This window comes from Bombina bombina, chromosome 7 (genome assembly GCF_027579735.1).
Source record: "Bombina bombina isolate aBomBom1 chromosome 7, aBomBom1.pri, whole genome shotgun sequence".
Taxonomy (NCBI): Eukaryota; Metazoa; Chordata; class Amphibia; order Anura; family Bombinatoridae; genus Bombina; species Bombina bombina.
The window spans coordinates 50,645,902-50,717,990 of NC_069505.1; the positions used below are offsets into that span (position 1 = coordinate 50,645,902).

Here is a 72,089-nt window from a genome sequence, read left to right on the forward strand (position 1 = left end):
GGGGCCGTGGCAGAAAATAGCTGCTGATTTGTGTGAACTGCATGGGAAAAAGTTTCTTGTTGTGATCGACTACTATTCCAGGTATTTGGAAATTGCACCCCTGAATGATATCACAAGTCAGGCCGTTATCCTTCGCCTGAAGAGCTTGTTCGCCCGCTGGGGCATTCCAATGGAGCTGGTGAGTGATAATGGTATGCAGTTCGCTTCTACAGAGTTCAGTGCTTTCAGCAGGGAATATGATTTTGTACATTCCACGTCAAGTCCACATTATCCGCAGGCCAATGGAATGGCTGAAAGGGCAGTTCAAACAACAAAATTTATTCTAAAGCAATCTGAGCCGTACCTAGCCCTCTTGTCATACAGGGCGACGCCCATTCAAGCCACCGGGTTTAGCCCGGCACAGCTGATGCTAGGACGCCAGATTCGCACCACTTTACCCTCAGTGGGTGTCTTCAAGCCGCCTGGCCCTGTTCCTCGGGACGAAGTCCTTAGGAGAGATGAAGAGGCCAAAAAGGGTTATCGTTTCTTCTACGACAGGAGACATTCTGTCAGGCCTTTACAGGAACTGAAAGCGGGCCAAAGTGTCAGAATTAAACTGGATGATGAGAAGAAATGGAAGACGCCTGCTACGGTAGTGGGCCGCTCTCCAGAACCAAGGTCTTACACAGTCCTTACAGAGAGGGACGGTTACACGCCGTAACCAAAGACATCTTCAGCCTGTACCTGAGAGTCTGGAGCCGGATACCTCAGTACCACCGCCGGTGGGATCCCCTGTTCTAAGAGAGGTTCCTTCCCCTCAGCAAGATCACAGCGGGGATATATTTTTGCCTCCAGCAGACTCTTGTTCACCATCTTCTGTATCAGAGGACAGTTCACGCAAAGTTACATCAAGCGGAAGAGTGGTGAAACTTCCAGCCCGATACAGGGACTGACTTTAGCTAGAACAGTGACCGGAAGTATGGGCAGAATAATCCATGGTCAATGTGGACTAGGGTAGTCTACCCGATGTCCAATTCAGGATGTAATTTATTTGTTCATGTTTTCTAATCTATCTGTTTTTATAATGTTCAAAACAAAAATGTTGTTGTATACCCTGTTGGTGTACCTTGTTATTTATTATATGCAAATGTATGCTTTGCCTTTGAAAAAGGGGAAGATGTGATGAGAGCAGGATGTGATGTCACTAGTATGTGTGCGGGGCTTAGGTCCGGTGTCTGTGTCGCAGTTAGTTAGTACAATCAACCTGTCTAGATGTGTATTGCTATGCTCTGTAATAAAATAGAGTTGTACCATCATTGCTGTGTCCTGCATATGTCCTGCATCTCATGACAGAGAGTATGTTTTCTCTTTTAAAAGTAAAGTGGATATGGAATACAAGATTCAGCTATCGTACGACAACAGCTGAAACACATTAGCTGATATAGTGACACTACAGCATTTCTACTCTAAGAGGTTTGCATTCTTTATGGAAAGTGTCGTGGATTTTAAATTATTGGAATAAAGTAAAAAAAATTTAAGCTCTACTGGTAAGCCTACTCATATATACATTTTTGCATCGACTATCGGCCAGTATGAAGTGTAGTATGTAGCTGGGTTGAATCAGCCTCCTATCAAAGAAGTGCAATCAGTATCCTGTTAATTTTATTATTATTATTACTATTATTATTATTATCGGTTATTTGTAGAGTGCCAACAGATTCCGCAGTGCTATAAACAAGGGGGAGTACAACAAAACAATTATAGGGATCAAATGGGTAGAGGGCCCTGCCAAGAGTTGCACTGTTGTAGTCAGCTCTTAAGAAGGTGATCTACAAATAGCTGGATTCTTAGGCTTACATGCTAAGGAGGTTCAGGGGATAGCAATGGAGGAGTGGAACTGGTATAAAGTAAGGTTAGCATAGGTTGTATGCATCCCTGAACAGTAGAGTCTTTAGAGAGCGCTTGAAGCTTTCAAAACTAGGGAGAGTCTTGTGGGGCGAGGCACAAGATGGGAGCCAGTCTGGAGAAGTCCTGTAAAGTGGAGTGCGATGAGGTAACCAGAGAGGAGGAGAGTAGGAGGTCATGAGCAGAGCGAAGGGGGCGGGAGGGAGAGTATCTGGAGACAAGGTCTGAGATATAGGGGAAGCAGTGCAGTTGAGGGCTTTGTATGTCAGAGTGAGAATTTTGTGTTTGATCCTAGAGACAAGAGGAAGCCAGTAAAGGGATTGGCAGAGAGGAGCAGCAGATGAAGAGCAACGTGTAAGGATGATAGTCTGGCAGAGGCATTCATTATGGATTGTAAAGGAGCTAGGCGGCAGGTGGGGACCAGAGAGGACAGAGTTGCAGTAATCAAGGCGGGAAAGAATGAGAGAGTGGATTAAAATCTTAGTTGTATCTGGTGTAAGGAAGTGTCTAATTTTAGAGATATTTTTAAGGTGGAAGGGGCAGGCTTTAGCCAAGGACTGAGTGTGAGGAGTGAAAGAAAGATCTGAGTCAAATGTGACCCCGAGACATCAGGCATGCAGGGTAGGGGTAATGATGGAGTTGTCGACAGTTATAGAGAGATTGGGGGTGAAGATTTTTAAAGAAGGGAGGAAAATGAGGAGCTCAGTTTTGGAGAGATTTAGCTTGAGGTAGTGAGAAGACATCCAGGAAGAGATGTGATAAAGACAGTTAGTGACACGGGTTAGCAAGGAAGGAGATAGGTCTGGTGCAGAGAAGTAGATTTGGGTGTCGTCGGCATACAAATGATATTGGAAACTGTGGGACTTTATTAGGGAACCTAGTGATGACGTGTAGATTGAGAAGAGAAGGGGACCGAGGACAGAGCCTTGCGTACTCCCACAAAAATTGGTGACGGGGCAGAGGAGTCCTCAGAGAAGGCTACACTAAAGGTACAGTTTGACAGGTAAGAAGAGAGCCATGAAAGGGCTGTGTCACAGATGCCGAAGGATTGGAGGATTTGGAGCAAAAGAGGGTGGTCAACAGTGTCAAAGCTGCGGACAGATCAAGGAGGATAAGAAGAGAGAAGTGGCCTTTTGATTTTGCTGTAAGTAGGTCATTGGTAACCTTAACAATAGCTGTCTCTGTGGAGTGATGGGGACAAAATCCAGATTGCAGTGGGTCAAGAAGCGAGTTTAACGTAAGGAAAAGGTATAGGCGTGCATATACTAGTTTTTCGAGAAGCTTTGAGGCAAGAGGGAGGAGGGAAATAGGGAGGTAGTTGAATGGGGGGTTTGGATCAAGGGAAGGTTTTTTGAGGATAGGTGTGACCAGTGCATGTTTCAGCGATGAGGGAAATATACCAGTGCTGAGGGAGAGGTTGAAAATGTGTGTTAGTATAGGGGTAAGGGTAGCAGAGAGGGAGGGGAGTAGCTGTGAGGGGATAGGGTCAAGGGACAGGTAGTGAGGTGAGAGACTCAGGGCCGCCATCAGTGGGTGACTCCTGTCAGGGGCCCAATGAGCTAGGGGGGCCCCATGAGGCAAGAACTAAAAAAAAAGAATTTATTTTTTTATTTTTTTATTTTTATATTTTGGCAGCCACCAGTGGGTACTACAGCAGAGTGCTAATTGAGCATGGGAAATGTTATTACAAGGAGAAAAGTATTAGCATTTCAGAGGATTTCTTAGTGTGCACTAAACCACTATGCTCAGTGTGAGATAGACTTGGCACTTTGTACAGTGTGTGCCTCAGTCAGACGGCAGATCACTTTCATTTGAAGAGGAGGTAGGACTTACTTAGAAAATGTTTTTTATTTCTTTGTGCAATTTTGGATTGTAACTTCAGTGTGGTAGTAGTTGTATGGTGGGGCTAGGGGTCCATAAAAACACATTTTTTAGCAGCAGTGTATTTATGATTATTTGACAATGCTGTAGAAATTCTATATTTAAAACCATGCAGAAATGTTTACTCCACAATACACAAATGGTAGATGCCCTTTTGGCAGATATGCATTTTATATATATATATATATATATAATATAATATATATATATATATATTACATTCCAGTTTACTGCCCCTTTATGCAAGGACTTTCCAGGTGCAAGGAGCATTTTAACTAAGATTTTCACATCTGCATAAAATTTTATACTCTCAGACTAAGATTGCTCAGTGTTTGAAATGAGACAGGTTAACTTAAAACTGTTCAGTTTACACTACAGCTGACTTAGTTTTGAAATACATACCAACAAGCCTAAATCCTGCATTTAACCAGATCTAATGGTATGAGTACCACAGCTTATGGTCCCACCAAGACCATATAGAGTACAGCATTTTCAAAATCCATAAGTACAGCTGACAGATGGGAAAATTTGTACACTATATTTGAAGTGGTGCTCTTGGTTGGGGGAAATGGGAAAAAAAACAAACAAACATAGTCAACCTTTTAAAGGTACTTTTCTTCATCTAGTCATCAACTACCCAGCTCATTAATGTACAATTTTGAATTCACAGAATTATTTTTGTTTGCACATTTACAAATATGATTCTTTAAAAAGTGATCTCTTAATTTTTGCATTTTTTTTTATCATGCATGTCACATACTGTTAATTTAGGGGATGCAAGGTGCATAAATGTTTCCTTCTGTGAGTGTTTCTGTGGGTGTATGTGTTTATGTCTTTGTGCTTTGGTTTGTGTCTCTATGTGTATGTATTTTTTATCTGTGGGTCTCTCTGTGAGGGTGGGTGTGTATGTCTTTGTGCATTTTCTGTGGATGTCTGTGAGGGTGTGTGCATATGTCTTTGAGCTTTTTCTATGGGTGTTTTCTGTGAGGGTGTTTGTGTGTATGTATGTATGTCGGTGTTTTCTGTGGGTGTCTGTGAGGGTGTGTGTATGTCTTTGTGTGTTTTCTGTGGATGTCTCACTGAGGTGTGTGTATGCATGTCTTTCTGTGTTTTTCATGTGGTTGTCTCTGTGTGTGTGTGTGTATGTCTGTGTGTGTTTTCTGAGGCTGTCTCTGTCGGTGTTTCCTTGGGTGTATGTGCAAGTTTGAGTTTGTGTGTGTGTGTCCATTGTCTGTTCCTTTTTAGGACATTTTGACCTTACTACTAATTATTCACATCTTTCTACAGACTTTGAGACTAACAAGACCTTTCCAGAAGTAACCACTCCACCATTTAACCTTTAAATTATTGTTTAGGCAGTTCAGGGCCCTTCCTTTCAGCCACTGCATGCTGTTGTCATAATTTAGTTGTCATCTTTCTTTACAAAAAGATAATCAGAACTCCATATTTTGTTTTCTAAATATCCTTTTTTTTTTTTTTTACAAAACTGTAGTTTACCTCATTACTTGTCAGGTCAATGTAAACAAGTGCTAAGTGTCTGTTTGGGTTTCTGTGTCTGAGTGTGTTTTCTTTGCGTGTCTGCTAGAGTGTCTATATGTGAATCCTTATGTGTGAGTGTGTTTGTGTGTTTCAGTGTATGAGTGTGTCTGTGTGTGTATGTTACTACCTTTACAACATTTCCAAGTTTAAAAAGGCAATTAACAATAAAGTGCATATACGTTTTAGTCACTTGGTCAAAAATTGCACATGTCAAAGGAGGTGGGGGGGGGGGGCCTGATCAATGGTTGAGTCAGGGGCCCCAAAATTTCTAGTGGCGGCCCTGAGCGCAGTATAAGTGCTGAAACTTCTTCCTTAGTAACAGGGGAGAATGAGCTAAGTTTCAGGTTACGTGGGTTGTGGTTGAGTGAGAGCATTTGAGGGGGGGAGAGAATGGAATTATGTTGAGAGTCTGATTTCATTTCTGATGGAGTCAATTTTGTTATTGAAGTGGCTAGCAAAGTCTTGATGAAAATTTTGATGAAATTGAGTGACAGCTCTAAGGGTGTATGAAAAAAGAGCAAGTAGTAACGGCTGAAGGATTGACCGCCAATAGGGTCATTAATGGGATACAAATGGAGGGGCTATAACCAATGAGAGTACACCACAACGGAAAGAGTTTGTAGCGACAAGGAGTCACTCCTTAAGACCAGGACCCAGGGGCAGATTATTTCAGAATACCAACTTACTACAAGGTATTTTAGCCACTACTCTAACATTGTACAACTCATTTCACAGATGAATTCTTTTTATTACATTTGATGTAAGGCACAGCCTTTTAGGGCAAGATTTATTGGTGTTAGGACTAATGGTCATAAGACATTTGTTCATAGGATATATGGTCATAAGGACTTATGGTGATAAGGACATTTTGTCATAAGATATATGGTCATAGGATATTTGGTCATAGGATATTTGGTCATAGGACATTTGGTCATAGGAATTTTGGTCATAGGACATTTAGTCATAGGACTTTTGGTGATAAGACATATGGCCATAGGATGTTTGCTCATAAGACAAATGGTCACTATTGTTCATCATTAATATCAGGGACCAAAAGTCCTATGACCAAATCTCTTATGACCAAATGTCCAGTCCATTTTTTTTTTTTTTTTAATAGTTTTTTATTTGATTTAAAAGAAAAAATAACAATTGGGGACACGCAGGACCCCTGCTCAAATATCTGTAAACATGAAGTACATACACATATATCAAGGGAGGAATAGCGTACATCAAACACATAAGAAAATAACGTTATATAAATCGTAGTTCCATACCCAAAGACTAAGCAACAAAATTCAAATCGGTGAGAACACATATTTATAAAATAAGAAGGATTGAGGCGAAAGTAGTCCGCCTAGTTGGAACCCTAGAATGGGCTCTGCTTTAGGGGGGGGGGGAGGGGAGTGGCTAATGCTAGGTATCTCATATCTATAAACATAAGGGTTGATAGGCTGAACAGAATATAAAAGGTAAAGATAGGTGTTGCTTGCTCTAGGAATAAAATATTGTCCATAGCTTTCTTTAAAACTAAGACGCATAACAAGAACTTGGGCATCCTGCAAGGCTGAGAGCCCTTCTATTGTACTATGGGGCTTAACTGTATAGCATCTCTAGGTTACATAGTTTAAGCTAAGATCAGTCTTGAGTGGATGCGTTGTAATACAATGTTCAGCTGCCGTTTACAACTTAGGGATCTCGTGATAATTAACCAAACGTTTGGATGTTCGTGTTTATGCAGCCTGTACAAGGACTCCCTCAGGGCCTTGGCCACTGGCCCAGAAGGAGAAACAAATACCGTGTAATTGTAACCTTGAACTGTGTAATAGTGAATATAATTGTCCCCGCTGAGGGTCCCCTCTCACCCCCAGGGCGGACAGACTCATAAGGATGGAATGACAATATCATTAAAAGTATCGTGCTTATGACCCCCAGTTGGTAGAATTATAATATAGCTGCCATGACATCAATTTCACATATTTATGAAAATATCTCCCCCGAGGCTCTCCCCTAATCCACGGGTAGGAGAAACCGATAAGATGTCCGCAGCCTATGTTGGAAATAGCTAACGGCAAACTACATAGGCAAGACAAACAACAAGATAGAGCAACATCCAGGTCTCACAATAGTGCCATCAGGGATGACCTCAGGTGGCACTATGTCATGTTCCCCAGGATACCCCCTACAAGGGAAATGAGGTGACCCAGACTATATTGATATGCGCTTAAAACACCTATTTTTGGGGCGCTTAGTATGGTGAGCCAGAACATAGTGCATGTTAACACTAGCATATTAAAAATGCAACATATTATAAATGGACCGGAGCTATTGGTATCAGCATATAAGCTAAAGAAAAATTCCCATAGCGAATAATGGCACAGTGAGACAGCATTGGGATAAGGGTTGTGAACAGCAATAAACATGAAGCATACTTGTAGCAATTATGCAGGTAACATATGTATAAAAACAATCTGAATGATGTGCACAAGACAGAGAATTGTGGCTATCAAGATATAGCATTCACATTTACATGAGCTAAATAGCCAGCACCAGTCTAAAGACTAACTGTATTCCCCCACATTCATAAGCTGCAAGTATATTGACATTGACATTATGCTATCAGTAACTACAAGGCAGTACAGGTTCAGTAATAGGTAATATACAGCATGCAAAAAAAAGGAAAAAATTACAAACTATCAGTGAATGGGTTATTGCTAAAGTAAATAAGTCATTACACTTAAAGAGCGGTGATTCAGACCTGCGGTCATCATATTCCTTTATCTCAAGAATTCTTAGAGGTGTAATTGCAAACAAAGGCTTAAGTCTAAAACCCGTAGTTATATCTAATAAATAGAGCAGTCATAAACAAGAGTTCAAGGCTCAAGCCTACAGCTATACTCAGTGAGAAGCCATGAGTCCACTCAGGAGACTGCCTGAACCCACAAAGGATCATACCTTCATCCTATTCCAGTCTTATTATTAGGGCCCCAGGCAGGAGAGAATAAAAAACGCTGCTCTACCAGTTCCAAAAACAGCAGCTCTTGTCTCATGCAGGTCGCTTCAATTTTTATTTCAGTCAGCAGTTCCGAGGGTAACTGACGCTGAGCCTCTGGCTTCCGCGCGTGGCCCATGGCACATCTCTCTGCCACAGGCTCACCTTCAGGCCTTTGAGTGAACGGTCTCACCCTTGCATGGACTCGACCCGCAACTCTATTTTTTTGTCCTGCTTGTGCCCTCACAGGCAACGCACTGTGGGCCAATGTAGATGAAGGTGCTCTCCTCCCAGTGGACCCCCGGCTTTTGGGGTCAAATACAACTCGCTTGCTGGGGCTCTGGGTAGGGAATTTCCCTCTCCTGTCTTCTTGTAGCGCTGCCGCTTCTGCCCCATCCATTAAGGACCCACGCGTTCGGGAGCGCGTAACTGCATTCACCGCTTCTGTGACCTGGGTGAGCTGCTCCAAAAAAAGTGCCTGAAGGGTCTTGTATGACACACGAGCCATATTTTTAGTTATCAGGGGATGTTCCACTTGCTGTCAGTCACAACCCCTTGCAGAAAGGCCGGGTGCCGGTCTCACAAAGGCCCAAACCTCTCACCTTTGTGCCTTTGCTATGCCTTGTGCTGAGACTCTTTAAAAGGGAAGGCTGCGATGGTGCAGTTAAGCCTCAGGAGTTGTGGCGTAGTTACAACTCTGCTATGGCAACTCCATTTCTGTCCCCTGGTGTTCAAACAGCTATGGCGATTGCGTTGAGCTTGTAGGGATAGTTAGCCATCTATTTATCACCTTGTAGCCAGATATTAGCTCCCTTAATGTTCAAGGACCTAATTTCTAAGATTTCGCTACCCGGAGCTTCACACTGTTGCGGCCATGTTGGTTGCCGGCCGGCTCCGCCCCCCCAGTCCATTTTTTATATTAATCTATTGATATATACAGTGGGGAAAAAAAGTATTTAGTCAGCCACCAATTGTGCAAGTTCTCCCACTTAAGAAGATGAGAGAGGCCTGTAATTTTCATCATAGGTATACCTCAACTATAGAGACAAAATGTGGAAACAAATCCAGACAATCACATTGTCTGATTTGGAAAGAATGTATTTGCAAATTATGGTGGAAAATAAGTATTTGGTCACCTACAAACAAGCAAGATTTCTGGCTCTCACATACCTGTATCTTCTTCTTTAAGAGGCTCCTCTGTCCTCCACTCATTACCTGTATTAATGGCACCTGTTTGAAGTTGTTATCAGTATAAAAGACACCTGTCAACAACCTCAAACAGTCACACTCCAAACTCCACTATGGTGAAGACCAAAGAGCTGTTGAAGGACACCAGAAACAAAATTGTAGACCTGCACCAGGCTGGGAAGACTGAATCTGCAATAGGCAAGCAGCTTGGTGTGAAGAAATCAACTGTGGGAGCAATAATTAGAAAATGGAAGACATACAAGACCACTGATAATTTCCCTCGATCTGGGGCTCCACGCAAGATCTCACCCCATGGGGTCAAAATGATCACAAGAGCGGTGAGCAAACATGCCAGACCACATGGGGGGGGACCTAGTGAATGACCTGCAGAGAGCTGGACCAACGTAACAGAGGCTACCATCAGTAACACACTACGCTGCCAGGGACTCAGATCCTGCAGTGCCAGACGTGTCCCCCTGCTTAAGCCAGTACATGTCGGGGCCAGTCTGAAGTATGCTAGAGAGCATTTGGATGATCCAGAAGCGGATTGGGAGAATGTCATATGGTCAGATGAAAGCAAAGTAGAACTGGTTGGTAGAAACACAACTTGTCGTGTTTGGAGGAGAGAGAACACCATACTGTGAAGCATGGGAGTTTCAACATCATGCTTTGGGGCTGTTTCTCTGCAAAGGGAACAGGACAACTGATCCGTGTACATGAAAGAATGAATGGGGCCATGTATCATGAGATGTTGAGTGCAAACCTCCTTCCATCAGCAAGGGCATTGAAGATGAAATGTGGCTGGGTCTTTCAGCATGACAATGATCCCAAACACACCACCCGGGCAACGAAGGAGTGGGTTCATAAGAAGCATTTCAAGGTCCTGGAGTGGCCTAGCCAGTCTCCAGATCTCAACCCCATAGAAAACCTTTGGAGGGATTTGAAAGTCTGTGTTGCCCAGTGACAGCCCCAAAACATCACTGCTGTAGAGGCGATCTGCAATCAGAAATGGGCCAACATACCAGCAACAGTATGTGACAACCTTGTGAAGACTTACAGAAAACGTTTGACCTCTGTCATTGCCAACAAAGGATATATTACAAAGTATTGAGATGAACTTTTGATATTGACCAAATACTTATTTTCCACCATAATTTGCAAATAAATTCTTTCCAAATCAGACAATGTGATTGTCTGGATTTGTTTCCACATTTTGTCTCTCATAGTTGAGGTATACCTATGATGAAAATTACAGGCCTCTCTCATCTTCTTAAGTGGGAGAACTTGCACAATTGGTGGCTGACTAAATACTTTTTTTGCCCACTGTATATATATATATATATATTTTTATTTATTTTCAAAAAGTAAGCTTTATTGAATGAACACATATATAATTACATCTTTTACATTTGAGATGAAACATAAAACCAAAGAGCGATCAAGATCGCCATATCAGATGAACATAAACATATCCTGGTAATAGGCTGATAAAGAGTTATAATATTACAATTGGCGTGTTCATTGTTTATCATTCCACTTTGCAATATGCCAAAAATAAACGTAAATTCCTGCGGTCGACAGCACCGGACCCGGGCATCCAATGGCCAAAAAACAACAAGGCTGCTAATATAGTGTTAGATGCGGGTAAGTCCGGCAGTGCCAACCCCATAATGTCTCTGAAAATTTCAGTGGAGAAGATGATAAGAAAAAAATAGATTCAGGAAGCAGACGGGAAGATGAAAAAAGGGGAATGTTGGGTTAAGATAGTGTGGAGGTAAGAGGGAGGGGAAGAACAAGTATTGGGAGGTGGGGAGGAGGAGAGAGGGGGAGAAAAAAAAAAAAAAAAAAAAAAAAAAAAAGGGGAGGGGGGAAGGGTAAGGGAGGAATAAGTTCCAATGGTCATAGTAAATTTAAACTAAATAATCCAGATCTTTCATAAGTTTCGCCTCAACTGGCCACCCAGTCTCCAAAATTTTCCCTGGCAGCTATATACCCCTACCCTCCCAGATCAAAATCATATATTCATGAGTCTCAAGTCTCCCAGTCTTAAGGTAATGGAACCTCTCCAGGCTCAAAAGATCCCAGACCCCAGCCCTCCACTCCTCCAGGCTAGGTGTGTGTATTGATTTCCAATGTCTTGGTATGAGTCCTTTTGCACAGTTCAGCATTAGGAGGAACAAATGGCGTTTCGCGCCATGACAATTTTAGGTAGTTCATGAAATATAAGATATTTAGGGTCTGGCGGTAGAATGATCTCCAGTAACCTGCTACACTCCCGAAACACCTCGTTCCAAAGGGTTGTATATGAGGACACTGCCACCAGATATGTAGCATGGATCCCTCCTCCCCGCAGCCCCTCCAGCACTCACCACCTGTGTGTGGGTATATTTTTTTTAACCTCTGTGGGGTGAGGTACCAACGACTCGAAATTTAAAATGGTTTCTTGCAGTTTCATCGAGACCGACACATGTTTCGCTTTGCGAAACATGGATAACCATGCCTTGAGGTCAGGCTCAACGCCCAGTTCTTGTTGCCATGCTGTTATGTAAGAGGGGAGCGCATCGTCGCCCCCCCCTAACAGCAATTTATACAGAATTGAAATGAGATGACGTGGTAGAGTTGGCGAGGTGCAAAGCACTTCAAATGGTGTTTTCTGTCTTTTCAGTAACTCTCTGTCACGCAGAGCACTGTAGTAATGATGGAACTGCATTGCCCTGAACCAAGAAGAAAACAAGTCACAATCCCATTCAGCCAGTTCCATATGTGACTTGATTTTGCCCCCCGACAATGCACCTGAAATCGCGGTCTCCGCTAGAGTATAGCAGGATCCCAGAGAGTAGGCTTTATTAGCTAATCCGTTATCTGGATTTTCACGAACGGGCATCACAGGTGATATGAGGTAGAGATATACGGTTTCACCTTAATTAATTTATCCCATCTACACAACACGTCCTCAATCAGAGGATACCGTGCGAGCCAAGCAGGGCGTTGGGCAGGGCTGATCCACGCAAGAGATCCCACGTTACCCCTACAGAGGATCTCCCTATCCAAGCCTATCCAAGCTTTGTTGGCGAACCATGGCACCACTCAACTATTCGTTGTAGCTGGATGGCCTTAAGGTATTCGCTTAGTCGAGGGACACCTGCCCCCCCCCGGTCTCTGGGCAGGTACATCGTCCTTTGGTTGATCCGTGGTCTTAGATCGTTCCAAATGTACGATTCAAGTAGCGACTGTATTTGATGGATTAGATGGTCAGCAGACGACAGAGGGATGGCCTGCATATATATAGTACTCTGGGTAAAATGTTCATTTTAGCCACTTGTATTCTGCCCATCCAAGAGATGGTCTTATTTTTCCATGCCGCAAAATCCCGTGTGGTCTCCTCTCTGATACGTTTATAATTTAGGGACACAATTTCCCCGACCGAAGGTGCTAGTGTAATACCTAGGTATTTAAGGTGTTTTATAGCAATCCTCAGGGGGCAACCGTCGCTATGTAATTCAAAAGCTTCTCTAGGCATTGAAATATTCAAGATTTCAGATTGGAAAGATTGAGTGAAAAATCTGACATCTGCCCAAATCTCTCAAACTCGGTTAGCGATTCCTGCAGAGACCCACCATTGTCGGCTAGGGTCAACAGCACATCGTCGGCGTACATAGCCAATTTGTGCTCGATTCCCCCTGTTTTAAATCCACGTATCTCTGGGTTTTTGCGTATCTGACAGGCTAAGACCTCCATGATCAGAGCAAAGAGCAGAGGCGAGAGGGGGCACCCCTGTCTTGTTCCATTAGAGATCTGGAATGTATCCGAGAACAGTCCGTTCACACGAACCCGGCGTTTGGGTTGGAGTATAGTGAGAGTACATTGTTTATAAAGTGGGCTCCGAAGCCCATTTTTTCCAGGGTAAATCGCATAAAAGTCCAATTGACTCGATCAAAGGCTTTTTCCGCATCCGTCGACACAAGGACTAACGGAGCGGAAGCAGCCTGCGCATGAGAGATCAGCTGGATCACTCTGAGAGTGTTATCCCGTGCCTCTCTTGCCGGGATGAATCCTGTTTGATCTGTAGAGACCAGATGTGGCAAAAATATCTTGAGGCGGTTTGCTATGACTTTGGCCAAGATCTTGATATCAGAATTAAGCAATGATATCGGCCTATAACTGCCAGGCAGGTTCTCTGGTTTATCCGGTTTAGGGATCACCGAGATGAATGCTTCCAGCATCGAGTTTGGTAGAATAGGAGCTTCTGAAAGCCGGTGGAACACCTTAAGCATATGAGGTATTAAAATGCCTGCAAATCTTTTATAGTAGCGCGTACCAAACCCATCAGGGCCCGGACTTTTCCCAGCTGGAAGGCTTTTGATAGCTGCTAGAATCTCCTCCGCAGTGAAGGGTGCATCTAATTGACATGCCTGCTCAGCGGTCAAAGATGGTACTCCCGCTTTTTCAATATAGTCAGATACCTTTTGTTCAAAAGTCCGTCTGTTGTGGGACTCTACCCGCGGGTTTTCTGCTGGGCGTATGTTGTAGAGGGTTTTATAAAAATTGCCAAGGGTATTCGCTATGGATTGACCATCTCTATGCGTCACTCCATATTCATCTGTGATTTCATAGATATATGAGCGCAGTCTTTTCCGAGCTAGTGCTCGGGCCAATAACTTCCCTGCTTTATTACTTTGCTCAAAAAAAGTTTGTCGCATAATTAGGGCTTTTTTGTGTTGCTCCTCTTGTAAATGGGTAACAACGCCGATCTGGCTAAGGCCAGCTCCGCATGAAGGGCTGATCAGCGGGGCGGTCTTTATGCGCTAGTTCTTTTTGTGAAACCTGTGCCAACAGTGCGTTGTAGGTTTCCCTTTTGGATCTGCGCAAAGCTCGCTGTGTCCGATCAAATGGCCTCTGATCACACTTTTGTGAGCTTCCCACACAGTGGATCAGCAGTAGCCCCGTCCGCGTTTAGGAGGAAATATTCCTCAATGTTCTTTTGTAGCTTTGATATTAAGAGTTTATCGTCAAGAAGGCATTCATCAAGCCTCCATACATGTGAGGTTACCGGGGCGTTTGGCCAGTTGATAGAGCATTTAACAGGAGCATGATCCGACCATGTAATCACGTTGATACTGCTTCCCGCTGTAACCGTAAGGCCCATTGAATCTGTAAAAAGGTAATCGATTCTGGTGTACTTCCTGTGGGGGTGCGAATAGAAAGTGAAATTTTTGTCTGTTGGGTGGAAGGTACGCCAGATATCGTGCAAGTTCAAATCTCTAAGAGACCTAATTAGATGTTTAGATACTTTATGTGGAGCGCTGGAGAGGCCGTCCGAGGTGTCCAGGCACGGGTTTAGGGAAATATTGAAATCCCCTCCCAGGAGGAGGATACCTTTCTGTGATTCCAAGATCAACTGTGTGATTTTCTTAAAAAACACATCTTGAGCCTTATGTGGGAGGTATAGGTTGACCAGGGTCACGGATCTACCATATAATTTGCCTATCAGAATTATATATCTACCATTGGGATCTTTAGTAGTTTGCTCCAATTGGAATGGGACATCACGGCGAAACAAAATGCCAACTCCATTTTTTTTAGGGCCCAGATGCAAAACAAGCCTCTGGATAATATCTGTTATACCATTTGGGTTCTCTGTGTTTAGAAAAGTGTGTTTCTTGAATAAAATGATGTCACCCCCATTCTGTGTAGATCTCTCGTGATAATCGAGCGTTTCTCTGGGCTATTCATACCCTTAACGTTAATAGTTAGAAGATCCAGATTGAGGGATTTATTTAATGGTTGTGGGCGCGCCATGGATGAAGTAAGGGAGGGGAGAGAAAAAAAAAAAAAAAAAGGGGGGGGGGTTTAAAAGGAAGGAGGAACAAGGAGGGGAGGGAAGGATAAGAACAAAGAAGGAGAGTCTCAAAAGAAGTGGAGAGGTTCTAAGCAGTAGTGGGAAGGTGCGTTAAAGAGAAGGAGCTAAGGAGAAGGGTGAGTTAGATTGCTAGAGAAAAGGGTGGGGAATGTAGAGACAGGAAGAAGTGGGGAGAGGAAAGAGAGAGTCAGAGAGAATCTAGCAGACACAAGCTAGATCCTCACACGTAATACAGAAGGATGTAAGATTGGAGGGAAGGAGAAAGGGGGCAAAAATCTACGTATTAAGTACACAAATAGGAGGTAGTAACCCCAAAACTCTTGCATAGAAAAATTAACTGATATTTGAACTTTGTAGGTAAAGTAACTCAATACATATCAATAATCATTGTCAGAACTAAAATATAGACTGGTAGCGGGAACACATAACTCTCTCCCATGCCAACCCTACCTAGAGTCCCATGTTCTCTAGAGAATACCCATTGATAGCTCACTCAATTTGCTTAATTAAAGACTAGTGCAGACTCTTCTCTACCCATCCCCCAGATTTTTTTTTTTTTTTTTTTTTTTTTTTAAGATTTCTTTTATTTATACACTCTGTAAATATGTGATGTTTACATCCTATTACACCTAGGGGGGGCAAAAAATAGATTTGTTAATACCTGATGCTAGTCTTAATTGTTGATAAAACGTATTACTGTATGTGAGAGATTAAATATACACACAACATTGTAAAAGTAGCTGCAAAAACATTTGGATAAGCAACATAGAGCAAATGAGATGCAAACTCCCAAATGAGAGATTGGTTTCCAACACCTGCGAAGTCTCTCAGTGTCAAATGGCTTGTCCAAGGTGTCGGAAATGCATACTGTTAATTCTACAATTATATCAAAATAGAAGGTTATGCATATAACATGTGTCTAGAGTTGAAATATATATTTATAAACTTATCTGTCGCAGAGGGTGGTGGAGTTTTCATTTCCAGGCAGGGTGTTCCATGGGAGATCAGTTCCATTAGCGTGCCAGATATGACACGGCAATGCGAATTGTCAAGGCCTCCAGTAGCCTAGTCAGGGCCTCGGTCTGCTACCCCATGATTAACATTAGGGCCAGGTTGTACAGGAACAGCAGGTATGTTTGGTGGTCTAATTTGTAAACCAAATGTCTGATTTAGGGTGGGAAGATCTTCCAGTGATTTATAAATTGCTGTTGAGCCATTTTTAGATGCGATGATACAAGTGGGAAATCCCCACCGGTATTGGATGTGGTGGTCTCTAAGGCTGGAGGTAATGTAGCGCAGATCTCTTCGCTTCTGTAAAGTTGCAGGGCATAAATCCGAAAACACCTGGAGATCAGTACCTTCATAGGTAAGGGGGTGCTTATTTCTAGCCAGCCGAAGAATTTCTTCTTTATCCCTGTAGGAGAAGTCTGATGACTATATCCCTTGGTGGGGCCCTGGCCGGCGGTCTGGGCCTGAGAGCCCTATGTGCTCTTTCAACTTGTATATCAGCTGCGTCTGGAGCATTTTTAGGAATTTGAAGAAATCCTGAATGTAATGACCTATCAGGAGGATTCACTGTTTCAGGGACGCCGCGCAACCTCAGTTGTTGCGCCTGCTCCTATTTTCAAGGTCTTCTATTCTGTCGGTCAAGGACTGGACCGTGGCATCCTGGGATTGCATACAGCTGGCCTGGTGTTGGAGGTCTGAGCGTATTGTTTCCTGCATTTCCTCAATCTGGGAGACTCTGTGATCCACTGCCACTATATCTTTTTTCAGATCCCTAAACATAAGTTTGACATCTGTCATTGCTTCCTGTATATCCTTTTTAGATGACAAGTGTGTAATGTCCTCTCTAGTGAGATAACAAGGCTGCAGGGGATCCAGATTGGAAGTCTGCGCAGCAGCAGCTTGTTTACTACTGTCTGGTAGTTCTTTATTGATGCCAGGAGCATTTTCAGTAGAAATTAAGTAGTTTTCCATATTGGAAGATTGAGACCCCTTCACTGGTTTGGTTATGCGTCTGTTCGCCATTTTTTACTGAGCAATAGGGTAGGGCAAGTGGAATTATCCTATGTCTGGCTGTATAAAGTATATGGACTGTCAGTTATGTCTCTGTATAGGGAGCCAGTTCAGAGCAGACAAGCCTGTGTAATTCAGCAATGCTTCAGTTGAAATCAGCCAAGGGTTCTCCCTCACATCTATTAGGCTTATTTAGCTTAAGTATTCAAAGTGCCTGTTAATAAACTAGTAGACCTCAGCAAACGATGCCCCTTCAATTATGCGTGTATTAAGGCCACAGGGTTTGCTACTTTGGGCTTGCTTCTGCGGTCACAGCCTTGGCTCTTTATACCGGTATGGCATTTGTCAGCTTTAAAACAACACAAAAAACAACACCGGGCAGCTCCGAGCAGCTGAATGCACCTCCCTGTCTCCCACCACAGCTTGTAGGGTACCTGATTGCTTTTACCCAAGTCCTGCAGAGGTCAGTGATGTGGCAGATAGTGGGCCCGTTACCGCTCAGTGTCTTTACCCTCCGGTGCAGCGATCCGCTACTGCGCACTTATCTGGGCTGTCAGGTCACAAGCACACCAAACTCCCGTTTTTGTCTTGGCCTTACTTTGTGTAGTCACTGCTGCTCAAATGCGGTATCCGTTTATCTTTCCTTTACGCGGTCAAAGTTTTTACCGCTGCAGCTGGTTCCCAGCCCGCTCAGGCCTTACTGCGCACTAGTCTAAACACAGGTCTCCGTTATTGTTCCGCTCCTCAAAGTGGTTGTCGTAGGTGCTCAGACCGTTTATAGTTATGGGTCTGGGTTTTCCAGCTAGTTCTGGCTTGTTAAAGTCTGCTTGTTACCTGTAGCAAGAGTCTTGGGGCTTCAGAGCTAATTCAATGTGCGGCCATTCACAGTCTTGGCCAAGCTCCGCCTCGGATATATATATATTTTTAAAGGCCTTTACTATTTCATAAAAAAAAAGTTTTTGGGGGGAGCGTGTCCAGGCGGGCCATACTAGGTCGCATTTTCAGAAGCTCTGAGGAAAAAGAAGATAATCTGATGATTATCCTTAATCAACTATAGCATCCTCACTTGGGAACACAAGAAATAGCTTCTATAAAGTATGCTGATGTGCACTATACCAAATTCAAAGTGTTTTCATTATCTGGGAACTGATCCGGACCACGGACGTCTTGGTCGGCGGCCTGTACATGAGATCTCGGCCCCCCCCCCCACAATTACAGAAGATATATGTCTACACAGCTAAATAATCTCAACAGTATGCAGAAGAGAAGATGACTATATAGCTCTTTTTCTTGCTGAGTTATCATGATTACGTTGTAATAGACTGTTGGCAAGAGAATATGGCGGAAGACCTCACTATAGTGAAAGCCCTCCTAACAAATTTTGAGAAACATATGACCGCTCAATTCCACCAGCTCCTAACTGACATACGCTCACCAGAAACGAGAGAGGATAGCATTATTGTGCCTCTCACACAGAAAGAGACACGAGCCGAGCATTTCCCAGAGATACAGAATACCACTGCTCCGATTCTTATAGTTAGCCGCGCTGACAGTAACTTACCACCTATGTGTGATGAAGAGAGATCCCGCTGCTTTACACCTGTTTGGTCTCTGGGGGATGCAGCCAGTCCTCTGGAGCAAGGGATGAACCACTTGTGTTGGCATGCAAAAAACATCACAGGATCCTCCTCTACATCGGCAGCTCTGGGTCCCTGTACCCACCAAGGTCGACCAGAAGTGTCGTTAGCGCAACATACTGCACTACCCAGCAAAGTGAAAACCTCAGCAGTTACGACTGATACATCGCTATGTCCAGCTGAGTATACTTCCAGGATGGGAATCTCCTTGTACTTGCAACATACGCACACTCGAGTGAAGGTATCTACACAACAGCGTAGCCTCGACAAAAGTTGCATAGGTTAGTGGTTTACCCTCTAATGATTCCAATGAGGCCAGTCTATTGCTACCCCTCCACACCATTATAAATTTGGAGCGACCTCCCAAGTTAAATGCCTCACAGACACTAAGCTACCGCAGCCTATCTCATCTGAGTATAATCCTCTTAATCTCGCTACAGTTCAATATTAACCTAGGTCAGGACATTCAATTCTATATTTTATCAATCTTATGGATAGCCAAGTTACCGTATTACACTGTGTGGTTTGTTTAAAGTTTAATGCACATAACGTCCGATATTCACATATAATCCAGAGAGTAAAACACGCAGACTTGTTTTATGGTTTTATATGTTCTTTACTTAGAAGTTCAATGTACTGGTTAAGGAGACTGCCTTTTTAATTAACTACACACACACAGTATATCTACAGATTAATGTGCTAGTATTTCTTCATCACTCGTGTGGGCTGCTGTGCATGTTATTTCTTTATTTTTTATTTATTTAGTCTTATACAATTGTGCATTATAAGTTACTCACACTTTGCAATGGTATATTAACACTCCTGTCAAGTGACACTTTGTTATTCTCTCAGTTGGCAGCTAAGGATCTAATATATTATACAGTACAGTACAAATTCATACTTAGGGGCTACTCACTGGTCCGCTAACTCAGGCCAATGATCTGGGGTACCATAGGTATATCTTGATTTATGTTCTATCACAGGCTAATTTATACATATATTTGTAATACTAGATACTTCTAAGTCTTCAGTTATTGGTATATCAGACACTTCTAACATGGAGGATGATCTTTCGTTACAAAGGGATCTTCAAAAATTAGAAGCATGGGCAGGTAAATGGAAAATGAGATTTAACAAGGGAAAATGCAAGGTTCTACATTTTGAAAGTAAAAATAAGCAGGCAACGTATAATTTAAATGGGACAAGATTTAGTCAAAAAGTGGAGGAAAGGGATTTTGGTAGTAGTAATAGATAACAAGCTAAAGATGGGTGCACAATGCAGGGCAGCAGCTACAAAGGCTAATAAAATACTTATACTGTATTAAAAGAGGCATTGATTAAGGGGAGGAAAGCATAATTCTGTCACTATCTAAAGCCCTGGTAAGACCTCACCTTGAGTATGGAGTGCAGTTTTGGGGACCGATCCCAAAAAAGATATTGCAGAACTAGAAAAAGTTCAGAGAAGAGCCACAAAGCTAATAAGGGAAATGGAGAATTTAAGCTATGAGAAGAGGCTAGCCAAACTGGGTCTGTTTTTTTTAGAAGAAAGGTGCTTGAGAGGTGACATGATTACTTTATATAAATATATTCCAGGACCATATACAGAGATGGCAGAAGCTCTGTTTATTCCAAGAAAATTGTGACAAAAGGTCACAATTTAGGGTTGGAGGAAAGGAGATTTAATCTACTGCAACGGAAACATGTTTTTCACTGTAAGAGCAATATAATTGTGGAATTCATTACCAAAGGAGGTAGAGAATGTCAATACCCTAGATACATTTTAAAATTGTTTGGATACATCTCTGTCTAGAAACAATATTAATGGATATGATTGCAAGTATTAAATGGGTCACATTTTAGTGGGATTATTTAAGTTTAACTGGAGCTTTTTGTAAGTATTTTAGATTTGTATAGGTTGAACTCGATGGACTTTGGTCTTTTTTCAACCTCATCTACTATGTTACTTTGTTACTATGCATACTCTCTTCTTACAAGAAGTAGTCTATTAGATATTTAAGGGCTTTAGAGTGACTTTCTATTCCACAGGAGGGTTGTTCATACTTTTTTTTTCTTATTGTTATTACTGCCATGGACGCCTAAGAATTTCATAAAAGTTGTTATGAAACGTTGCCAACTTTCAACTTCATTATCTTACATATAACTATTTTAACCATGTTCATGTAATACTCCACCATTGGACACATGCAGGTGGTATAGGGGTCTAAAATGCTCTTTTCCAATATAAATGTTAACTCTGAAGGTGGGCACAAGTGAGACTCAAGTATATATATATATATATATATATATATATATATATATATATATATATATATATATATATATATATATAAGGCAAAACAGATCACACTCCAGACATCCAATAGGTAACAACCCAGGGTACAGCAAAAGGGTATAAACAATCAGCAAGAGAAGTGCACTCCAATAGGAATCATTTTATAATTCTGTCACTTTTATTGTGAATGTTTTCGGACCTACAGGTCCGTCCTCAGACAAAAAAGTGTACACTTATTTGTCTGAGGACGGGCCTGTAGGTCCAAAAATGTTCACAATAAAAGTGACAGGATTATAAAATTATTCCTATTGGAGTGTGCATCTCTTGCTGATTATATATATATATATATATATATATATATATATATATATATATATATACCAGGTCCCATTATGTACTCATACATAACCATTCCTACTATGTTTTATTGTACACCTTATTTTTCTAGTAGCATGATCCTTTTGAGGTCCTAGAGTGGCCTCCTATTTAGCAGTGGAAACTACTTTAATGAAACAGAGGTTATGTTCATGCAGCATATTTATAGTTACAAACAATACGTATTATAGTGTTGTAATATTTCATATGATTTATTTCTTGTTACTTTATTATGGTCCATGGGGCCGATTTATCAAGGATAAGATACAAAGAAAAGCGGTGCTTACCCCCAGCATGTATCGATGGGCCTCTTCTGCGCGGCTGTAGCGTGTCTTCAGCATATGAACATGACAGACATTCCTACGGATACCTGTAGGAGCCACGAAAGACGTCTTTATCAAGCTCCGTAACTTGTCCGCCTGCTCGGAGGTCGCGGACAGAAATCAACCTGATCGAATGCGATCGGGTTGATTGCCACCCCTGCTAGCGGCCGATTGGCCGCGAATCTGCAGGAGGCGGCATTGCACCAGCAGTTCACAAAATAATTTAACCCCTTTGGAAAAACAGAGGTGCCAATTTATTTTTTATATATATAACTATAGAGGGGCCTAGAGGGGTAGCTCCCTCTAGGTACCTATTTCTATTAACCTCCCCATATCACAAGACAGTGTATGGGGTAGAAGTAAGTGGCAGGGTTTTCCGGACTCCTGAATTATTGCGTCATGCAGCATAGTTTGCTACACACAGCGAGCCCCAACCATGCCATGAATAGGTCATTCATAATGCATATGGTAAGTTGGGTTGCCACCTGACGAATTCACCCGGACAGTCTGGGTTTTCAATGACATGCCTGGGACTCATGTTTGAAAATCCGTATTGGCTCCCCTATAAAACAGCTGCAGCTATAAGACTGGTGATGTTGCGTCCGGTATAAGATGAAACAGGGCTTATCTTCCGTGTGTGCCCTGTGCTGTTGCATAGGGCACACACTGCAAGTAGATATCGGCCCTGTTGCCTCCCAGCGCTGCTTCTGCTTTCCTCCGTGGCATCACTGGGACGAGTGATACTATTACATCCCTTTCTCCCAGTGCAGCTGCCAGGAGAGCAGAGCAGGATCAACTATGTATGATAATTGTGATTGGGGAGGGGCGGTTAGTATTAGGGTTCACCCAGACAAAAAGGTGGCAACCCTAATGGTGTTGAGGCCATTTTAAGATTCACTCTTCCCAGCGTTAGCACTATTGTGCCACGTTACTGCACTTTAGTGAATCTAGTTGCTAGTGTTTCCATTAAAAACACTAGATATTGGCTTTAGGCTCCTACATGCATGGACAAGATGCTACTGGATTCTTCTGTGAACCTAAACTGGCCATTCAAATGATTCTGGAGGCACGCTTAATGAACCCAGTGATGTCAGGAAGAAGTTAGAGGTAAATTCAGAGCAGCTTTTCTCAGTGAATCAATGACGCAAACATGTTTTTCTTCTCTGATGCCTGAAATGTAAAATGGAGCCTTTACTACTCCTTTAAAACACATAAATGTTCACAATTATGCTGATAGAAATATGAAAATAAACTTTATTAATGCTTTGTTTACTATAGATCAATAAGGAGTTACAGTTGACTGTTACGGTTGTCTATAAAATTATGCTGCCTGAGTGCATACAGTATATGGCCCACTCTTAATTCCCACTGCAATAAATCCCATCACCATATAAGAAATGTGAACCTGCTCCTTTTGAACATTTATCAAGGGAAAGAAGTAAAGTCATCAATATAACTCTGGACATCACAATTCTCTCAGTACTATATATAAATATAGGTGAGTATGGTAATCAATGCCTATACCTAATATTAAATAATGTTATACTTTGTGTTAACAATTTAGTACTATAGTGTGATGTGATACGAAGGGGGTATAAATTGATAAAACATTGTGCGTTTGTCTGTCTCAATGATACACACTATAACATGATGTTTATTCATAGTGGGATTGTTCTGCAAGATTACACCGATTATGTAAAGGAGGCCCAAAATATTCTTCTTAATGCAGAATATTATAGGAAATTAGAGAATGATCCCACACAAATATTTCTCAAAAAACTATTGCAGTTGTTGGAGGATGGTAGTGTTATGGGCATTTTAAACAATAAAGAAAAGAAATTCCTTTCTCCTATACATCCTTCTATGCCATACTACTACCATCTTCCAAAAATTCACAAAGATCGTTTCAAAACCCCATGTTGACCCATTATTGCAGGCATCAACAGCCTCACTGACAAATTGTCTCAATATATTGATAGTTTTCTTCAAAAATACGTACAAAGCTTACCATCTTTCATTCGAGATACCTCAGATCTATTATACAAAATTAAAGATTTTAAACAGAGTGAGGATGTAATATGGATAACTGCAGATGTGAGTGCTCTATACTCCAATATTACCCATGAATTAGGCCTTTTCACTACAAAACACTATTTAGATAATGATATATACATGCCCATGATTCAGAAGGAATATATACTGACACTCATTGAATTTATATTAAAACATAATTATTTTCAATTTTTAGATAATTTTTATCTACAAGTCAGAGGTACGGCGATCGGCACCAGGTTTGCCCCCAGTTTTGCAAACTTATTTATGGGTTATTTTGAGGATAAACACATCTACAATTCATGCAAACAGGTGTATAATATGTATTAATACTTTCCCCTTCTGGTGAACCGCAGCCGTCCCACAGTCTCTCCCAAGGTCTGTGTGAATATATCAGGCTAGCACATCTACAATTCAATCTGGAGGGCAAACCTGGTGTTCTATGGCCGCTACGTAGACGATTTGATTTTAATTTTTAAAGGTACTGTAGAAGAGGCCAAATTATTTTGTTTGAATCTTAATGACAATTCAATGGGTATTCAATTTACTTCTAATATTCAATCTGAAAAGATTGAATTTTTGGATCTAGTGTTGGCCTGGGATAGAGAAAATAGTATATCTACATCAACGTTCTTTAAGTCTGTTGACTGCAACAATTTCCTTCATTACACTAGTAACCACCATCAACAGTGGAAGAACAACATACCCTACAGCCAATTCTGTAGGATAAAAAGGAATTGCAGTTCAATAGAAAAGTTTCATGAACAATCAAACATTTTAATCAAAAGATTTGAAGAAAAGGGTTATCCTTTGAATATCATTCTTAATGGATATGAAAAAGCCTGTAAATTAGATAGATCTTCTATTCTTCAAACAAAGAAAAAATTAGATAATACTAACAACATTACTGACGAAACGAAACAACCTTGTTTTGTCACTCAATTTAATTCAAACTATAAATGTATAAAAAAAGTCTTACAAAGACATTGGCCCATTCTATTGAAAGATCCTATATTGAAAAGAAATTTAAACAATAGACCCAACATTGTGTATAAAACGGCGCCTACAATTAAACAATCTTTGGCCCAGAGTAAAGTAGTTATCTCTAAAAAATCGATCAAAAATACAACATATAGGAACTTAGCAGGTCGCAAGGGAGTTTATAGATGTGGAAAAATAAGATGCCACATGTGTAAACATATAACACACCAAGCAAAAACAATTAAAGCACATACGACTGGTGAGATTTTTCACATTGATGACCAATTAACATGCAGTTCATCTTATGTTATCTAAATATTATCTTACAAATGTGGACTGCAATATTTGGGGCGCACTATAAGAAATGTCCGCACCCGCTGGAGTGAACATCTCCGTAACATCAAGAAAAAATCGAATAAACACAGTGTATCTTGTCATTATATACATGAAAATAATGGAGAGAATTGTCCATTTACCATTACACCACTTGAAAGCATTCCGGCTTCCAATGGATACAATAGGTTTACCAAGTTGCACCAAAGAGAGACCTATTGGATCTATAGGTTTAATTCTTTATTTCCTAATGGGCTGAATGAAGTCATTGACTCTGCAGCCTTTTAATATATGTCCCAATTGCAGACCTTTATACCATAAAATATTTGTCACACTATTATATATAATATACTTTTTATCATACATATATACATATCACCATCACTAGTTTATATATTTGCACTTTTTTGCTAATAATAAAATCCCCCATCCACATTGTATTTAAATCACTATGAATAAATATTATGTTATAGTGTGTGTCATTGAGACAGACCAATACACAATGTTCTATAATAATAAAATCTCCCCATCCACATTGCATTTAAATCACTATGAATAAACATCATGTTATAGTGTGTATCATTGAGACAGACAAACACACAATGTTTTATCAATTTATACCCCCATCGTATCACATCACACTATAGTACTAAATTGTTAACACAAAGTATAACATTATTTAATATTAGGTATAGGCATTGATTACCATACTCACCTATATTTATATATACCCTACACGTTCACATGAGTCACTTTTTTATTATAGTAACATTGAATCTTATTAGAATAATCCATCAAGTAGTACACAGATTAGATCACAAGTATAGATTTCCAGTCACATATACAGAAAGTGCTTAGAGTTACACTCTAATCATTTCAGTTAATATTTTTATCACCAGAGTAATATACCTGTTCATTTCATTCACGATGCATCCATTTATTTAGATATCAGTATAGGATATATTTACTAATGATCTTATCCCCGTCACTTCTAAAGGGTTAAAATAATGGGCACATCCTAAGTCTATTCAGCATCCCCATATCGGGTTACATCCGACAACTAGGGAGCAAGTTCAGATATCAAACAGTATATGTCTATAGTAGGACGTCCTGATACCATAATATTTACGGCCATTTAGTATAGTACTTTTTATCTATTTTAGCATAGTTTTTAATAATATTGTTAGTGCATATATATGATTTGTTTTAACATCACTTATCCCAAAAGGAATGATATATATTTTTTATGAGCCACTAGAGCAGCGTGCAAGCCCATATAGCGAATGCCGGGGTTGTGCTTATAAATTATAAAAAAAAAAAAAAGCATTCAATACTAGTAAATTTTGCAGTATATAAACCCCTAACGTCATTTAGATATAAGCATTCGCTGTAATCTGGGCAGGCCCACTCCCCTGGAGTCCTGTATTCACATTGGTTAGTTGTTACACACCCCTCTTAGAGGTGTGTCGTGGTAGTGGCGGCTATAAAAGCCGGTTTTAAAACTTTGTTAAGTATGCCTGAAGAAACGGCCAGGAGAGCCGAGAAACGCGTTGCAATTGTTATATGCTGAACCATTTGCTTGTTATATCTAATCCTTGTTAAGGCTCAATTTGCAGAGCTTGCAATAAAAAGTTATTTTTATTACAATTGGTGCCTTCGATTTATACATAACAAGCAGCTCCACTACCAGACGCCGGATCCTTTTCAGGATAGCTGCAGACCGGAGAGAGCCAGCTGGTCAGCTCTGATTACCAGCTCGTATCCACAAGCACACTAGTGTGCTTTGAACTATTGTGAGTACCCTGTGTATAGACCATCTGTAGTCCGTCCTCACACTGTGCTTTCTGATACACACATTTGTGCGCCTCTTCTCATTCATGTTTTAGCTATGAAAATCCTGCAACTCAAATGTCATTTTTTTTAAGTGCGGAATGGACGTTGTGTTATAGGCTAAAATGTTTGCGGTATCGCTATACTGCCGTGACTCGTAATATGCGTTCCCGGCCATTCCACGTGCAATGGCCATTTTTTCAGAGGTATAGCTGTACCACAAAACTCGTAATCTAGCCGTTAGAGAGAGATGCATACAGATACATTGCTAAAGATGTATTTGTATGTATATATATATATATATATATATATATATATATATGTGTACATATGACTGTAAATACATATATATACACAAAGTGTACTTTTTAATGTATTTTTGTAGTGTGTTGTGCAACTTTTTTTCCCGGAAAACCGGTAACCACAGCTCTGAGATTGCGGTAAGGATTAAAGTGTAAATTTCGCTCAACTTGTAATATCAGCGCAATTAAAAAGGCTTGCGAAAAACTATTGTTGTGCAAAACAGTTTTTTCCTTGCTTGTAATCTAGCCCTTGGAGTTTTATGTCTCTTTAAAGTGAATGTAAATTTTGATGCTAAAGTGCCCGGTTTTTAAAAATTTGGTTAAAAACAGAGGCACTTTAATTCATCAAAATTTACATTTCACTCATGTTGTGAAAAAATACTTACCTTTTAATCTTGACAGCCGCTCCAGCTTCCTCCGCCCATCACAAAGCCTCTTCCTGGGTCTAAAATGAGGAATCCGGCTTCCTTTAATAACGGTGTTGAATCAGACACTGATTCCCCCAGGGGGGAAATCGTGATTGGAGGATGACTGATCCATCATTTCTGACGTCAGAAATGGCTTGCGACAGCCGGGGAAGCTGGAGCGGCTGTCAGGATTAAAAGGTAAGTATTTTCACAACACAAGTGAAATGTAAATTATGATGAATTAAAGTGCCCCTGTTTTCAATCGAATTTTTTTAAAAAAACGGGCACTTTAGCATCAAAATGTACATTCACTTTAGGTTGAAATATTTTTTAGTTGAAATCTTTTTATTGAGAAAGATCCGATCATTTTTACAACAACTTTCAATAAAACATGTGTATACTTTAAGCTTCAAGAAAACAAAACAAAACCGCATTCTGATTTTGAAGCACAAGAAAAACACAATGATGCAGAATCTTATGTTTACATTTAGAGATGAGAATACAAAATAAAAAAATTAGAAGAAGGTTAACTTTACAAAAGACTAGAACTTTACATTAAATGCTGTGTCTTTTAGTATATATCTTTATTTGATGCATGGTCTTACGAGCTGATTAGTAGTAAATCTATGTGGATACCCCGAGCAGAGCAAATAACAGCGCCAGCAAGAAACGGTTCGAGGTGAAGAAGTGGAATGCAGTCGCTCTCTGGGTCTGGGATATTGTGGTGGATAATTGTGCTATTTGCAGGAACCACATCATGGATTTGTGTATAGAATGTCAAGCCAACCAGGCGTCTGCCACCTCTGAGGAATGTACAGTGGCATGGGGAGTATGTAATCACGCATTCCACTTTCACTGCATCTCTCGCTGGCTGAAGACGCGACAGGTCTGCCCTTTGGACAACAGAGAGTGGGAGTTTCAGAAGTACGGACATTAGACGCTGTGCAACCACCTCTAGAGGTCAGATGACCAGACGACCCTCATTGCTTGTTTTACATCGTAATATTCATTCTGTTCCCCTTAGTATATTTGTTTTCTAGCATTGCTGTTGTCCTTATGAAAATAAAACACGTGAACAACTCAAAAAAAAAAAAAAAAAAAGAAGTAGTAAACCTATATCAGTATAATTTTAATTTGAGTGTAGATTTACATTTGGTTTTAATTTAGTGTTAATTTAGATGGCAGCCTCTACTCTTCCATTCACAATGGGATCTGAAACCGGGAATAGGAATCGTGTAGTAAGTCTATCGGTGCTTAATATACTCATCCCACAATGTATGTGCTATTTGGTAGCCGTATAAGTTACCATTTTTATACGCTGCATACTCCTCCAGCTCTAAAAGTTCCGCCACTTTGTCTCTCCACATACCTATAGTAGGGATGCCAGTAGATTTCCATGTTTTTGCGATGAGGGCTTTAACGCTATTGGCACATATTCTGAATAGGGGTAGCATATGTCTAAAGGGCAGAGTTACAGGTTTATTCAATAGCCAGATTTGGGGATCCGGGGGAATAGCTATCTGCAAGATATGTTCAACCTCCCCCATGACCTCATACCAGAAGTGATTGAGTTGTGAACACCACCACCACATATGTCCCATCCCACTCCCAACATGTCCACATTGCCAACATTTATTATTAGTTTTGGGGAATAGGCGATGCATTTTTCTGGGGGTTAGATACCAGCAGTGTAATAGCTTATAATTGATTTCTTGTATAGAAGCTGAAGCGGAAGATTTCTTGGTATTAGAGAACATGTACAATGCCGTCTGTGGGAGGTTTATTGTACCGAGTTCTCTCTCCCACATTTCTAGAGCATAGGGCAAATTGCCCGGGAGGGGGTGTATTAATATCTTGTATATTATAGAGAGAGAATGTCTAACCGGGGCCTCTGATAAATATAGCTTTTCTAAGTTCGTTGGGGGACGGGTGAGGTTATAACTTTGCTTGTGGGATGTGATATAGTGATGTAGTCTCTTGTAGGAGAACCAGTTCACGGCCCATTCAAATCCCTTCTGGAGTAGTTGGGTTTGCGTATGTATGGAATCATCTGTGGCTACGTGATGGACTAGAACGTCCGTACTAATTGACTGGTGTGGTCTGAGGGAAGCCACTGAGAAGTCAGGGTTGTGAATTAGCGAGGTCAGGGGTCCCGGCCTAGAAGTCAAGCCCGGGTATCGGTCAACTGCTCTCACCCACTGTAAAACAGTCTCTCTTGTGATAGGGTTAGTAAGAGTTTTAGTCATGTCAGGTAGGTCAGGCCTCCAGCACAGGCTGGACAATGGAGCCAGTGATCCCACACTCCCTTCCAAGCGAACCCAGTAATAAGCTGTGCCTATTACTAAATCCACTTCTACCTATGCTCTTACATTCAATTATCTAGCTTGCTTGTTTTAACTTGCCTATTCAGCTATTTTAGCGCCTACTCCCACCTATTTACGATTGTTCTATTCATTTCAGTTTGCTAGGGTACTGATCAGGGATTAGGCTTTAGGCTGTGCCACTTTGCGCTTAGGACACATACCCCTTGTTTATTAGTCATCCCTTTGAGTGCTAAGTTGGATTTAATATTTTTCTGATTTTTACTATTTTTAACAAAAAAAATGTTTTGACTTTTTTTTCCCCCCCAGATCCCCAAGACTCATACCATTGGAAAGGTTAGGCGATTACCTTTCCAATGGTGGGTCTTGGAGGTCTGTAGCTGCTCAGATCCCTGAGATACAGGTTTCTAAGCAGCATGCCCCCTTTCCCTATACTTTGTATTGTCAATTTTAAATAAAGTTGCGCTGTGACGTCATCACGTCTTTGCGCATGACGTCACTGCACGTAACGGGAAGCCCCGGCGATGCCTGTCACTATGCAGGCCTGATCGCCGGAGTGGGAGCCCCCAGATTGCCAAAAAGGTAGTTGAGTGCTAGCGACGGCTCTGAGCCGTCGTTAGCACTCAAGGGGTTAAATCATACAATTGTCTCACTGAATGCACAACAACTCACATGTACGCTTATGAACCAGTGGGCACAGCCACTGAGGGTTACCAGACTGAGCAGTTGCAATGTACCAGAGCAGTGAGCACAACATAATCAGACAAAATCTCAAACACAAAAATAAAAAAAGGGGCAGATGATTAAAAAGCAAAAACTCATATACCAGAACATAACAACAATGAAAGTGTTGAGAAGCACATAGTACTGGCGTACCAATGCCAGTTATTTCTTAAGGGGAGAGAAATAGTAACCACAAATAACCTGAAAGCATGTAGAGCCAACTAAAACAGTAACTGAACTCTCTTTAGTTCGATTCTGCCCGCATGTATCCTTAACATAGTAGTCCTATGAATATGACAAATAAGCAATTGCTCACAAGAATGTTAGCACATCTGTTTAGTTTTATGTTGCAAAAGCTCTGATGATTCTAATACTCAGAATAACGTTTTTGAGAAGGTTGTTCAAGTCTAGAGCCACCTTGAAGATAAGCAGTTTTTTGCTTGATGCAGTCTTTTCTTAGCCCATCTAGAAATCTCCACATACTTGGGTGACTACATTGAAACAAAGCGTGTATGCCATGATGCCAGCCTTCCACCATATTTGTTGTTCTGGCTAGCCCTTCTGCTGCAGATTCTCATTGATTCCAGATGTTAATTGGAAACAGTGCTGGACCATATTTGTTGCCTCTTCCTCGTCGAAGTCTACCTCGTATGTAGGTGTGCTCAAAATAGCTCACTAGTTCTTCCATGCGTGCAAAAGCAGGCCTGCTCTCTGCCAGATTATCAAAAGCCTCAGCCACTTCATCAATTGGAACATGGGCGAGAGCTGCTAAACATCTAATTGAGCGACAAACTTCATCATTGCTTTCATTGTCAAGTTTCATTCCAATTTCATTAACTTTGCGCAGAACACTTTGCGACAAATAGAAGTAACATCCTGTTACTCTTGCACATGGAAAAGCATCTTTGAATGCAGACATTGCGCTTCTTTCAAAATCGGTCAAAATAATATTAGGTGCTGCAGTGGGAACCAAGTTTTTCAAATCTCCCTGCGCACGATTGTATGTTTCATGGCTTTTATTAGGTAACAAGCAGTACACAGCAGCAGGGTAACAAAACTGAAAGTGAATACTATAAAGCTGCAAGAAAAGTCCAGGTACAACTTTGAATGTTCCATCAGCCAACCACATTGGAGCTTTAGCCAAACCATCTAACAGTTCTCTGCATCCCAAAAGTAGAATTCAATCATTACCATTTCCTGAGTCAAAAAGTACAAAGTCCGCAAATTGGCATGGGATGTAAAAAAATAAATTTGTTAGACATGTAGGAAGTTCTCTCTCATTATCTCCCCTTTCCAGAAATTTTTGTTTATGACGGCATAACTGTCGATTTAAAGAGAAGCGCTTTGGAAGTGCCATAAGTACGTGTGGATCAAGATTTACAAATATAGATGCTTGTATTGCACTTGGTCCTGCAAGAGATTCTGTCATTTTCATCTTCATCTCACCAAAATATTTGTGGGCAAGCGCTCTTGAAAGATTACCTTCATGATTATAATCTTTGGCATACTGTCTAACAACCTTTAAACCATCTGAAACTACATTTGCTTTACATTTAAGTATTTGTGCTGTACAACATTGCCAATAATATGACCTTGAGTATTTACTCTATGCTTATAGTACTCATATCCGTTAACTATAAAAGGTTCTCCTCCATGTGTTGAAGTTCCATAAATACCTTGCAGTTCCATTTGTTAGTTTAAACTAATGTGTCTGCTGTAATGTAATGTAATCTCTGCAATTATCTGACTCTTCTAAGATATTTGAGTAGGAACAATAGTAACAGGCAGTGCAGGTGATAAATTCAGTTTCCTTATGGTATATTTTTATAGGTCAGGCTTCTTTCGGTTTGGTTGCCTGTGCAGGCTGATGAGCATATACATTTATCAGTGATGTGCGGTGAGGTCAGAGGCTGGTGAGGCAGTGGCTAGGATACGCCTTCATTCTTTAGATATCCTTTGTTGAAGAAATAGCAATGCACATGGGTGAGCCAATTGCATGAGGTATGTATATGCAGCCACCAATCAGTAGCTACTGAGCATATTTAGATATGATTTTCAACAAAGGATATCTGATTTTCTTCATTCTTTTGATATCCTTTGTTGAAAATCATATCTAAATATGCGCAGTAGCTAATGAGCATTTTAGATATGATTTTCAAAGGATATCTGATTTTCTTCATTCTTTTGATATCCTTTGTTGAAAATCATATCTAAATATGCGCAGTAGCTAATGAGCATATTTAGATAAGATTTTCAACAAAGGATATCTGGTTTTCTTCATTCTTTTGATATCCTTTGTTGAAAATCATATCTAAATATGCGCAGTAGCTAATGAGCATATTTAGATATGATTTTCAAAGGATCTCTGATTTTCTTCATTCTTTTGATATCCTTTGTTGAAAATCATATCTAAATATGCACAGTAGCTAATGAGCATATTTAGATATGATTTCCAACAAAGGATATCTGATTTTCTTCATTCTTTTGATATCCTTTGTTGAAAATCATATCTAAATATTCGCATCTACTAGGTGTTCCGTATAGAACCAACTCAGTCACAAAAGTATACTTTATCACTTAGAAGATTATGATTCAACCTTCCCTGAATGTGAATGTTAACTTTAATTGCATTTCAATGCCATGTAGGTGGTGTACATATTGTAAATGTATATTTGGCATAAACAGATAGTCAAGTCAACACCTTTTAACATATATTTACATTTACAGAACAGTGCATTTTTATTGGACAGCTAAAATGAATGCAGGTAAACACATCATTAAAGGGACATTAAACACTAAATACATGCTAGATAGAATGATGCATTCAAAGAAAAGATTAGTCCATGACTAACATGTAGATGTATTTTTTAAAGTTTCATTAGTTGTTTAAAAAGGGACAAAATAAGTGTAAAGTTTTAGTGTCTATAAAACACTGGGAGCTGCCATGTTGTAACTTGTGTTACCTTCTCTGCTGTGGCCAATTAGGGTCAGTTATAAATAGGTCACAAGAGTGTGCAGCCAATGGTTGTGCTGGCTTTAACAGTGTTCTGCACTTCCATTTCTAACAGGAACTGGAAAGCTCACAATTTCAGAATGGAATTACAGGCAAAGAGGACAAAATAAATAATGAAAGTATATTGCAGAGTTGTTTTATATATACAATTTATCATTTTATATTACCATCTCAAAGTGTTTAATGTCCCTTTAAGTATGCAGAGTCTGGCAGTCTGCAGTAAGTACAGATACTATTTCTTAACTAATTAGTATTCTTAATGTGATGACATTCAATACAGTTCACACTGCATTATGATTTTACCAAAATGTCAACAGGCAACACTATTTCCCTAAAGTTTTCAGGAAAAGCTTATAGAAGCAGCAACTTCAATGTCTTAGGACAGCATAGCTTGGGAGGTTTGTTCAGCACAGCAAGCACATCATAATAGTTTACCTCCCAACATTTCCAGGAAAGGAAGCAGGTGAGGGAGACTTGTGCACACTGCACAGCCACAGAGAGAGTGTGTGGGTGTCTTGTAGGTGGGGCTACAATTCCCGCGCTTTACAGGCCTGACTGTTTATGTTTTGATCTCAACTGCACTCATGGCTGCTCTGACTGCACTGACTGCAGCCTTATTTTACAAAATACACTTAGAATAGCGGCACCAACCCGGTCCCACGTTCAGAACGTCTTACTCTTACTATTTTTTTTAGTAACTGTTTTTGTCAGTGCTAGCCGCTATTATACTGTGTGTGTTTTTCAAACCAATTTATAAAATATGACATTTATTAAAATAACCGCATTAAACAAGGTTAATAAATGTCATAACTTATAAATTGGTGTGAAAAACACCACAGTATAACTATAGCTGCCACTGACAAAAACAGTTACTAAAAAAATAGTAAAAGTAGTAACACGTTCTGAAGTCTGTCTGAACGAGTCACGAGTACATTTTGCTGATGCTGCTGCCTAACTGCCAAGTTTGCCAACAATCATCTGCCAACAGTGCCTGCCAAGTGCCAATCCAATGCCTTAACCAATTTCTTCCAATAACCATAACACAATTCCTGTGTTATACATAACACCATTTGAATTTACTATATTCCAATCCAAAAATATAAATATGTAATAGCAGCAGGACCGCCAGCCACGTCTTGAGAGAATATTTGAGTAAATTCTATTTAGTTATTTGAGTTGATTTGTCTCAAATAAATAACATTACTCAAAAATATAGGCTTCTCCATGACTTTTAAAATAGAAAACACACTGAGGTGTCCTTTAAGTTTAAAATATTTTCAGGTATGTAGACCACTGATTTAGTTCAAAAGGTTTTGCAGAATGTTTCATTACATATCAGTCATATTTTACTTCCGTTTATTAAATTTAAACTGAGTGTAAAAATTCTGATTTCCAGCAGATATGACTAATAAAAAGGAAAACATTTCTTAGGAGAAACAGATTTTTTTCCCCCATAAAAAATAAGGACACAGATTCAGCTATTACAAAAAGAAACGCATGAAGTGCTTAGGCATCATTGGTGGTAATAGACATTTGAAAGCAGTTATGCTAATTGGACAGGAAATTTATACTACATGCTGGGCAAATGACCCTGAACGTTTCAGTTTCTCTCTAATAGAAAGGTAAAATTCACATGAAAAAAATATTGTGGAGCCAGATATAGTACTCTTTAAATGCAATAACTAACTAGAAAGCAAGTTTTTTTAGGATTTTATTTCATTCATGGCCTTTGGAACCACATACATATCTACTTTTAAAACTACTTCAAGCTCTCTGTTCTAATAACATCACACAGAGCCGACAGCATAGTATGTTTCAAAAGGATAAAAGTAATGAAATGGAATCAGCTTCTACGTTTTATTCCAATACTTTGGGAAAATTCCAATTGAACAAGGCAGCTCAAATTGGAATTTTTTGACCCAAAAAAGAAGGCTTTTGATCTTCAACAGACACTGCAGTGAAACAGGGCAAATGTTTCAGTTTGAGCAGGTTATAGCCTTCTTTTTTTGCGTGTAAATCAAATTTACATTTCCATGTATTCCTAAGTGCCTTTAAAATTATTTATCTAGATATTTATTTATTTCTGTGCAGCCCCTACTGAGCAATGAGTGGTTGGTAATTCACATGTCTCTCTTTTTTCAGGTTCCTGAGCCACCTACCTAAGAAAGAATATGCGCCATTAACCAATAACCATAACACAATTCCTGAAGGCTGAAAAACTTCGATGCTGGCTGAGGGAAATTTGATGATGATATAGTATATTTAATAAATATACTATATCATCATAAAATTTCACTCAGCCAGCATCGAAGTGTTTCAGCCTTCAGGAATTGTGTTAGGCTTATTGGTTAATGGCGCATATTCTTTAGGTAGGTGGGGCGGTGCTAATTATTACTGTATTATTTTTTACATGATAATAAATATTATTTATTATCATGTAAAAAATAATACAGTAATAATTAGCACCGCCACCTACCTAAAGAATATGCACCAATTTAACCAATAAGCATAACACAATTCCTGAAGGCTGAAACAAGTTCGATGCTGGGGCTCATCAGCTAAGTGAAATATGAGTATATAATATGTAATAAATTAGCACCGCCACCGCCATCTACCTAAAGAATTATATGCGCCAAAGTGCTAAGTAGACTTAGTCTTCTACTGCGTGCTCAGTGCTGTCTTCTTCGAAGTTCACCCGTCACGACCACACTGACTGATGTCTGAGACTGATGACGGCTGTACGGTGACAGGCGCTGACGCGCGCCTCGATTCCTTCCCGCCCGGCACTCAGCACAACATAGACTCAGACGGAATTGCTGGTGTCTGATTGGCAGAGAGGAGGCCACGGCTCCCGAGGGAGGCTTTCAGAGTCAAGCCTCCGGTGGGAGCAGTATGGGCCGCAAGAGAGCCCTGCAATGGCACTTATTCTCCTCCTGGTGGCAGTCTCTCAGCGGCCCATACACTTCCACAGTCAATACATTGCATTCATATTGCACAATAGAAGGATAGCTGGCTGGACTCTAGTTGCACAATATGAATGCCAATGTATTACTATTACGTTTTTTTTATACAAGTCAAGTTAATAACACAATAAATAATAAAGTACTGATTTTGGTGGAGGGGTGGGGGGGTCACCTTTTTATTTAAAAAAAATAGATTTTTTTTTATTTTTATACAAAAAAAGGCTGTAATACCTAGATTGGCCAGGGGAGGCACTGCCTCACCTGCCTCCTATGAGTGCACGTCACTGATTTATGTTATATTTTGTTACATTGCATTATTTTATCTTTATGATGTAATGTTTATTAATATCTCAATAAAGCTTTTTAAAAAAAGAAAAAAAAAAAGAAACATATATACAATGCAGCACAGATATATGCCTCACACCTTAATGGCTAACTGGCTTCCATAGTATACTATTAGGGAATAACAGTAGGCTACTACAAATCCCATACATAAAGTAAAAAAAAAAACTGGCTTTGAACAGTAAAAGATAAAGAACCTAAAGCTTCATATTCTGAGCTTCGTAAAACATCTTAAACATTACAAAAGTTCAGCTGCCTCTAAGATTAAGGGCAAGGTAAATCACACACTTTTGTCTCAAGCAAGGGATCAGTTAACAACTCTTAAAACTCCACGATGTATAAGACACCTAGTAAATATTAAAAAAGGGAAAAAAAAGATGTCATTACATTGATGTAAGTGTATTGACAAGCTCATTAAAGGGACAGTAAACCTAAAAAATAATGTTATATAATTCTGCACATGAGCGGGTCTGTTTTTTTTAGTCAGCGCATCGGGCCAGCTGTATAGTCACAGCCCGGCCCGACCGCGCCATAGCATTGAGTGAAGCTCGCTCCTGCTGTCAGACAGAGCAGGAGCGAGCTGCACTTATTCTTATGGCGTGGTCGGGCCGGGCTGTGACTATACAGCTGGCCCGATGCGCTGACTAAAAAAAACAGACCCGCTCAGCAGAGAGCAGAGAGCGGGTCTGTAAAAACGGTATGTTTTTTAAATATTAAAAGTGAAAAAAGGGTTTTATAGCTATAGCACCTAAATAATGTTATATAATTCTGCACTATGTGCAGAATTATATAACATTATTTTTTAGGTTTACTGTCCCTTTAATGGGTAGTGAAGACATAGTATAATACCGGAGCTTGAGGGAGAAGTATTCGTTTTTTCAACAGCTTGAAGTTTGGATGTCTTTATCCTGCTTTATCTACTAGGTAGCTGGCGCCATCTAGTGGCTATATTTATATCAAATGTGTATGAACTATAACGAACTGGAATAAAAACAGAATATGTTTAAATATTAGAAGCATCCAGCTAGCTTGGCAAGTTAGTGCCAGACTGTTTTAAACAGATAACGACACATCTATAAAGTTTAAACAATAGGTAGTTTAAATACTAGACCAGACAACATTTTTCACTTTTATCTAAGGGAGTACGCCGGCTTATGTGGGAAGTATAATGGCGTGCAACCAATATTCTAGTTATATTTTAAATTGTCAGGAACTTCTATATTACTCTCCTGTTCCACCTATATAAAACAGATTAGCAGAATAGAAAAGGCAATAAAACACAACACATTCACATTATCACGTATTGAACAAAGTCTTCCTTTTAACACACTAATAAAGTATTGAGAAGCAAATAAAAAAAACATTAAAGCAACTTGTATTTAGAATATAATAAATGCTTGTAAACCAGTCAGTGTTAATACCGAGCACAGGATTACAGCTCCGCCAAGAAAAGTCAGTGAGTTAACCAACTCCATTCTCTGTAGAGGTGAGTGCTCATGTTGGACTTCGGTTTAGGAGGGGGATCCCCAAATCCGCTCCTTTGGTCAGCAGGGAATAATCAGAGGGCAACTGCAGCCAGTGTCTCTGTAGCTTTTCCTTTGTGGTGCATAACTGAAGTCCCTCAGGAGTAAGTTTCCATGTGGACAGACCAGAATGGTTTGCAGAATCGGAGCCTCTATAGGGGTTAAGCCTCAAATCAGGGTTCCAGGATCCCCAGGCAGCAAATAGCTTTGGAACACAGGTTGCCAGTTTGTATTTGAATATCTCGGTTGCTCGCAGCAAATCTCTTTATTTTCTGGCTCATCCGACTTCATGGTCTTTTCATTTAACATCATCAAAGGGGCACGGACATTACCCAAAGAAACTACTTCCTCAGTACTCTCTATATCACTGTCATCTGTGACAGCATTATTGCTGTTCATGCTCGCCAACAGTACACCACACTGCAAGTAAATGGCGCTCAAGCCGTGACATATGTATCATCAGAATGTCCCTGATCTCTGCCATTAAGGTAGCTTCAGAGGATTCTATCCTATAAGTAGTGCTTCAATCTGAGCTTGTAACCCAGAGATCTGGGGGGGGGTAATATGTGGTAGCCCCAACTCCACCGTGTCTAATCAACAGAGTAGGCCTCACAGGCCACGTTGCTATATAGATCTTTTGACGGTTGAAAAGTTTTGTTGAAGAGCATAGGTCAGGCACAGAGTTTAGGAATGCTTTCCTGAATCGTTCAAGCTTTCTGTGGTATAAAACTACTGATAAAATAGTGATATATCGCTGAAAATAGAAAATATAGGCAGGAGCTCTTCAAAAACACGTCCTGCCGCTTCAACTGTAGGCTCCGCCCCCCATGTCCCAAATTTTAAAACCGGTTATCTTGTTGTTAGCTCTTATCTTGTGGGCTAGGATCTCTATTGATATTGCAAACAACAGGGGTGACAGGGGGCATCCCTCTCTAGTACCGTTTCTTATGGGGAAAGATTCTGATAGGGTCCCGTTAACTCTAACGCTGGCATTAGGGGTTGAGTAAAGTGCAAATGTCATGATTAGAAAGGAGTTACCAATGTTCATAGCATCCACTGTACGATGCAAGAAGAGCCAGTCCACCCTATCAAAGACCTTCTCAGATTACTTTTGCGTAATTTATAAGCTCAAGGACTTTTGAGGTGTTATCTCTGGCTTCTCTGCCCATCACAAAGCCCACCTTATCTGTAGATATTAGATCAGGGAAGTATTTGTTTAGGCGATTTGCCAGGATTTTTGCTAGGATTTTGATAATAAAATTTAATAATGATATGGGCCTAAAGTTTTCGGGTGCGTTTGCAGGTTTCCATTAGATATAAAATAGATTGTAATATACACTTCTAAAATAGTAGGGAGAGAGAGCTTTCTACGGACATTTCATATTCAAGCAATTTCAGCGCCGAGTATACATTACAGAGAGGAAGTCTAGATAATTAATGCAACTAGTATGCCTAATGTTCATTATACCTCCATGATGGCATATGAGGTCACTTTTTGGCCTCAGTACTAAGTCAAGTTATAGGAGGTCAACTACTATAAAGGGGGGCATTTTTGGGTCCCAAATAACATACCTCATTTTTTTTATTTTACTTTATATATCTAAGCTTAAGCTTTAATAACACTTGATATAACCCCTAAAACTTTGAAATAATTTGTATTATAGAACTTAGTCCAAATGTTATACAATGGCCTCTCATAGACCTCCTAAGTTACAGTTCAGTTATATATTAATTGGGCTATATGGGGTTATAGCAATTATACACCAAAGTACCAAGTGGGGGAGTCACAACAACAAAATGGTAACTGCTTTGTATTCATTAAACTAACTTATAATATAGCAGCTCAGTAAAGAGAAAGCTTGAGAAATGAGAAGCCAACAGAGTAACACTCTATAATAGCCCCAGCTAAAGAAGTGGGGAGATACCATGTATGGGAGCTAAACCTAATCCCATACAGATAGAAACATATATACAATGCCGCACAGATATATGCCTCACACCTTAATGGCTAACTGGCTTCCATAGTATACTTTTAGGGAATAACAGTAGGCTACTACAAATCCCATACATAAAGTAAAAAAAAAAACTGGCTTTGAACAGTAAAAGATAAAGAACATAAAGCTTCATATTCTGAGCTTTGTAAAACATCTTAAACATTACAAAAGTTCAGCTGCCTCTAAGATTAAGGGCAAGGTAAATCACACACTTTTGTCTCAAGCAAGGGATCAGTTAATAACTCTTAAAACTCCATGATGTATAAGATACCTAGTAAATATTAAAAAAGGGAAAAAAATATGTCATGACATTGATGTAAGTGTATTGACAAGCTCATTAATGGGTAGTGAAGACATACTATAATACCGGAGCTTGAGGGAGAAGTATCAGTTTTTTCAACAGCTTGAAGTTTGGATGTCTTTATCCTGCTTTATCTACTAGGTAGCTGGCGCCATCTAGTGGCTATATTTATATCAAATGTGTATGAACTATAACGAACTGGAATAAAAACAGAATATGTTTAAATATCAGAAGCATCCAGCTAGCTTGGCAAGTTAGTGCCAGACTGTTTTAAACAGATAACATCTATAAAGTTTAAACAATAGGTAGTTTAAATACTAGACCAGACAACATTTTTCACTTTTATCTAAGGGAGTACGCCGGCTTATGTGGGAAGTATAATGGCGTGCAACCAATATTCTAGTTATATTTTAAATTGTCAGGAACTTCTATATTACTCTCCTGTTCCACCTATATAAAACAGATTAGCAGAATAGAATAGGCAATAAAACACAACACATTCACATTATCACGTATTGAACAAAGTCTTCCTTTTAACACACTAATAAAGTATTGAGAAGCAAATAAAAAAAACATTAAAGCTTGTATTTAGAATATAATAAATGCTTATAAACCAGTGTTAATACCGAGTACAGGATTACAGCTCTGCCAAGAAAAGTCAGTGAGTTAACCAACTCCATTCTCTGTAAAGGTGAGTGCTCGTGTTGGACTTCGGTTTAGGAGGGGGATCCCCAAATCCGCTTCTGTGGTCAGCAGGGAATAATCAGAGGGCAACTGCAGTCAGTGTCTCTGTAGCTTTTCCTTTGTGGTGCACAACTGGAGTCCCTCAGGAGTAAGTTTCCATGTGGACAGACCAGCATGGTTTGTAGAATCGGAGCCTCTATAGGGGTTAAGCCTCAAATCAGGGTTCCAAAATCCCCAGGTAGCAAATAGCTTCAGAATGACCCACACAGGTTGCTGGTTTGCATTTGAATCTCTCAGTTGCTCGCAGCAAATCTCTTCAGTCTCTGGCTCATCAGACCTCAAGGTCTTTTTATTTAACATTATGAAAGGGGCACAAACATTACCCAAAGAATCTACTTCCTTAGTACTGTCTATATCACTGTCATCTGTGACAGCATTACTCTGCTGTTCATGCTCGCCAACAGTACACCACACTGTAAGTAAATGGCGCTCAAGCCATGACATATGTATCATTAGAATGTCCCTGATCTATGCCATTAAGGTAGCTTCAGAGGATTCCATCCTATAAGTAGTGCTTCAATCTGAGCTTGTAACCCAGAGATCTGGGGGGGGGGGGGTAATATGTGGTAGCCCCAACTCCACCGTGTCTAATCAACAGAGTAGGCCTCACAGGCCACGTTGCTATATAGATCTTTTGACGGTTGAAAAGTTTTGTTGAAGAGCATAGGTCAGGCACAGAGTTTAGGAATGCTTTCCTGAATCTTTCAAGCTTTCTGTGGTATAAAACTACTGATAAAATAGTGATATATCGCTGAAAATAGAATATATAGTCAGGAGCTCTTCAAAAACACGTCCTGCCTCTTCAACTGTAGGCTCCGCCCTCCATGTCCACAATTTTAAAACCAGTTATTTTGTTGTTAGCTCTTATCTTGTGGGCTAGGGTCTCTATTGATAGTGCAAACAACAAGGATGACAGGGGCATCCCTGTCTAGTACCATTTCTTATGGGGAAGATACTGATAAGGTCCCGTTAACTCTAACGCTGGTGTTAGGGGTTGAGCATAGTGCAAATGTCATGATTAGAAAAGAGTTACCAATGTTCATAGCATCCACTGTACGATGCAAGAAGAGCCAGTCCACCCTATCAAAGGCCTTCTCAGCGTCTGTGGAGAGAAGTACCATAGGCACCCTCTTTACTTTTGCGTAATTTATAAGCTGATGGACTTTTGAGGTGTTATCTCTGGCTTCTCTGCCCAGCACAAATCCCACCTGATCCGTAGATAGTAGATCAGGGTGGTATTTGTTTAGGTGATTTGCCAGGATTTTTGCTAGGATTTTTATAATAACATTTAATAATGATATGGACCTAAAGTTTTCGGGTGCGTTCACAGGATTGCTGGGTTTAGGTATTATTGTTATATGTGCCTCAATGATAGATTTTGTAAGGTGGGGATGCTCTTGTAAGTCGTTAAAGAGTTTGAGCATTGTAGGGGCTTGTGTGTTTTAGAATAGTTTATAATATCTTTGTGTAAACCCATCTGGTCCTCGGCTTTTGCCACTAGGGAGATCTTTGATATCTAGTGTCAATTCTTCTAGTGATATTGGGGAGTCTAAATAATCCATAGCTGTTCTATCTAAGGTAGGTAGTCTCAATTTCTGAATATAGTCATCTATGAGTTGTTGTTTCTGTAATTCTGCTTCTGAATGTGTGGCTGAGCTGGTAGTGTTGGCTATATTATATAAAGAGCTGTAGTATTATTTAAAATCATTAGCTATCTGTGCACTTCTTATTAAGGTTGTGCCATCAGGAGATTTAATAGAATGTATGTATGTATGTCTTGAGTTGTTTTCTATGAAGTGTTCTAGCCAAAATGTTCCCAGGTTTATTGCCCCCTTCGTAGTATTGTTGTTTCAGGGCCAGAGCCCTACGTTGGTGTGCTTCTAGAGGTGTTGCTTGAGTTCAAGCTTGGCTTGTTTTAAAGTCTTAAGAGTAGTTGTATATAGAGGGTTCTGTTTGTGTTGTCTTTCTAAGGAGGTAATATTGTTCAAAATTTGTGTGTGTTTTTCTCAGTATTGTTTTAATAGTCTTGCCTTGTGTTTAAGAAGTTCACTGTGCAATACACATTTATGTGTTTCCCATATGGTTGTAGTACTAGAGGATGTTGTGGTATTATGTGAGAAATACTCAGTCAGGGTTTTCTGTAACTCATGTCTAACTAGTGGGTTTTCCAGAAGGGAATCGTTCAGTCTCCTTATAAAAGATGAGAGTGGGATGTTGGGAAATTGGATAGAGCAAGTCATTGGGGCATGGTCTGACCAAGTAATAGGGCCAATGTCACAGCTATTTGTCATTGTTAGTCCAGTGGAGTCTGTAAATATGTAGTATATACGTGAATATTTGTTGTGGGGTGAAGAGTAATAAGTAAAGTCTTCAGTGTGTCGGGTGTAGCGTCCTCCACATGTCATGGAAGTTAAGATTAGCAAGCGTTGATTTGATCGCTTTAGTTGTACTGCGTGGGATACTAGCCAGACCAGTTAAAGAGTCTATTTGTGGGTTCAGTGGGACGTTAAGGTCTCCAGCGAGGAACACTGGGCCTTTGGCATGTTCAAGGATCAAATTGGACACTTTTTTGATGTATTGAACTTGATCCTGATTTGGTGCGTAAACTGTAACCAATGTAATTGGATGTTAATATAGCATTCCTGTTAATAGTAAATATCGACCCTCAGGATCTTTTCAAATATTTACTGGTTGTAGGGGGAGTGACTTGTACTCCACATTTTTTAGAGGGACCAGATGCAAAAAATGCAGTAGAGTTTTGGGCAATGTGCCATCTCGGTTATTTCCCTTTTTGGTAGTGCGTTTCTTGTAAAAATAATATTTGACTGTTAAGTTTATGATGTTCGTGAAAAGCTATGGACTTTTTTCCTGGATTGTTAAGCCCTTTTGCATTTATAGTAGTGAGGTTTACATAGTGGGTTTGAAATCGACTGGGGTGCTGTACCATCTTGAGAGGGGAAACAAAGAAAGAAAAAGGGAGGTATCTAAAGTGCTAGAGTGACTGTCAAAGATTAGTATAGCTGTTGGAAAACAAAGATTAGAAGTTATTGTGCGGTACACAAATATATGCAAGTGTAATTATATAGGTAAATAAATACACAAACACACAAACATTTCAATGAACACTTGAATGTGTTTCAAACAAACAAATAAAGTAAATAGACAAGTGGGGTAATAACCACATGGCAGGCATAACAAAACCTTGTGATAAGAATTTGTGTGCTGTTCTTACTTAGCACAGAATATATACAGTTGGCATATGGGAGTGGGGAATATTGGAACAGGAATATAGGGAGAGAGTGAGTGAGGTAAAGTTGCAGGGGATGTTCAGGTATTAAGGGCCATTACGATATTGACCAGTATTTCAGGATAATGGAAAATATTTCTTATAGATAGTGGGGGAAGATAATTACTCAATCCTGAATAATGGTATTCTTCACTTAGCTGGAAATTCTTAGATTAAATAGCAAAGGGAGCAGTATAATTAGTTTAACAAAAGGTTATTCAGATTTATAGTATTAACCCTTTGTAGTAAGAACAATATTATATATTTATAGAGAGGCCAGATGAGGTAGCTTTTGCTTGTGGGAGGGAGCGTTACTAGTTTGTAGTTATATAAGCATAATATCTCCCTTACATAAAGTTCCTTATAGAGTTACAAAGGTGACATATGAAAGATAGGGAGCAACGAGTAGTAGTGAATGGATCATACTCAGATTGGACAAAGGTAATCAGTGGAATCCCCCAGGAATCAATACTGGGCCCTGTTCTTTTTAATATTTTTTAAAATGACTTAGAGCAAGGATTAAATAGCGACATCTCTATTTTTGCAGATGATACTAAGTTAAGTAAGGTCATTAGGTCAGAGCAGGATGAACTTTCATTACAAAGGGATCTGCAAAAATTAGAAGTATGGGCAGGTAATGGAAAATTAGATTTAATACGGGAAAATGCAAGATTCTACATTTTGGAAGTAAAAATAAGAAGGCAATTTATTATTTTAATGGACAAGACTTAACCAAACAGAGGATTAAAGGGATTTGGGAGTAGGAATAGATAACAAGCTACAGATGGGTGCACAATGCAGGACAGCGGCTTCAAAGGCTAATAAGATACTAGCATGTATTAAAAGAGGCATTGATTCAAGGGAGGACAATATAATTCTGTCACTATATAAATCCCTAGTAAGACCTCACCTTGAGTATGGAGTGCAGTTCTGGGGAACAATCGCAAAAAAAGATACCGCAGAACTAGAAAAAGTTCAGAGAAGGGCCATAAAGCTAATAAGGGGAATGGAGAATTTAAGCTATGAGGAGAGGCTAACCAAACTGGGTCTGTTTTCTTTTGAAAAAAGGTGCTTGAGAGGTGACATGAATACTTTATATAAATATATTCAAGGTTCATATACAGAGATGGCAGAAGCTCTGTTTATTTCAAGAAAATTGTTTGTGACAAGAGGTCACAATTTAAGGTTGGAGGAAAGGAGATTTAATCTCCTTCAATGGAAACATTTTTTCACTGTAAGAGCAATAAAATTGTGGAACTCATTAACAAAGGAGGTAGTGAATGCTAATACCATAGATACATTTAAATATTGTTTGGATACATTTCTGTCTAGAAACAAAATTCATTGATATGATTGCTTGTATTAAATGGGTCACCTTTTAGTGGGATTATTTAAGCTTAACTTTTTTGACGTATTTTACTGTATATTTTTATAGGTTGAACTCGATGGACTTCGGTCTTTTTTCAACCTCATCTACTATGTTACTATATTTATGTACTAAATCAGATAAAACTTGAAACTTGTGCGGCAATGATAGAGACCGGAAAGCCCCAATGGTATTGAAATTTGTTTGCACAAAGAGTTGTGGTGATGTGGGCCAAATTTCTTTTTGGAGCGTGGTGGGGGATAGGTCTGAGAAGATTTGAATTTCGGTTCCAGCGTGATATATGGGGTGTTTGGCTCTGGAGTATTTGAGAAGTTCCTCTTTATTGTGAAAATTCAGGAACTTGACTATAATGTCTCTTGGGTGGGGGGGGGGGGGCTTTTGGTGGTTGCTTAAGTCTTAGAGCTCTATGAGCTTGTTCCATCTGAATTTCAGGTGAAGTTAGTGTTCCTTTTATTGTGCGATAGAAAAGCTTGCAGGTAGTCATCAATTGCTGGTGGGTAAACAGATTCAGAGACTCCCCCTAATACGTAGATTGTTTCTATGACTACAATTGTCTAATTTGTCATTAAGGTACTGTATGATCTCTGTATGGAATTTCAGTTCTGTAGAGTTCTGTTGTATAGTGTTGTGAGCAGTTTCTTGTGCTGCTTCTACACTAGTCACTCTATTACCTAGTGCACTAAGGTCTTTATGGAGGTTATTAAACAAACTAGGCATTTCGTGCATGACATTTCTGATATCCTCTTTTGAAGAAAGATGTTGTAGGTCCTCTTTGGTTATTAGTTTTGGCATCTGTGAGTCAGTTTAGTGTATTTGAGCTATCTTAGTTTGCTGACGGTTAGCCATTTTATCCTGAGGAAGTTCTGGAGGTGATTCTGATGGTTTTAGGTATCTGCTAAGCAGGCATGAAGAGGTGTTCTTTTCCAATTTATTTTGCTTTTTGTTAGGCATTACACTGTGGAGAGTCACATAGGCAGAGAGTAATGTGTGTATTCGGTAACAGATTTTAGTAGGGATGGGTGACAAGACCTATTAGCAGTAGACCCAGTTGCATATGTTTTCTGCTATAAAAAAATAATGAGCAGTGTGGTTATTAAACCTAGGGTTTATTTAGGCTGTCCTCACTGTTGGGGTATTGCAAATAATCAGTGACAGTTGTGAAGTTCTCTCCAAGAAGCTTTTCTTTCACTCCACTTTTCTGGTTCTTGATAAGGTTGAGCACAAGATGCTTAGAAGTCAGGTTTAGCCACAATACGGCTCACTATTGCTTTACAGGTGCTCATATTTTGCTTATCTTTCTTTTACTACTTTCAAAGCAGTTATTCAAAGTATATAGGAGCCAATGAAAAGGCTATTCTGGTTAAAACAGCACAAACTGACCAATCTGCTGAAAAAAAGATATTATATACTGTCCAATGTGCATCCCAACTTCCTCTTTCTTTTGCTGTTTGAAGGAGATAAGTATTATTATTTTGAGTTCCCAAAATAAATATTTAATACTGTATTTTTTTATAATCTTATTTTTCTCTTTTATTATTATTTAATATTTATTTTTCTTATCAACTTTTTTTTCTTAGTAATTTTCTTTTTATTGTAATTATTATTTAATCATTTTGTCAATTTTTTATTACAGTTTCTTCTTTATTTTTATTTTCCCTCGTACTTACCGCCTTCCAGTATATTTTTATGTGCTTTCGTTTTGTTCCCTTAGTCTTTTCTGTTCCTCTGCATCTGGATCATTTTATTTTCCTCTACCCATCCATTTGCTTCTCTGTCTAGCTCAGTGCGCACTCGCGATCAGCGCCATCTTAGTGGCGTTACGTAGCTTTGTATCCCCCTTTTTCCGCCCTACCTCTTACCTCACTGTCTCTTGTTGTTTTTCCTCAGCCACAACCAAATCTTTCCATTTGTTGCCTTTTCCCTCCACATTTTTTCTCAAATATATAATGGTCTGTCTCCATCTAGTGACCATTTTTAGTAGTGTCACAATTTTTTAAAAATTTTATTAGGTAGTTTTCTGTTCTTTTTTGGTGTCGTATTATTTTAATTAATATTTGTTTAAAACATTTATATAATTTATATTATTTCTTAATTTACTTTGGGCTCTTTCCTTCTTTGTATTATTTAAAATTATAAACAATTTTAAAATTTGTCTCAAACTTCTGAGGTTTGAACTCTTAATGAAAAAGGAGATGATTGATTTTTCGATGAATAAATTATTCAATCAAATATCTACTCTTATTAATAAATCTCAATCCACTGTCAAAAAAAGGCTATAAAAAGGAAAATACATATTTCCAGTCCCTTTAAGGAGAGTAAAAAAACTGGTTCATGAGTCACGTCAGCTCATGTGTAGCACATCTATGACTTGCAGGAAAGGAAGAAAAACCCCTGCTTAATCCTCTACTCCCAAGAGGTTACTGATAGGAGATGCTAAAGACACTAAAAATATTTATGAAGTTTCATCTTCTGAATTCAACTCAGGTATCTGTCAATTTTGACGAGTATGTAACTTATTTCTCATCAGATGATTCTTCTGCTTTTCCAAAGATGAAAAATGTAAAATAAATAATGATTGTTGTGGAAATCCAAGATTTAATGCTGATGAGTTACACCATCAAAGATCAACAGAATGGTGTCCATCCTTGGACATTGCTAATTTTATTGACTTCTAACTTCGTAAACCGTTAAAACGGGAATGCCATAATAAGATGAAGGCAGAATGTCCTAGACCTATTTTACCTAATAATGCAAGATGTACCCCTGAATAAGATCCAAAAATCTTGAAATTTATTGGTACTCAAAAATATGCCAAGATAAAAATGTTGGAGTCTATAGGCCCATTAACCAAACTTTTTGAGTTATCTAAACATACTGTTTACGAAAAATTCTTCTTTAGATACTATAGATGTAAGGGAATGGCTTCAAAGAATGTTAAGCTTTATTGCCAATGCAAACACAGCTATGTATACTATGTGTAGGAGAAATATTTTAAGAAGGATTGATCCCAAAGTTAGTGATTTTGCCATAAACAAAATTTACCCAGACACGAAAGGCCTTCTTTTTGGTGACACATTTATAAAAGAACGTAATAACTATGTTAACACCTTTTTAAAAAAAATAAAGTGAGACCTTCTATTCAGAAGAAGATTTTCTGAGCAGGCCGGGAAAGGTAGAGGCCGCGCCTTTTTATCTCAACCGATCTTAATTCACTTTTCATCAAAGACAATTCCAGGATCCCCTTACCGTGGCAGACCCTGTAATCCAAGGTTCCAAGAACAACACAAAGATCTCGCTCTCCTCCAGGTAAACCCACTTTTTCCTCCCTTTCCTGTTTTTTCCCAACACAAAATTGGTGGCAGACTCGCACTTTTTGCTCACAATTGGAATCTTATAACAACAGATCAATGGGTTCTTCAAACTGTTTCAGACCTTCTAATAGATTTTATTTCCATGCCAATTAAAATTTATCTCCCTCATCCAATAAAAATCTCCAATTCAGACAAAATTCTGGTTTATAACAAAGTTTCAAATATCATTTTAAAACAAGCTATAGAACCTGCTCCAATCTTTAATTATTATTTTTTTAAGCAACCTTTTATAGTAAAAAAGAAAAACGGTCAGTTTTGATCAGTAATACATTTAAAGTCTCTAACTGCTTTCGTTGTTTATCAACATTTCAAAATGGAAGGCATTCATCTTCTCAGAGATTGCCTTCTAGACAATGATTTCTAGTCAGATTATATCTGACAGATGCCTACCTCACAGTTCCTGTAGCTCAGGACCATTGAAAATTTTTAACCTTTTCTTAGGAAGGTCAGACATGGAGTTTTACTTGTCTTCCTTTCGGCCTTTCCTCAGCCCCTTGGATTTTAACCAAATCTCACTATTCACATTCCAGAGAATTTAGGTTTCTTAGTGAACAAACAGAAATCAGTTCTTTCTCCGACCAAATCTTTAACCTTTTTTTGGGTTTTCTGATATACACAACAAACTCTACACTCAGTTTACTCAAAGATTAAATTGTCAAAATCAAAAAAGAAATTTCCAAAATTATTTCTCAATCTGTTGTTCCTATCAGGAAAATAGCCAGAAAAGTGGGATAACCTTCATCCTCTATTCAGGCTATTTTCCCAGCCCCCCCTTCATTACAGAGAACTCCAACATTAAAACATTTTTTATTTAGAATAAAGGATTCTCTTATTCCAATCTTATTACTTTGTCTCTGTAAGCCAAGGAGGAACTCCCCTGGTGGCTTTCTCACACAGAGGCTTGGAATGGGAAAGCTATTTTCGGTAAATCCCCGGATCTAGTTATCGAATCCGATGCCAGTCACTCCGGCTGGGGTGCTCATTGTGGTGCTTCTATAAAATGCAGGAAATGGTCTCTAGAAGAAAAAAGATTTCACATAAACTGCTTGGAACTTTTGGCAGGCTAATTTGCAGTCAAAAGTTTTGACAAAGTTTCTTCTCTTGTGTCCATTTTACTCTGAATGGACAACATTTCAGCAGTCTGTTATTTGAATTGACTTGGTGGTATCAAATCAAGAGATTTATCCAATATTAAAGAGGTCTTCATTCACCTTTGCTTGGACAGACACATTTCTGTCAAAGCAGAATATATTCTCTAGGTTTGTCCAATCAAGCAGCGGATTGGAGTTCTCGTTATTTGAGAGATTCCAATGATTGGAAACTTCACAAACAGGTTTTTCAATCGCTTCAATCTCTCAGAGGACCCCTTTTGATGGATCTTTTCACTTCTAGACTGAACTTTCAAATTCATACTTATTTTATTTGGCGTCCAGATCTAGAAGTTCTTGTGATCTCCACTTGTGGCCTCTTCAAACAGCTTATGCATTTCCTCCTTTTTCTCAGATTCAGAGAACGATCTCGGAAGTCTGCCAGATCTTGTCTTGATTCTTCTCATGATTCCTCTTTGGCCGTCTCAACCATGGTACCCATATCTTCTAGAGTTATCTGTCAATGACCCTATTCTTCTTCCTCACCTTCCACTTCTTCTGTCAGACCCAGAAGGTTGCCCTTACAAACTCATCATTCATGGTCCTCTTCATCTTATAGCTTGGATGATATATGCCAAATCCCATCTCTCCAAGGCCTATCGCAACAAGTTAAATTTCTCATGCAAGACTCTCTGGCCCCAGGAACCAAAAAAATATTTTTTCGCATAGTCCAGATGGTCTTGCTGGTGCTTGGTTAAATATTTGGATCCCCTTTCAGCTGATGTAACTGCTATTATTTATTTTCTATCCTATCTTTTTGAATCAGGTCTGGTATATCAGTCCATTAATGTTTCTCGATCGGCTATTTCTGCTAAACTTATTTTTGTTAATAACTTTCCTGTCAGCCAACACCCTTTAGTTTGTAAAATGATGAAAGCTATCAAACTTAAAAGACATCCTGTCCCTAAATACAATTCCTTTTGGGATGTAGATTTTATTTTCTTTCTCTTTAAATCTTGGCCTTCTAATGGTAACTTATCGTTTAAACAACTTTCTGCTAAATTAGTGACCCTTTTATGTTTATTATCTTTCAGAAGAGTTTCACAGGCCCATTTATCAAGCTCCGTATGGAACTTGAAGGGCCGTGTTTCTGGCGAGTCTTCAGACTCGCCAGAAACACAAGTTATGAAGCAGCTCTTGTGAGCTGCTGGTGCAATGTTAAATGTGGAGAGCGTATTGCTCTCCGCATTTAGCGAGGTCTTGCGGACCTGATCCGCAGTGTCGGATCAGGTCCGCAAGCCCTTTGATAAATGGGCCCCTCAGACGTTAGAGCTTTAGATTACAATTCTAAACGTTTTACCCCTGAAGGTGTCACTTTCTTTATTTCTAAAATAACTAAATCTTTTTCTACTTATATTTTCTATCCATACTTACCCTCTGAACCTTCTCTTTGTGTTGTTTAATGTCTCAAAGAATATGAACTTAAAACTTCTTCCTTTCGTATTTCTTCCTCTAGTCAACTTTTATTTATTCATTCTAGTTCAGTTAAATAGGTTATAAGTGAAGCTGGTATTGATTTATCTTTTTCCACTCACTTTGTTAGAGGATCAGCCGCTTCTTTTGAAAGCTGCTACCCTTCAACACATTTTGGATGCTGATTGGTCCTCAGATTCTATTTTTAAACAATTTTATTTTGAACCCATTCACCACACATCTTTAAATTTATTTTGTTAGTTTGCTTTAAACTAGCAGAATATGAGTCTCTGGTCTTGTAATACAATTTGGATTATCCTAATTTGTGAAGGTATAATCTAGATTTTATTAAAGACACAGAGACAAATATTTTCCCTCCTCTACATAAATTGTTTTCCCTCCCAACCTTATATGATTTGTTTAAATATTTTGTATTAAGTTTTGTTTTAGTTACCGACCAATAATCAAGAGCTTCTGTCAAGTGGATTTTTAACATCTCATGTAAAAAATAAAGACTCGCTTCAATCAAATTCTTCAAAGTTTCAAAATTGTTCCGGATGGTCTCTGCAGAGATGTTGCTGGCATCTAGAGAATTCTAATATGCTGGACGTCTTCTTTTGGATCCTGTTCATCAGTGTGTATCCTTTAACATCAAGCAAGAAAGAGGAAGTTGGGATGCACATTGGACAGTTTAAACTCACTTTGTTTCAGCTGATTGGTCAGTTTGTGAGGTTTTAACCAGAATTGCCTTTTTATAGGCTCCTGGTTTGTACTCTTCTGTATCCTGTCTGTTTTAAATGTTGACAGTTTATGTATGTTATTTCTATGCACTTTGAAAAACCGGATTGAAAGTAGTAAAAGAAAGATAAGCAAACTATGAGTCAAAATATCTGTCTCTGTGTCTTTAATACAATCTAGATTATACCTTCACACATTAGGATAATCCGAATTGCCTGTGTAACCATGTGGCCTCTAGAAATGAGTATATGTACCCAAGTTTAAGTAAATGCATAATTTTACTTCATGTCCCAAGGAAATTTCAGAGGGGAGCTTTTGTGAGGTTATCTTTTTTATTACTTCCCTCCATGTTTGCCTCTGAAGTTTCAGATTTGGTTTATCAGGTGTGGACTGGTGTTGGGAGTCCGAGGTTTGCAAGTTAGATTGGGGAGAGGTTTCCTGTGGAGGAGGTGGAATGTCCATTTTCTTGCAAAAGGCACTTATTTCAGAGGGTTGTTTGAAGACCAGCTTCGTTCCATCTTGCATCACTGAAATACTTGCTGGAAATCCCTACTTATAGGATATTTTCTTATCTCTGAAGGCCTTGGTAAGGTAATGAAAATCCTTTATTTTTTGTAAAGTCCACGAGGAAAGAGCAGAAAACATTTGGTATGGTGCCCTTGAAAAGAGATCTGTTGTTTCCTAGCCAGATGTAAGATTTGTTCTCTTTCTTGAAAGTAGAGGAATTTGATCTTATCCCTAGGAGGTTGATGATCGAGAGGTTTAGGGCAGAGTGCCCTGTATGCTCTTTCTTTTAGGATTCCTCGCTGGCAAAGGTTTTAAAGACATCAATTCAATATATGATAAGGTCATCTGATGAAAAAGATTCAGGGACCACCCTAATCCTGAGATTGTTTCAGGCAATCTCTGTTTTCAAGATTGTCTATTTTGTCATGCTGCTCTTCACTTGCTTGGTCATGTGTAGGGATTCTTTGGGAAAAAAGGTCCATTTCCTCAACCATGGCCTCTCTGTCAACCTCTAGGGCTTCTTCTATGAAACCAAGTTCATTCAGATCAGACCTAAGACCAGCTATTTCCTCCTTGATACATTTTGCATCATCTCAGCTATAAAGTCTTTTGTAGGGAGACCACATATATCTGCTTTAGTCAGAGGCGTAGCCATGTCTTTTGTTTGTTCAGCAAATCCACCTGTGTATTAGGAATAATTAATTTATTAGTGCCAGATGTGTCATCTGTGTTCAGACTTTCCAAAGGCTTGAAATAATTATTTACAAAGGATGTTATATTTAAAGATGATCTGGGAAGTCTGTCCCCTGTAGAAGATTTTCTCAGTGACATGAGGGATAGAATGTAAGAGATCTAGCATTAATGTAAATATTAGGTTTCAACATGGTTGGTTGGCTTGTACTGTCATTTGAGTAGACACCACAGGTATAGAGAGAATACATTTGAAATTACTGTAGATACAGTATGCTGTGCATTCAGACATAAAGGCCTCAAATGTAAGCTTTTACAGGGTCAATGCTAAAGCAAGGATTGGCAGCAAATACACAGAACATATATTTATAGTGTAATCATGGTTACCTTTTTTAAAGAATGATACTTACACCTGTCTTATGAAAAAGGATGAATTTATTAAATGACAGATCTATACATGAGTGGTGAGAGAGGCGTCTAACATACAAGGATTTATTCTTCTAATCTATCTACACTACAAATGAATGCCTGTGGGTGTGTGCATGCAAAGGCAGATGAAGTATCTCTGTTACCTTGGTGTTATTTGTCTTTTCTATTGTCTGTTCTTTATACACCATATTTAAAGCCATATATCCACATCTTAAAGATTGTCTTAACCAATCAAATCCTAAGTTTATGTCCAGTTGATAAATCCCAGAAAAGTAGCTTGTAGGTGTCACCATTATCCAAGAAATTACATTTGACAGAACTTCAGGGCATAAACTGTGAGCGACCTTTGATGTGATATTTATTACACATGGAGTCCACATTGTGGAACTGATGATAGACCACAAAGGTGAAAATGAATTCTGTAACAGGATCTTCATAAGACCTTGAGGTCTGGTAAGGGGTAAAATAAAGTAAGGTGAATGGTTAATTATTAGGCTAATCTTGCCTTCATTGCATACAAGCCTGGTTTTCCATGTTCTTCTACAGTATGCATGGTCCATTTGCCAAACTACCATTCTGGAGGAGCATTAAATATTGCATCTGGCTGTGGGCCTACCAATGCACTGAGTTCTCGAATGTGCTCGATTCCAGCGGCTTCACATCATGGTCTCCACATGTCACACAGATAATTTCCCATTCTTTAGAGGCTCCTGTACCCCAAATGGATGGCCCTTGAAAGGATTGAAGCTACTCTAGCATTTGTGCTTTATCTCCAAGTAGCCTTCACGCTCCGCTGCTTCTCTCCATCCCAATGTTTTGGATTTTTTATCCCAAAGTGTCTCTCCATTATCACCTGTTTCAACATAAATATCCTCTCTTTTTCTAGGTTTAAGGACAGGGTCAATATACATGCAAATTCCTCCTACACTTTTCTTGTGCTTTCTGTTGATATTTGGTGCTCTTCCCTCAAAAAATGTGAATGTGTTATTTCCTAAGTGTACACTTCTATGATCCAAGCTTTGAGAAACTCCAGATGTATCATACTCACAGACTATTCTGTCAGATCTATTATGTTTGAACTGACCCTACCTCTTTCCCTAGTTTAAAATATTCTTTAAACATCCTCTCCTCCAACACACCTGCACACATGTCATTCAGGTAAAATCCATCCTTACTGCACAAATTGTACCCAGGTGAAAAGTCCTCCCAGTGCTCTAAAAAGTCAGAGCCCTCTTTTTAATTAGATCCTTCTGCATTACTGGGTTAGCACATGGCGCTCTTAAATACTACCTCCTTGCTTTAAGCTTGCTTCCAACTCCCTGAAAATCATTTTTAGGACAATCCGTCTCCTGCACCATGACTGCTGGATGAGACCCAGATCCCTCTAACAATCTGCTTCACATTATGTCTAACAGAAGCCCCTGGAAGAAAGCAAACTGTTCTATTTAAGGGATCCAGATGACAAATTATCCATCTATCTTTCTTATAATAGAGTCTCCTATGACCAACATCTGTCTAGGGTCCAGACTTGTATGCTCATCTTCTATTACTGGAGAATTTTTCACTGGATTGTTAGGCAGAACAGCCCTCTCAGACATTGCCACACCCAAATATCCCTAACATCCTCACTCAATATGGCAAATCTGTTAGGATGTATGAGCTCAGAACTGGTCTGTCTCTTCTGCTTACTCCTACTTCTCCTTCTAACTGTGACCCAGCTACTTCCCATTGTATTGCTTTCTGAATCAACTCCATTCCCACTGCTAGAACCATGAACAATCTGTTCAGTCATACCCATTTCCCTTTCAAGTGTTTGAATATTGTGCAGTGTTGCAATTCAGTCCTCCAGTACTCTAATACAAGCTTTTTAGAGAGATGCTCACAGTGATCCCTGTAGTGGCTGATTCAGTGAAGCAAACATAAGGCAAACTGTACACTGAATGAGATTCTTACACATGATTATAAAGGTTTAAACTAGCAAATAGAAAAAGTTTATTGTTACCTTAAAGGGACAGTCAACACCAAAATGTTTGTTGTTTAAAAAGATAGATAATCCCTGTATTACCCATTTCCAAGTTTTGCATAACCAACACAGTTATAATAATACACGTTTTACCTCTGTAATTACCTTGTATCTAAGCCTCTGCAGACTGCCCCCTTATTTCAGTTCTTTTGACAGACTTGCATTTTACCCAATCAGAGCTGACTCCTAGGTAACTTCACGTGCGTGAGCTCAATGTTATCTATATGACACACATGAACTAACACCCTCTAGTGGTGAAAAACTGTCCAAATGCATTCAGACTAGAGACGGCTTTCAAGGTCTAAGAAATAAGCATATGAGCCTACCTAGGTTTAGCTTTTAACTAAGAATACCAGGAGAACAAAGCAAAATTGGTGATAAAAGTAAATTAAAAAGTGGTTTAAAATGACATGCCACACCCAAATATCCCTAACATCCTCACTCAATATGGCAAATCTGTTAGGATGTACTAGCTCAGAACTGGTCTGTCTCTTCTGCTTACTCCTACTTCTCCTTCTAACTGTGACCCAGCTACTTCCCGTTGTATCGCTTTCTGAATCAACTCCATTCCCACTGCTAGAACCATGAACAATCTGTTCAGTCATACCCATTTCCCTTTCAAGTGTTTGAATATTGTGCAGTGTTGCAATTCGGTCCTCCAGTACTCTAATACAAGCTTTTTAGAGAGATGCTCACAGTGATCCCTGTAGTGGCTGATTCAGTGAAGCAAACATAAGGCAAACTGTACACTGAATGAGATTCTTACACATGATTATAAAGGTTTAAACTAGCAAATAGAAAAAGTTTATTGTTACCTTAAAGGGACAGTCAACACCAAAATGTTTATTGTTTAAAAAGATAGATAATCCCTGTATTACCCCTTTCCAAGTTTTGCATAACCAACACAGTTATAATAATACACGTTTTACCTAATTACCTTGTATCTAAGCCTCTGCAGACTGCCCCCTTATTTCAGTTCTTTTGACAGACTTGCATTTTACCCAATCAGAGCTGACTCCTAGGTAACTTCACGTGCGTGAGCTCAATGTTATCTATATGACACACATGAACTAACACCCTCTAGTGGTGAAAAACTGTCCAAATGCATTCAGACTAGAGACGGCCTTCAAGGTCTAAGAAATAAGCATATGAGCCTACCTAGGTTTAGCTTTTAACTAAGAATACCAAGAGAACAAAGCAAAATTGGTGATAAAAGTAAATTAAAAAGTGGTTTAAAATGACATGCTCTATCCCCTTAGTTACTTTAACTCCCTTAGTGCTCAAACTCTTAACTTACAGAGAAACAGATTGCAACATGATTTCTTGATCACATACAACTGTTATTCTGTTAGATTTATAGTGTAAAATGGGACTCAGTCCAGACCTCCCTTTAATTCCTCACACACAATGATGAAGGTCAGAGAGAAAAAAAAAATCAGGAAACAGTTAAAGAGGAAAAGAAAACACTATAAAAATAAGTTTAAATAAAACAGCTAAATATAAAATGTAAAAGTTTGAAATCCCTTTATGGCAACAAACAAATTAAATCTCCTTTAGTGCTTAAACTCTTCGCTTACTCAGAGAAAAAGATTGCAGCAAGCTTTGCATCAAAGAGAATCAGTGCAACAGATCTCAGAAATCGGACTGTGTTTGAAGTTCGTAGTCAAGGCGGTGCCAGCAATAAGCAGTGGAACCGGACCGCAAGTCTCGTAGCCCACAAAAGATAGCTGTACTCCTGAAAGCTCAGATAAAAATACAAAATGTATTGGTATTCATTAAAAGACACAGGGCTGAAAAAATGACATCTTATATATTTCGTGCTACACCTAGTGCTTACTCATACTCCATGAGTAAGCGCTCTGTGTAGAATTAAACATATAAGGTGTCAATTTTTCACCCTCAATGTCTTTTTTGGAGAGTTCTGAGATAATTCCAATAAAACTTGTACATTTTGAAATCTTTCTGATAATGCAGTTTTTTGAGAATACGACTCACAGGATCTTTTCTTTATAGGTAAAGAAATGTAGCCCAGTTATTACATCACAAGGTTTCTCTTTGGAGACCTCTCTGTCTCTATGGATGTGGTGCACTCTATCTATAAAGGCTTCTTGGGGAGATTAATGTTCCACTAAATAAGTGCAGAGATCATATATACATTTCTCTAAATAAGCAGGCAGGATTTCCTCAGATTTACCCCTGAAGAAGATCTTATTCCATTGAGACCTGTCCTCCGAATTGCTCTTCTAGTTCAATCCCATGATCAGCAAGATTCTGTGATTAGGGCCAGGTCTTCTTGTTTAGGTTCAAGAGCATCTGTTCTCTCGTCCATAGCAACTATATATTTCTTCCAATAAGGCACAAGCCCTTTAATGGCCATAGCGAGGGTGCCTTGTAGAGCATTTAACCTCTGAATATTTGTCTTCACTATATCTTAGATTGTAGATGGTGATAGACGCTTAATGATAGGGTATAGCACTGGGTTCCAAGTCCACAAAAGCAAAGGAGATGGTATTGTTGTGAAAACTAGAATCAGAAGAGAGTATGGATTTAAAATGATCTGCTACCGATTTGCAAACAATCTCTGCTGCTTTGGGTTTCTGCTTCAGATTCTGTGGCATGTTATAAAATTCACCTTAGAGAAGGGTAAAACTAGGCTAATGTAAAATACAATATCAATAGAAAAGATCCCGCAACTTATGACATCAGACAACTAAAAAGGCATTGTGTATCCGCCTAGATGGGTAGGCCTCTTGATTAGCCAATGTACGGCAATACACTACATTGCAATGTAGTGGATCCCACATGTGAAGGAAACAGAAGTTTGGGTGGTGCCCATATAGAGTGAGTAGATATGGTGGGCAATGGCACCAGGAGGGGATATATCGGTCTCAACAAGTAGATGCCAGTAACTAACAAACCAGTTATGTAACACTGAGATTCAATGGGAACTTATAGAAATATAGCAGGTTGATCTGGTCCCATGGGTGAAACAGGAGCAACAGGAGGGAGTTATGCAGCAGTGTAGTTAAGGTACCCAAACCTGTGTGAGTAGCCTGAGGAAACAGCCTTTGTAGCTGAGAAACTAGTTGCAACTGTTTTTAAACAATTGTTTTTATATTGGGGTGATGTCAATTCACATCCCTTGAATTTTTAAATAAATTGTTATTTTTATGGAAGTCTAAGCCTGATTGTTTGTTTGGAGATATTGGTAACCATCATCCTACTGCAGGATCAGTGTAGCTGGGTCACTGTGATTCCCCAGCCTGCCTCAATCAGCACATAGGTGCTGCTCCCTTTGTGAGTATACAATCTTCAAGTTTGTCCATTTGTGCCATTTATATTACATTATTGCACTAGGAGGTGCTCCTCCATCTCTTTTTTGATTTCTTGTTCAGATTCTACATTTGTTTCCATTCAAGCTCCATCATCCAATCGCTGGATCAGTGTAGCTGGGTCACTGTGATTCCCCAGCCTGCCCCCAATCAGCACATAGGTGCTGCTTATTTTGTGAGTATTTTTCTTGCACAAATTCTATTTTTTGTTTATTATCTTGCAATATTGCACTAGGAGGCGCCCTATTTTCTTTGTGATTAATTTCCACAGATGTTCGAGTGTAGTGAATGTCCCAGTTGGAGCCCCCACAAATCACTTAGGGCAACGGTTGTATAGAAATATGAGAGAAAGAACAGAAAAGTAACAATTGCAGTTGTATGCACTTGAAAGGGCTTAACTAATCAGTTAATATCTATTCATATATGTTGTCACAAGTACTTACAGTAACTTCAATGTGCCACACAGAAGTTTTATGATGTTTAGTTTTTTTTGTCCAGCCCTGCAACTCTTGAGGATTATCCACTGACTTAACTGCCCTGTTATTTAAGACAAAAAAAGGTGGTCCATGTCAGACTGCTCTCTGTTCCTGACATTTATCTCCCAAGGAATGAAGGATGGTGAGGCTCCACCATGAGGCGGCACTGAGGAGCAGTCTTAGTAATTGTCTACCACCCGTCCAGTGGCGATCTTGCAGCTGCCTACTCTGCTGATCAGCAAGGTGCTTCCCTTGCCACTTGCACTGGTGGTCTTCTACAGGCAGTGCCCGCAGCCCTCCCGCTAATCGATTAAAGTAGTTGCACCAGAGTCCCCTTCTCTGCAAAAGGTGAGCAGAAAGGTGGTAACCTCTCTTCTGGAACAAGCCCCCTATGTTGCAGTCCACTGGAAACCAAGACATTTTAGATAATATTCCTTCCTGACAAAGGGAATAGTAGAGTTTATTACTAAAAATTTAAGGCACTAGCCTATAATATTACATCTTGATTAAACTGTAACTCTGAATAACATAATTTATGTAAGAACTTACCTGATAAATTCATTTCTTTCATAGTGTGCAAAAGCCCATGAGCTAGTGATGTATGGGATATACATTCCTACCTGGATGGGGCAAAGTTTCCCAAACCTCAAATTGCATATAAATACACATCCCACCTCACTCATACTTCAGTTTAATGTATAGCCAAGGAGTGAGGTGTAGAAAAGGAGTAAAAAGCATGCAAAAAAAAATCCTAACCACAAAAAATAGGATGGGTCTCATAGACTCTTGCCACTATGAAATAAATGAATTTATCAGGTAAGTTCTTACATAAATTATATTTTCTTTCATGTAAGTGGCAAGAGTCCATGAGCTAGTGACGTATGGGATATAATACCCAAGATGTGGAAGTCCACGCGTCACTAGAAAAGGAGGGATACAATAAAAACAGCTAAAAAAAATCCAAAAAAATAATTGTTTTCTTAAAAATGTCAGAACAACGTAAATCAAAAGGCATTAGAATCAAACTGAGACAACTGCCTGAAGAAACTTTCTACCAAAGGCTACTTCCGAAGAAGCAAACACATCAAAATGGTAAAATTTAGTAAAAGTATGCAAAGAAGACCAAGTTGCTGTTTTGCAAATTTGATTAACTGAAGCTTTATTCTTAAGAGCCCAAGAAGTGGCAACTGATCTAGTAGAATGAGCTGTAATTCTCTGAGGCGGAGACTGCCCCACTTTCAAATAAGCTTTGTGAATCAAAAGTTTCAACCAAAATGCTAAGAAAGAGCAGAGGCTTTCTGACCTTTACTAGGACCAGAAAAAATAACAAATAGACTAGAAGTCTTTCTGAAATCTTTAGTAGCCTCTACATAATATTTCAAAGTTCTTACCACATCCAAAGAATGTAAAGACCTTTCAAGAGTATTCTTAGGATTAGGACACAAAGAAGTAAGAACAATTTCCCTATCGATGTTAGAATTCACAACTTTAGGTAAAAATTTAAATAAAGTCCGCAAAACAGCTTTGTCTTGATGACAAATCAGATGAGACTCACAAGAGAGAGCAGACAACTCTGAAACTCTTCTAGCAGAAGAAATAGGCAAAAGAAATAACACTTTCCAAGAAAGTAGTTTAATATCCAAAGAATGCATAGGCTCAAAAGGAGGAGCCTGTAAAGTTTTCAAACCAAATTAAGACTCCAAGGAGGAGAAATTGATTTAATAACATGTTGAGAGCCTGATGGAAAAACGGCCACTGAGACAGAAGGTCTGGCCTTAAAGGAAGTGGCCAAGGCTGGCAACTGGACATCCTGACAAGGTCCACATACCAAAACCTGAGAGGCCAAGCTGGAGCTATCAGAAATATATATGATTGTTCCATTATGATCTTGGAGATCACCCTTGGAAGAAGAACCAGAGGCAGAAAAATGTAAGCAGGTTGGTAAAACCAAGGAACTGCTAGAGCATGTACCTTCTCCGTCTGAGGATCCTTGGACCTAGAAAGGTATCTTGGAAGCTTCATGTTCAGACGCAAGGCCATCAGATCTATTTCTGGAGGACCCCACATCTGTACCAATTGAAAAAACACATCTGGATGGAGAGATGCTTCCCAATTGTCTACTCCTGGGATATGAATTGCAGAAATTTGACAAGAGTTGGATTCCGCCCAAGAAAGTATCAGAGATACTTCTTTCATTGCTGAAGGACTGTGAGTCCCCCCTTGATGAATGACATATGCCACTGTAGTGGTATTGTGTGTCTGGAATTGAAAATAATGTTCTCTCTTCAACAGAGGCCAAGCCTGAAGAGCTCTGAAAATAGCTCAGAGTTCTAAAATATTGATTAGTAAACTCACCTTCTGAGGTTCCCAGACCCCTTGTGCTGTCAGAGACCCCCAGACAGCTCCCCAACCTGTAAGACTTGAATCTGTTGTGACCACAGTCCAGGAAGGACAAACAAAGGAGGCCCCTTGAACAATAAAGTGATGATTTAACCACTAAGACAGAGATTGTTGAATGTTGGGACTTAAGTATATCAACTGAGATATCTGAGTATAATCCCTGCACCATTGGTGCAACATGCAAAGCTGAAGAGGTCTAATATGAAAATGAGCAAAGGGGATCGCGTCCGATGCTGCAATCATGAGACCTAAAACTTCCATGCACATAGCCACTGAAGGGAATGATAGAGACTGAAGGTTTAGACAAGCTAACACTAAATTAAAAGGTGACCTTTGTCTGAGGAATCAAGAAACTCTTTTGTAAATTGATTCTCCAACCATGTTGTTGAAGAAACGACACAAGTTGTTTTGTGTGAGATTCTGCTAAATGAAAAGATTGAGCTAGTACCAAGATATCGTCCAAATAAGGAAACACTGCAATACCCTGCTCTCTGATTACAGATAGAAGGGCACCGAGAAATTTTGAAAAGATTCTCGGAGCTGTCGCTAGGCCAAATGGAAGAGCAACAAATTGGTAATACTTGTCTAGAAAAGAGAATCTCAGAAACTGATAGTTGTCTGGATGAATAGGAATATGAAGATAAGCGTCCTGTAAGTCTATTGTGGACATGAAATGACCTTGCTGAACAAACGGCAGAATAGTCCTTATAGTCAACATCTTGAAAGTTGGGACTCTTATAAAACGATTTAAAGTTTTCAGATCCAGAATTGGTCTAAATGAATCTTCCGTCTTTGGGACAATGAACAGATTTGAATAAAAACACAAGCCCTGTTCCTGTAGAGGAACAGGAACAATCACCCCTGAGGTCTTATTCTGAAACCTATTTGATACCCCTGAGAAACAATATCCTGAATCCACTAATTTTGGACAGAATCTGCCCAAATGTCTTGAAACAATTTCAACCTGCCCCCCACCAGTTGAACTGGTTTGAGGGCTGCACCTTCATGCAGTCTTAGGGGCTGTATTTGGTTTCTTATAAGCTTGGATTTATTCCAATTTGTGGATGGTCTCCAATTGCAACCAGAAGCCTTAGGGAAAGGAGTGTTTTTTTGTTCCTTAGACTGACGAAAGGAATGAAAACGATTGGGAGCTTTAAATTTACGCTTAGATTTCTTATCTTGAGGCAGAAAAACTTTCTTACCCCCAGTGATAGTGGAGATAATAGAATCCAATTGAGAACCAAATAAATTATTACCTTGAAAAGATAAAGATTTAAGCCATAAAGCTCTTCTAGATAGAATAGCTAAATACATAGATTTAATATCAATCTTAATAATATCAAATATAGCATCACAAATGAAATGATTAGCATGTTGAAGTAAAAGAACAATGTTAGACAAATCAGGATCTGATAACTGCTGTGCTAAACTGTCCAACCAAAAGGTTGAAGCAGCAGCAACATCAGCTACAGAAAATAGCAGGTCTAAGAATATAGCCAGTATGTATATATGCCTTCCTAAGATAAAATTCAATCTTCCTATCTAAGGGATCCTTAAAAGAAGTACTATCTTCCATAGGAATAGTAGTACGTTTAGCATGAGTAGAAATAGCGCCATCAACCTTAGGGACTTTCTCCCAAAGCTCTAAATTGGACACAGGTAAAGGAAGAAGGATTAAAAGAAGTACCAGGCTTATACCATTCCTTAGTAATCATATTAGAGATAGCATCTGGAATAGGAAAAACTTCAGTAATAACCTCAGAAGTCTTAAAAACAAAATTCAACTGTTTGCTATTCTTGTTATCAAGAGGACTAGATTCCTCAATACCCAAAGTAAACAATACTTCCTTTAACAAAGAACGGATATATTCCATCTTAAAAAGAAAGGATGATTTTCAATTTCAGAGTCTGAAGTAGGATCCTCTTAGCCAGAGAAATCCTCATCAGCAGGAAATACTTCAGTATTCTGTTGATCAATACAAACTTCATCAGAATTATGAAAAGTAAGTAGAGACCTTTTACGTTTATTTAAAGGCGGAATAGCACTCATAGCCTTCTCTATGGCTGCAGCAATATAATCTTTTATATCTACAGGAATATCATGTACATTTGACTGTGAAGGTTTAACAGTTGATGCATTTGTGGAAACATTATCAGCATGAAACAATTTCTCATAACAAGTGCCACATACTTGAGCTGAAGAAGGAAGATCAGTCAATTTACAAAGTATACACTTAGCTTTGGTAGATTTGTTTTCAGGCAACTTGGTTCCTACAGTAACATCAGAGGCAGGATCAATTTGAGACATCTTGAAAAATGTAACAAAAAAGAAAAAATAATATTTAAACAACAATTTCCACAAAATTGCAGTTTCAGGAATGGGAAAAAATGCTTATATGTAAAACAAATGCTTATATGTAAAACAAAAGCAAATATCATAGCCCTCTGTAACAAATGAAAGCAGAGAGCAAAAGAGGGAGAGACCTAATATAAAAAAAATGTTGGCACCAAAAATGACGCCAACAAAGATTATGCAAATGCTGAGAAAAAAACTTTTGGTGCCAAGATTAACAGGAAATGACACAATTCGCGTCATAACAGGTGCGACTTTTGCGGCAAAAAATTGCGTCAACAAAGACGCAAGAAATGACGTGACTCGTGTCACAACAAACGCAACCTTCGTGCCAAAAAAAATTGCGCCAAGAATGATGCAATAAATAGAAGCATTTTGCGCCATCGCAAGCCTAACTTACCCGTGAAAATTTTAAAAAAACAAGACCGAAGTTACAACTAGCTGGAACCTCAGGTAAGAAAAATTTTACTAAATTTCTCGCAAACATAATTTTTCATGCTGAAACTGTTAGACTGCAAAGGAAAATAAACATAGACCTGACTCAAGGCAAATATATGCAATATATATTTAAAACTTTAAAAATATAAAGTGCCAAACATAGCTGAGAGTGTCTTAAAAAAGATATATACTTACCTGAAGACACCCATCCACATATAGCAGACAGCCAAACCAGTACTGAAACATCAGCAGAGGTAATGGTAGAGGAGTATAATGTCGATTTGTAAAGGGAGGTGAAAGATGAATCCCCACAACCAAATTTACAGAGAGCCTTAGAATAGATTTCCCATAGGTGAAAATATAGCATCATCAGGCAATACTCCCTTCACATCCCTCAGACAAACACTGTACTTTGAGTGGAACTGGGCTTTAAAATGCTTAGAAGCGCCTTTCACAGAAGAAATAAAGCACAACTTGCTTCACAATCCTCCAACAAAGGCAAAGTTGTAAAACTGAAGTATGAGTGAGGTGGGAGGTGTATTTATAGGCATTTTGAGGTTTGGGAAACTTTGCCCCCTCCAGGTAGGAATGTGTATATCCCATACCTCACTAGCTCATGGACTCTTGCCACTTACATTAAAGAAATATGTATCCCATGTCATGCTATCTGTGCTATAAGTAGTATGTAGGTAGGTCTACACAATCTGCCAAGGATTGCATCAGGTAATATTCTGTCCTTGGATCAAATTCCTCCATCAAAATATGTCTTAAAATATTTTTGCCTGACACACATGCATTATAGAAATTCCTTACTAAAAATGAGACCATCTGGATTTTCCCATTGTGTGTGCAAAGAAACCACAGTTAATTAATTCAGTTATCATTTCAAAAGCTATTACCATTTGGATATCATTATTTAAAATGAACACCTTAAGTGCAAAAGATGAACCATAACCATGATGTGCACAATGTACATACAGCAAATGGTGACCATGTGTAATCCAGGGGCCACTTTTGGAGCTCATAGCAGCCCCCTGCACTTACCCTGCATCCCTGGTGGTCTAGGCTTCCAGCATGAGTTTTAATGCATTTAACACATATATACCCTTCTAATGGGCCATCAAAAAGACCCCAGGACCCTTGTTTTAAATACCCTAAGCTCCTCTTTAAATTAAAGCCCCTACATAAGTGTTAATACCCAGTTGATCACTGTGGTAATAGTGATCACCTGGCATGAATAAATGCCCATTTATTTGCTTAGAGGCTCTTGGGAACCGCTATATGCAGATCAAAGTTACTTTACTATGCCAAAAGGCCCTTATTTATATGAGTATAACCCCTTCTTTATACTATATATGAGCTGATCTTTAAAAATAATTTAGGGTGGGAAAACACACATACTACTTTTAAAAACAAATATTTATCAATTGCTGTTGCGCTACCCTTTACAAATCCTATGTACTTGTGGCTAAATGAGTACTTTCATTATGACCTTGTTGCTACATCAATAGATTGTGGACTCTCAGGAAGAAAAGTTTTTTATATATATACATCCCAATATCCATAGGGTTTTGGTCCACAGTCTTATATATGAATGTATATTACAAGGAGTTATATTCCAGTAAAACAAATATGAGCCACACCGACCTTGTAGCAAGGGACTTATGAATACTGAGTCTGAAGCACAGGTGCTGGTCCGTATGTAAAGTAACCCTTTTTAATCCACACTGTAAACTCCTCCAAGTCCTCAAATCGGTGTGTTTAACAAAGGCTGTAGCTTCGTGTTGTGGGAGGTTTCCTGCAAAATGTATCTCAAAAGTGTAGGCACTGTAAAAAATAGGAGAGAAAAAACACAAGCGTCCACAAACGGACCTCTAAGGGTAAAAGTTTTAACACAATTTATTTAGCGCTATATTAAAAGCACATACAAGATAAAAGATAAAATGTTGCAATGAGTGATAATGTCACAGTGAACAGCTTCCTCTGCAAGACTGTATCTTTGACGAACTGCTGTGATCTTAACTTATTCACCGGTCTGGTGTGTGGATCTCATATATATCCAGTTAGCTCTTTACAGTCCGGCTGGCGTTGCTGCGATGACACGTATCCTCTTCCTCAACGCGTTTCATCTGGTGGCGCCCAGACTTTCTCAAGAGGTAGGTTACGGAGCAATTGAACGCCGGACTTAAATGATCCGTTTCTGAATTTTCCCGGTTTCCATATCGGGTCCTGATTGGCTGTTGGGTGTCCAATTACACAGACCTAATCTACTATAGAACTTCCCATCTCAAAAAGACTGTGTGATGTACTTGTCAGTCCAATGAAAATATTACAATTTTGTACAACCTTACAGATACATATTATACATCATATTAGATCATCTACTTATAGTATTCAATGAGATTTGTATAGTACAAAACTGAATAGATGCTGAGAACACCCGGTAGCACAATATTAATTTATATAACATATAGTGAGATCTTATTGAGAATAACTCATAATATCAAGGCTTCATTATAACTTGTGCACAATATCAAGCTGATCTTTAAAAATAGCTCTGTCTATCATTTGTTATAAATCTTTAAACGAACTTCAGGTAAATAGATTATTGATCTCCTAGCTACCATTCGGAGGGAACGATCTACAGCTACTATGCAGTGAATGTAACTCAATTTCTAATAGGACGATACAAAATTCTATTGATTTTGGAAACATTGCATATGTCCTATAATGTCTCTGGTCCTAACTTATTATTCATGATGTCACTAGTTTTAAGAGCTAGAATACTATTAATTTGGATGGACACTATCTCTATATACATATAGTATATAATAGAGAACAATAAACTATATTGGGAGTGTTAGGGCAATTCAAAAATACTACTTGTATAGACCCACTCTCTGGGTGACATTCCTATAAAAACCATTGTATAAAAACAAATGCAACTATAAAAAGTTAAATCATGCTACTTGTATAGGATTTATGTATTATACACTTTAAAATACTTTAAAAACTACTTTCCAGGGACTACATAAAGGCTTCTAGATCTAAATCAATGTTTAATCCTTTTTCGTTTACTACATTCAAAGTGTTAAGTTCATGGATCCAATATGTCTCTTTCTGTCTAAGTGTTTTTAATCTATTGGAGATATTTGGTGCTACCCAATCTAGTACCATCATTTTCAAACTGCGTGGATCAGAATTATGATATATCTTGAAATGTTCTGGTACACTATGTGTTTCTAATTTATTTTTGAACAATAGAAATACCTACAAAAGGATTAGTTTTGATCCAACCAGAGCTTACACCATAAAACTACAAGAAATACTAATGACAGTAAAATCTGATAATGTAATTAACAATGATGAATTTTATTTTCTATTAGAAAGAAACCCCAGTGTTCCAACCTTTTACCACCTCCCGAAGGTCCCAAAGGTACATAAGGCCCTAATTGACCATCCGGGAAGACTCATCATTTCGGGCATTGGGTCTTTAACGAATAACTTGTCAATATATATAGATCACTTCTTACAACCACTAGTCAGGAGTACTAAGTCATTTATAAAAGACACTACACAAACAATAAATATTTTTGAAGGCTTAGAATGGAAAGATACATAGAGGTGGATCACATGTGATGTCACGGCATTGTACACTTGTATACCACACATTTTAGGAGTAAAAGCAATAGAAAAAAATTTGAATAGAAGTTCCCTCATAAAATCCCAGATTAATTTCATTTTAGCGGGGATAGAGTTCATTCTTTCCCATAATTATTTTCAATTTGAGTCACAATTTTTTATACAAACACAAGGTACGACGATGGGGACCACTTTTGCCACATCATACGCTAACCTATATATGGACAATTTTGAAAATTATTATATTTGGGATCATAATCCGTATAGAGATCACCTAGGCCTAGATTTGGAGTTTGGCGGTAGATGGGCTGTTAACGCTCCGCGGGCTTTTTTCTGGCCGCACCATAAATTTAACTCTGGTATCGAGAGTTAAAACAAATGCTGCGTTAGGCTCCAAAAAAGGAGCGTAGAGCATTTTTACCGCAAATGCAACTCTCGATACCAGAGTTGCTTACGGACGCGGCCGGCCTCAAAAACGTGCTCGTGCACGATTCTCCCATAGGAAACAATGGGACTGTTTGAGCTGAAAAAAAACCTAACACCTGCAAAAAAGCAGCGTTCAGCTCCTAACGCAGCCCCATTGTTTCCTATGGGGAAACACTTCCTACGTCTGCACCTAACACCCTAACATGTACCCCGAGTCTAAACACCCCTAACCTTACACTTATTAACCCCTAATCTGCCGCCCCCGCTATCGCTGACCCCTGCATATTATTATTAACCCCTAATCTTCCGCTCCGTAAACCGCCGCAACCTACGTTATCCCTATGTACCCCTAATCTGCTGCCCTAACATCGCCGACCCCTATATTATATTTATTAACCCCTAATCTGCCGCCCCCGCTATCGCTGACCCCTGCATTACACTTTTAACCCCTAATCTGCCGCTCCGTAAAACGCAGCCACCTACGTTATCCCTATGTACCCCTAATCTGCTGCCCTAACATCGCCGACCCCTATATTATATTTATTAACCCCTAATCTGCCGCCCCCGCTATCGCTGACCCCTGCATTACACTTTTAACCCCTAATCTGCCGCTCCGTAAAACGCCGCCACCTACGTTATCCCTATGTACCCCTAATCTGCTGCCCTAACATCGCCGACCCCTATGTTATATTTATTAACCCCTAATCTGCCCCCCACAACGTCGCCGACACCTACCTACACTTATTAACCCCTAATCTGCCGAGCGGACCTGAGCGCTACTATAATAAAGTTATTAACCCCTAATCCGCCTCACTAACCCTATCATAAATAGTATTAACCCCTAATCTGCCCTCCCTAACATCGACGACACCTACCTTCAATTATTAACCCCTAAACTTCCAATCGGAGCTCACCGCTATTCTAATAAATGGATTAACCCCTAAAGCTAAGTCTAACCCTAACACTAACACCCCCCTAACTTAAATATAATTTACATCTAACGAAATAAATTAACTCTTATTAAATAAATTATTCCTATTTAAAGCTAAATACTTACCTGTAAAATAAATCCTAATATAGCTACAATATAAATTATAATTATATTATAGCTATTTTAGGATTTATATTTATTTTACAGGTAACTTTGTATTTATTTTAACCAGGTACAATAGCTATTAAATAGTTAAGAACTATTTAATAGTTACCTAGTTAAAATAATAACAAATTTACCTGTAAAATAAATCCTAACCTAAGTTATAATTAAACCTAACACTACCCTATCAATAAAATAATTAAATAAACTACCTACAATTACCTACAATTAACCTAACACTACACTATCAATAAATTAATTAAACACAATTCCTACAAATAAATACAATTAAATAAACTAGCTAAAGTACAAAAAATAAAAAAGAACTAAGTTACAGAAAATAAAAAAATATTTACAAACATAAGAAAAATATTACAACAATTTTAAACTAATTACACCTACTCTAAGCCCCCTAATAAAATAACAAAGCCCCCCAAAATAAAAAATTCCCTACCCTATTCTAAATTAAAAAAGTTACAAGCTCTTTTACCTTACCAGCCCTGAACAGGGCCCTTTGCGGGGCATGCCCCAAGAATTTCAGCTCTTTTGCCTGTAAAAAAAAACATACAATACCCCCCCCCAACATTACAACCCACCACCCACATACCCCTAATCTAACCCAAACCCCCCTTAAATAAACCTAACACTAATCCCCTGAAGATCTTCCTACCTTGTCTTCACCATCCAGGTATCACCGATCCGTCCTGGCTCCAAGATCTTCATCCAACCCAAGCGGGGGTTGGCGATCCATAATCCGGTGCTCCAAAGTCTTCCTCCTATCCGGCAAGAAGAGGACATCCGGACCGGCAAACATCTTCTCCAAGCGGCATCTTCGATCTTCTTCCATCCGGTGCGGAGCGGGTCCATCTTGAAGCAGGCGACGCGGATCCATCCTCTTCTTCCGATGTCTCCCGACTAATGACGGTTCCTTTAAGGGACGTCATCCAAGATGGCGTCCCTCGAATTCCGATTGGCTGATAGGATTCTATCAGCCAATCGGAATTAAGGTAGGAATTTTCTGATTGGCTGATGGAATCAGCCAATCAGAATCAAGTTCAATCCGATTGGCTGATCCAATCAGCCAATCAGATTGAGCTCGCATTCTATTGGCTGATCGGAA

The 72,089-nt window shown here is 39.1% G+C and overlaps 1 protein-coding gene across 1 annotated transcript; it reads left to right on the plus strand.

Moving 5' to 3' along the window:
* Positions 1–28,518: 28,518 nt before the first annotated feature.
* On the plus strand, positions 28,519–28,991 carry LOC128636207 (RING-box protein 1-like; the record flags this gene model as incomplete). The annotated part of the gene is made up of 1 exon (XM_053689252.1): positions 28,519–28,991. A coding segment is annotated over one exon (312 nt), but the record flags the coding sequence as incomplete, so codon positions are not given.
* Between the last annotated feature and the right edge of the window lie 43,098 nt (positions 28,992–72,089).